General features: G+C 36.5%; 3 protein-coding genes across 3 annotated transcripts; 2 read left to right on the top strand and 1 right to left on the bottom strand.

Annotated features, from left to right (window-relative positions):
• The first annotated feature begins 57,882 nt into the window (after positions 1 to 57,882).
• Positions 57,883 to 60,546, top strand: LOC137390344 (uncharacterized). Its single transcript, XM_068076676.1, has one exon. The coding sequence runs from the start codon at positions 57,883 to 57,885 to the stop codon at positions 60,544 to 60,546; it is 2,664 nt and encodes an 887-aa protein (XP_067932777.1).
• Positions 60,547 to 61,136: 590 nt separating this feature from the next.
• LOC137390343 (uncharacterized) lies at positions 61,137 to 62,225 on the top strand. Its single transcript, XM_068076675.1, has one exon. It carries the CDS (start codon positions 61,137 to 61,139, stop codon positions 62,223 to 62,225), a length of 1,089 nt encoding a protein of 362 aa, XP_067932776.1.
• Positions 62,226 to 63,563: 1,338 nt separating this feature from the next.
• Positions 63,564 to 69,640, bottom strand: LOC137390342 (hepatitis A virus cellular receptor 1-like). The gene is made up of 2 exons (XM_068076674.1): positions 69,211 to 69,640; positions 63,564 to 63,742 (listed from the first exon to the last, which is right to left on the bottom strand). The coding sequence occupies exons 1-2, from the start codon at positions 69,638 to 69,640 to the stop codon at positions 63,564 to 63,566; spliced, it is 609 nt and encodes a 202-aa protein (XP_067932775.1).
• Positions 69,641 to 72,089: the final 2,449 nt, after the last annotated feature.

Below are 72,089 nucleotides of genomic sequence, written 5' to 3'. Positions count from 1 at the left end.
TTCCAGGAATGATAGAGCAGTGTGCTTCAAGCTGCCTCACTCCAGGACCCGTTATAAGCTGTTTGGATCATCACTGCATCTCTATAAAGAATATAGGTGGTGAAATAGGGCCCAACCTAGAGCCGGTGCCCTGATCAGCTTGATCCTTACACTGAAAAATGAAATTGTTGGAACCAGACATTCCTGAATCTGCCGGAGCACACTTTTGGTACGTCGGTTTAGCTTCTGACCCAGTCTTTCCGGATCGGTGTCCGAGTACACTCTTTGCAACTCAGCTGGGTGTGGCCTATTTAGGTTCCAACTGCGATTTTCTTTGCCAGTCTGGGAATCAACAGCTGGGTCCATATATGGACCCAGCTTTCAAAGGCCTCATAGTCATCTTGGAGAACTATGTCGGAAGTCTTTCGCGTCACCTCCTTGACCTGAATACATACGTCAGGATACCTTTACATTACTTCTTCGCTCAAGTAGATAAGACAGAAGGTGATTGCAGTTCTGCCCCGTTTTACTTGGATTTGGCAGAGAGCCTCCGCATCACTCTTTTTTCCAACTTTTATTGAGGCTTTTTCTTTTGCGTTCAATTGAGATCTGCAATTCTGGTCAATTAGCCAAAAGTCCTTTTGCCATAGCTTGAACAATTTGAGGCCAGCATTTTGTAATACAAATGTGTGAAGTAATGCTAATAGTTGGAACTACTGTTGCATCCCTTGGTTGGTTTTTTTTTTTGTTTGACTGCTTTTCACAAGGACAGTGCCTTGGAATTCGTGTCTGCCCCCCAAAGCTTCAACATTGAAGGAGTTTGACCAGCATTGTCTCTTTAGGACCGCACCATTTTTCCTTTAGCTGTAAAACTTGCTTTGTCAGCTGCTGCACAACAAGTGAAACTTGGCTGACAGTCTGATCCTAAACATTTCTGTTTGCTCGACTGGCCACTTATCCATGAATGCAGTCTGCTGATATTCTCTAGACCGTATCTGAAAAAACTTGGTGCCAGCTTTGACCGTGACAGTTAATGTGGTTTTAGCATACCCAGTACACACCGTTGCTGGTTGAGACTCTGTTCAGCGCACTGCCAAACATTTGCTTTGCCATATTGGCCTAATGGCAGACTGACAGGTCACCGTAGGCCACTTGGTTCAGTTGCTCTACCTAAACAACATGCTCGTAAAAGGAGGTTCTTGTGGCACTTTTCAGGATATTTCGTTTACTTAGCTCAGACTGAGCATGTCAAGGAGAATGACCAAACTGAGCTTACTATGCGTAAAATATGGCTACTAACTGGTTGGCATATCTACGATGGTCTTCCTCCTCTCTCAGAGCTTTTTAATGATGCGACAGACTGGCTGCCTCAATTCAGTTTTTACCCGGCTATTTCCTAGAAGCGACTTATAAGGTATTCAACATCTTCTGAGCATGAGTACTAAAATAACTTAACCTTTTCACTACCATTCATTTACAAGTTTACAAATACAAAATTACAAATACTGCCAACCACTTTCCTGAAAACTGCCAATTATCCTTTGTGATATGTATAAAATTTGTTTTCCACTTCAAACTCTATCTAGAACACTTGCGTTATATATTTTATTTTGCCAACATTTTAAAAATTAGTGCTTTATAAAAAATTAAGGTGTTTATTCTTTGTGCATTGCTAAAGCTATGGGAAGCTATGATTGATGCAAAGCTAAAACGATCCTCTACAATATTCCTTACTTATACAAAACTATTACTTCCACAACAATTTTTAGGGTTAATTTATAAAATAATTTTTGGACAACACTGTTCACACCATAAAATTCGTAAAGATCAATGGTTATGTTGTCAACAAATAATAAAATTACTTTACTACACAATTGCTGAGAAAGTCACAAAAATGCGTCTATGGCAGTCGACCATAAAAAGGCATAAATGCGTTTACGGCAGGTAAAGGGTTAAACTGGTGAGCTGGAACAAATGCCTGAGCTCAAGGCACAACCATCAATCTCTCAAGTACATTTGCCAAATGATCCGTAGTTATAATCTTCGTTTTGTGCACACCTGGTAGCCATTCCTATGCCTTCTTTTACAAGAGAGACTTTTTGGATCTGAAAAGACAGGCTGCCATATTTATGGTAGCTATTGTAAGTGCTTCTTAATCCTGGGAGTGTTTTATCTTGAGATACTAATTCTCCCTGAGGAACACGTTTTACTACCACTAGGGTGGCTTTGGTGAGTTGATGTAAGGGTTCACTGGTTTCAGTGGATTCATATACATGTATCTAAGATCCCACTTATGCTACCATTGCAAAGGAATCCACTGTCACCCTTCACTACTTTACAAAGAACCACACCACTTTGACTACACAGAACAAATACATATTTCCCAAATGTTATATATAACAAATACAGTGAAAAGTTCATATTCGATCAACTGGGTGGAAGTAAACTCCATTGTGCTGCGGCTTGCTAGAGTTATTCAGGCTCTTTTTATATGATTGTTTTGATAGGTGCTACCTCCTTGCTGGAGAGGTTGATTAGATAATAGCTCAGTCCTTCATTTGCTGTTTAGTCAGGTAGTCTAGGTATATATAGTAATCTATGTGAGCATGTATTACTTTTATAAGCTTATATCATATATTATTGTGTACTGCATGTAATACTATCACTATTACTCAAAAATTGTAACTAGAGCTCGAGCAATTCTCATTTCAATTTTAGCTGTGCTTTATGTATGCAGTGCTGCTACCTGTGACAAACGTAATCAACCAGCAAAATGTGTTCCATGCTATGCTAGTACCGCTTTTGAACACATATCAAGATCTTGTCATGCAGGAAGAAAAATCAAATTTTTTTCAGTAAGCTAACCCATGGTTACAACTGTAATAATATCGGACATGTAAGCAAAAACTGCACAGCTAAGAGGCACCAGGGAAACAGGAATGGGAAGCATCAGCGCAGCATGCTCTTCCCAACAACCAAAATTAGAGGCAACGCTGCCAATTATATCTGGGAGGCTTCATAGACCGTCTATAAAAACTCTAATTGATAGTGGATGTCAGCAGTCGGTAATTTCAGTAAGTGTTGCTTGTAAAATAGGTCTTAGCATAGGAGGGCAACAAAAGACAGTAAAGATGTTACATGGAAATAACACGCATTGCTCTAGAGAAGCGCACGTCAAGTTAGCTATAGACCATTGTGACACTATTCAGTTACGTCACTTGGTAGTACCTGAGTTATTAGGTGGGTGCAAGTTGATTCTTGATGTAAAAGGAATCTACAAACTTGAAAGTATAAAAATACGTGCAAGAGACAAGGTAACATTTGGTTGTTCATCACAACCTGTAGTTGCTATGTTATATGAAGATAACTTCGAGTTGAAAAATTCTGAGACAGACGGTTTGACTATCGAAGATACTGACTTTAAAGCTGTATTCGATGGAATTAAGTGGATGGTAGTATGGAAATGGAAAATCCATGGACAGAAGTTTTAAAATCAATGCGCTGAGTATGCTATAAACACAGACTATAAAGAACAATACAGCTGTGAGATTGAGCAGTGGGTCTCTAATATCTAATGGCTGGAGCCACATGATGTGAAGATTCATGGCAACTGAATGGCATGATTCCAATGATGGCAGTCTTTCAGTAAAACAAAGGTAGAAAGGTGAGACCAGTTATAAATTATAGCAGTGAGTTATACAAGCATGTGAACAGCAATCCTGGAAATGACGAAACGAATGACATAACCCCTAGCTACACTATTAACATAATGACATAACTACTAGTAATAGTATTCCATGCAGTACACAAGAGTAAACGATATAGGCTTATAAAATAATACATGCACGCATAGGTTACGATATATACATAGACTACCGGTCGCAAGTTGTTCTTTCATTTGTCCAATTATTCGTTGGTCGCCAGTTATCTCTGCAAGCTTAATGGTGCCTCTAGCTGTTTTACCAGCTAACGACTAACCAGCTGTAATCCGGCCGAATCAAAGGTCTGTCTAACAGCTCAGTGGAGCTAAGCCGGCCCCGTTGCCTCAGCACCACCAAACAGTCATGATGGCTCCCTTTAGCCTTGGGCCCTGTCATTACTTGTCGTTACAAGGGTTACATCTTAACCCAATTGCGTATTAATATTATTTTTATGTATTTTTTTCTCTTTTATAATTAACACCTTTTAAATCAATTTCTAACTATGTACAAGTAGCAGCGATACACTTGAATTTTATAACATTTTAATGCTTTTAATTCTAAATGCTACAGAAAGGTTATTTTATGTAGCTGGAAAAATTTGTAACCATTACAAATATATTACAAACTAAAAAATTAAGACATACTCACGTGCAACTGAAGTTATTTGTTGTGGCTGAGATGTCAGTGAACAGAACAAGAGCAAACGAAGCAAGGTTGTGCAAATAAAGATACATGATTGCTCCCACTGCTTTATGCAAAGATTTGAAAAATGAAACATATGAACACATAATGACAGCTATGTAAAAAATTCCATTTATGTAATGGTTTTGGTTTATATTTTTCTTGATGTAAAGGTTTCATTTCAAATAAATCAATAATGATAAAAGTCACAGCCAGGTTTACTAAAGTTTGCTTTTCATCTACTTGAAAACAAAAATTGAGTAAACCTAGTGTGTGAGGCAGCAGCTGCCATGTGTTTTGGAGCATATCTGCACAATTTTCTTGGTTTATTTAGGTTAGAAAGTTGAGATATCGCTGCTTTTCAATAAGACACCCTGAGTTATTATGAATATAGCCAATAATTATAATTCCTACTAAGTCAATAAGATAAACATCGTCTATCTGTCAATATATAATAATGTTTATTTTTGTATTTTTTCTTATCAAAATGTTAAATAACCTGATTGAATAAATTGTAAAGTATGATTGATTTGTACTTTGGAGCACTGTCTGTTTAGCAACCAAAATAAATTTCTAGATAACTGTTGAAGAGACTTGTGCATTTCACATCAATTAAAAAATCATGAAAACCCTCAATGAGTCATGCAATGGTCATGTACAGAGCATAATTATTTGAATAAACTAACCAGTAGTCACTGCAAACCATACATATTAACAACAAGCATCTCAAAGTGCTAACCACACACAGTAATTTTATCAGAAACAAAAACAGGGTGCATAATAATAAAACTAAATATATATCTACTAAAAATGTACAGCTACTGTAACAGATAAACCTAAAACTTGTGTCAACAAGTAACAATAGAGCACAGACTACAAACTGATTTGATTTTATGTCTCTTTATTATAACTGGTTTCACTAATTTTCTTCATTGCTCTTAGTGTCTCAAATTACCTGAACTACAAAATGAAAGTCAGTTTCAGTTACACGCCTTTTTAATAAAATACTTAAAATAATTTTTTTATCAAACTTTCACCTTTAAAGCATTCAAAAAGACTTAATATTGTGAAAAAGCTTTGCTGGCTAGTTTTTGAGAAACTAAATTGACAAATTACGGCTATTATGTTGGTATTTTTAAAACATTTTGATTACAGCTTCGTATCTCACTTAAACTGTACTAAGTTTTATGGTGGTTGTTTGTTTACATCAACTACTTACACAGATAGAGAAATGTAAGCAAATTAGTGACTTATCAGTGGAAATCTAATTGAGCCAGTCAATACCAAATTATGGGCCAAAAATAATTCATGAGCATATAGTTTTAAAGAGGTTACAATAGAATAATTGTCACTTTTATAGAGATGAATGAGTATAATTAACAAAACATATACTAAATATATAAGTTTTTTCTTGCTCAAAAACATTTCAAGAGTTAAATCATTTATCAATAATCGATGTATCACTAAGTTTATTGCTAGCTTTAGATCATGCCATAAATGTATAAAAGTCATAGGCTTATGCCAGCAATTTCACTGTCCTCTCATATATAAGACAGTGTAAAGGATCCGCTGCCAACCCTTTACTGCTCCCAACTGAACAAAAAGCCCTTTTGAGTATAAAAGAAAATATACATTTGTGTAGATATATAAAAACATAGTCAATGTGTGCACCACAAGTAACTTCATATAAGACAGCTTTCATCTGCTCTGCAAAATCTGCTTTCAGCAGATTTTGCAGATTTCCAGCAGATTTTGCCCCTGCTTCTTTGGGAAGGCTGACTCAACACTAAGTCTATTCAGTGCCGACTTGGTGACAGATTGGTCTTTCATCTGCCTGGTTGATCGTAGGTCATTTTTTATCTGCCGGCTCAGTGATCGACCCAGTTGTTTTTACTGATCAATGGCGGGCCAAGGGCCAGCTTAGTCTCATTTTGCCTCAGTCCGGAGGAGCCTGTTTGAGTTTCTAGTAGCTTGAAGAGACCGAGCTGTCTTTTTGGCCTTGATACGGTTGTCCAGTCGTTACATCGTTCCCTGCTAGGTCATCTGGCATCATAGTATCACTAAATGATCGGTTTAGATGCCACCACTAATATCACTTATTAGCAATTATTATTAGTACCACTCATGAGGTGGTTCCATTAGCATCACTCATGAAAAGATAATTATCTTGAGGATATATTATAAATTGTCTAGAAAGGAGCAACATAATTATAGCATTGTCTAAAACCGCTCAATCAGTGATATTAGTTGAGTACCACTTTCGGTGTGGTAGCAGTAAAAACCACTGAAGCAGTGGTATTAGTTTAGTACCACCACTTGTGGTGTGGTAGCAGTGAAAACCCAAACCAAAGCTGTGCTGGCTTGGCAGTCACTGCAGTTATTCTATGGCTATAGCATTTTAATAGACTTGTCATTTCATGGTAACGCATCATGTTTTACACGATATGAGCGCAAGTGTGAAAAAGTTTGCAGAACAGAAAGACATATAGTATCGTAATGATATATTAAAATAATATTATAAACTCCCCTGTCATACAGCCCACGACCAAAGCGATAATGGAAAAAGAAAGGGTCCTGCTGGTTGATAAATGCAATATTTGCAGTCAAATGGCACTGCAGTGCAATAAGAAAACTGTAATGGTAGCTGCAATGGTAGCTGAAATGTAGTGGGTGTTATGATGTGCAACAAACAGCAATAATGAAAGGAAAATATTATATGTTTATATTTCTCCCTGCTATAGGAAAAGTGCAATGCTAGAAGTAAAATGGCAAGCTGTTGTGTAATATACATACATACATACGTACATACATACAAACATACATACATACATACATACATACATACATATATATATATATATATATATATACATATATATATATATGTATATATATATACATATATATATGTATATATACATATATAAATATATATATATATACATATATATATATATATAAATATATAAAAATTGTTTCCTCACCCCGGATACCCCGTATGGGTGGTAAATTCTGCTCTAACTCGGGTCTCCTACCAGAGACCTGGGAGTTTGAGCACTCGTCTCAAGATCTTAGCTTTTCCCAATAGCGCACTTTTCTGCAACTCACCTGAGTTGATTGTTGTTGGTATTTGGGCAAGCCACATTTTATGCGCCGGTGTTATTGCGCCCAGTGCCCCAATGACTACTGGGATTACGGTTGTTCTTACATTCCAGCATTTTTCAATTTCTTCTCCAAGAGGGAGATATTTTTCTACATTTTCTTTTTCTTTGCTGGCTATATTGTAGTCATTGGGTACTGCTATATCTATTATTGTAGCCCTCTTGTTCTCCTTGTCTACCACCACTATATCTGGTTGGTTTGCTCGGACATGCTTGTCAGTTTGGATGTAGAAGTCCCAGAGGATCTTAGCGCGGTCATTTTCATTGACCTTACCAGTGTTGTGGTTTATTAAGGCCATACTCATCACAAAGACTTCTATACACAATACCTGCGACATGATTATGCCGCTTAGTGTATGCGTTCCCTGCTAGCTGTCTGCATCCACTGATGATGTGTTGGATGGTCTCAGGTGCATCTTTGCACAGTCTGCATCTAGGATCGTCTCTAGTGTGATAGATTTTCGTTTGGAGTTGCCTTGTTGGGAGCACTTGCTCCTGGGCTGCCATGATTAGCGACTCTGTATTGGCCGTTAAGTTTCCTTTGTTCAGCCACATATATGTCTGGTGAAGATCGCCAACCTTAGATATTTGTTGGTGGTAAGCACCATGAAGAGGTTTCGTATGCCAGTCAATTTCCTCATCATCAGGGCGTAGGTCCGTTGTGAGAGCAGCCGATTGAAATTCAGCTAGCAAATTATCTGAGATGGCCATGGAGGCTGCATATGCTTTGATGCTTTGCTCCTCCTCTTTCACTGTCTGCTGTACACTTTTGAGTTCCCTACCGCCATCTTTCCTATCAAGATACAATCTAATAGTATCAGATTTTGGGTGGAGTGCTCCATGCATGGTCAGCAGTTTACGAGTTGCTATATCTGTTTCTTTGATGGCTTCCTCAGTCCACTTTATTATTCCTGCTGGATATCTTATTACTGGCAGTGCGTAGGTATTTATTGCCATGATTTGGTTCTTGGCATTGAGCTGGCTCCGTAAGACCTGCCGAAGGCGTTTCTTGTATTCGGTAATGGCTTTTTGACGTACCTCGGCTTCGTGGTTAATGTTGCTTTGCATATATATATATATATATATATATATATATATATATATATATATATATATATATATATATATAGTGTGAAAATCTATCACACTAAAGACGATCCTAGATGCAGACTGTGCAAAGATGCACCTGAGACCATCCAGCACATCACCAGTGGATGCAGACAGCTAGCAGGGAACGCATACACTGAGCGGCATAATCATGTCGCAGGTATTGTGTATAGAAGTCTATGTGATGAGTATGGCCTTAATAAACCACAACACTGGTGGGAAGCTCCTGGTAAGGTCAATGAAAATGACCGCGCTAAGATCCTCTGGGACTTCTACATCCAAACTGACAAGCATGTCCTAGCAAACCAACCAGATATAGTGGTGGTAGACAAGGAGAACAAGAGGGCTACTATAATAGATATAGCAGTACCCAATGACTACAATATAGCCAGCAAAGAAAAAGAAAAGGTAGAGAAATATCTCCCTCTTGGAGAAGAAATTGAAAAATGCTGGAATGTAAGAACAAATGTAATCCCAGTAGTCATTGGGGCACTGGGCGCAATAACACCGGCGCATAAAATGTGGCTTGCCCAAATACCAACAACAATCAACTCAGGTGAGTTGCAGAAAAGTGCGCTATTGGGAACAGCTAAGATCTTGAGACGAGTGCTCAAACTCCCAGGTCTCTGGTAGGAGACCCGAGTTAGAGCAGAATTTACCACCCATACGGGGTATCCGGGGTGAGGAAACAATTTTTTTTATATATGTATATGTATATATCGGTGAAGTCTCAACCATTATCTGTAAATACGCTCCTACCTTTGTTGAGCACTATTAGAGAGTGAACTAACTATGGAAACAGTTAGATTTGAATACTCTACCAAGAATGTACCGATCGCATCTAGGAGATATTACATTACCAAACTAATATACATGACGGAAAAAAATTTTTCCGTCTTTGTACTTATACAGGTAACTCTTCATTTTGGTGCTCTTAGTGTATTCTTGGTTTTGTGTTTGTGTCATGCAATTTTTTATCTGAAGATTGGTGCAAACATAACATCATTTTGCATCATGAAACTTTAAGTAATAAACTGTTGCTAAAATCTTTTTCCGTATTTGTACTTATATATATATATATATCTATATATATATATATATATATATTAACTAAAAGCAAGTGCAAAAGCATATAAAAAGAGAACTCTACACTAAAAACCTAAAAGATTATTAGTGGAACATGAAATATTTGAAAAATTATTGCGAAAAAAGTAAACTTTTAGTATTTGCGTTACAAATTTGTTTCGTGCAAAGCACTCCTCAGACGCAATTGTACTAAAAAAAAAACTTATATATATATAGATATAGCGGTACCCAATGACTACAATATAGCCAGCAAAGAGAAAGAAATGGTAGAAAAGTATCTCCCTCCTGGAGAAGAAATTGAAAAATGCTGGGATGTAAGAACAACTGTAATCCCAGTAGTCATTGGGGCACTGGGTGCAATAACACAGGCGCATAAAATGTGGCTTGCCCAAAAACCAACAGCAATCAACTCAGGTGAGTTGCAGAAAAGTGCACTATTGGGAACAGCTAAGATCTTGAGGCGAGTGCTCAAACTCCCAGGTCTCTGGTAGGAGACCCGAGTTAGAGCGGAATTTACCACCCATACGGGTATCCGGGGTGAGGAAACAATTTTTTATATATATATTAGTGGAGAAGCAGCCCAGAGCTATCTTTCACTCTTATTTATATAAATATGGAGAATAAAGTAAGATCAGATTCTTGGCCAGAATTTTATGCTGAGTTCAATGATATAGTTTCTACACCTATAACTGGTCACATTTAGAAGTTCTAGGACGATTTTATTTTGAAGGAGGACAACTCCTAAATTTTCAGAAAATCGGTATTTTTCCGTTTGAAATTACTGCTACGAGTCAAGTTTTCACATTTAAGAGTTAAAAAACATGGAGAATAAGGAGTGTGTCTTCCATTGTTTGGAAAAATTGTGGGGAAACTTTGGTTAGAGTCACAGCACAGCAGTGAAAAACTGCTCAGGGGTACACACAGAAGTGAACTGAGTTGGATGATGAACTTAACATAGTAATTGCAGCAAACATTCTTGACAGACCTGCCAACCCAAAAGTGGGGCAATGCGTGAGATTTGGTTTTGGGGCAATTGATGTATCAATGATAGTATATATAAATTTGTGGAAATCGGGGCAAAATTCTCACGCATTTTCATTTTTTCTTTGGGGCGATTGCGTGAGTCTCACGCCCAATGCATGAGAGTTGGCAGTTATGTTGGTGACTTCCGTCCATGTTATAGTCATGCACTGTTACAATGACTGATTATTTGTGTCATGGGTTTATTCTAGACAACCACAAAAAGAACAAGGTCATTTGGCACTGTTAGAGGAACTGGTCCTCTTTTACCTCAGTTGTACATCATATGTCAGAAGATAAATGGTTGAAGAAATCGAGAAAGAAAACTGTAAGAGATACACTAGTCAAAGCACAAACCTTGACAGCAGAAGATGAATCAAGTCTTGTTACAAATAAGCTGCATAATTATGACGACCTACTCAGCCCTCTATTACTTCCAAAGTAACCAATCGACATAAATTTTTGGCATTCACTTTTTATAGGATTGCTGATTGACTCCGCCAGAAGACGGCCAGATGGACAAAAGGTATTGAATTTAATTGGTCAGGACCCTGGCTTGGTAGCTATGGAAGCAAGACACCACAGAGTATGTTTCAGAGAATTCACCCGCCAAGACACTAGGACAACACAGCCAGCCGTACAAAGGTAAGCCATTTTGTTTGTCTGCAATCAATCTAACTTAAACATATACTGTATATCTTATATTATCTTAGAATAGAGCTATCTAGCAATGGCACATTACCTTGCCAAATAGACTGATTACTCTGGGCTTTTTGTGGTCATTGGTGAAAGTTTTTCATTGCTTTTTATATTGATGCTTTCAGAGAATCATATCCATACAATGAAACATACCGGAAATACTTTATGCCATTCTTGAGTAAGGAGTGGAGCAGTGCACAGATCAAACAGGATCTTGATGTATACATAGCATTTTCTTCCAAGTGCAACAAGATCAGTTTTCAAATGGATGGAAAAACCAGTAACAAAAATATAGTGAGTCTAGCATCAGATCATGAGGAAGCTGACACAAGAATGATAGCACATATAATGTCCATCATGGAAGACAAAGGACCGAACTGTACAGTGATGATAAAGTGTCAAGATACAGATGTGTTTATGATTTGTATATCTTTGGTACATGAGCATCCATCAGATCAATTGTACTACTTCCGTGGGAAGAAAGAACAAATGCGATACATACACATTGGAAATGTATCAGGTATTCTAACACCGCCCTACTGCCAGGCACTTCTGGATCTACATGCACTCAGCGGTTGGGATAGTATCAGCGCATTTCATTCAAAGGGAAAGAAATCCTTTCCGAATTTGCTCAATCAGAACCCTGAGTTCATCAACGTATTAAGCTCTTTGGGCTTAGAGTTTGAGGTAGAGGATGATACTCAGCACTCTATAGAGAAACTCATATGCAGACTTTATAATACTGACACAGCTGAAAAGGTCAATGAAGCAAGATATTTGGTTTATTGCGCTCCCTCAAGGATTTCCCAAGCTAACCTTCCTTCAACCCAAGATGAATTGAGGCTGCATGTAATGAGAGCTGGTTACCAAGCAGCCATATGGCGTAGAGCTGTGCAGCCAAAAATTGATCCTCCCCTACCCACTAATCATGGCTGGACTTTGTATAATGGAAATCTCAAAATCGCATAGATGACACAGACCCAGCGCCTTCTGGTGTGATGAAAGAATGTTTTGTCGATGTAAGACAGGATGTTCATCCAAATAAATGGTTATATAATCTTGTGTATATGTTAAACTCTATGCAACTTGGAAAGATATAAATATTAAATCTGAAATATGCTACAAATTCTGATCTTGATATATGTATTGCAACCTCTTTGCTTTCCCCAAATGATAAACTGGCGAAATTTGAAATTATATCATTAAATTCATGTATTACATAATACATTATGAAAATGTTGTGGCCAGTTGAGAGAATTGTCAATTACATCCTCGGAACAAGCTCCAAATTTTGGTCCAAAAACACATGGAATTGAGTGGTATTCACAATTATATTTAATACATACTTCAAGTTATGCATATAACTTACATAATAATATTATGTAATATAAATTCAAATCCATGCAATTTTGAAATCTCATTATATGATATTTGAAATCAGCTACAAATTTGAATCTAGTTTGATGTATCACAGTCCTGCTCTGTACTGGTCGAACTTGTAAGTTATAAAAATTATATTATTAATTTATTGTATCACGTAATACATTATCATTAATCTGGTGGCTAGTTTAGAAGTGTAGAAACTAGATATTCAGAATCAGCGTAAAATTCTGGTCTAGAACATTATCTCAGCATATTGTCCATCCTAATATAAAATAAATCACTTTTTTTTAGCACTTTATGGTAGGCTGCTGCTCCACTATATACATTGCTACATATATATTGCTATATATATATTGCTATATATATATATTGCTATTTATATATATATTGCTATATATATATAAATTCTTTCCTCACCCCGGATACTCCGTATGGGTGGTAAATTCTGCTCTAACTCGGGTCTCCTACCAGAGACTTGGGAGTTTGAGCACTCGCCTCAAGATCTTAGCTGTTCCCAATAGCGCACTTTTCTGCAACTCACCTGAGTTGATTGTTGTTGGTATTTGGGCAAGCCACATTTTATGCGCCGGTGTTATTGCGCCCAGTGCCCCGATGACTATTGGGATTACAGTTGTTCTTACATTCCAGCATTTTTCAATCTCTTCTAAAAGAGGGAGATATTTCTCTACCTTTTCTTTTTCTTTGCTGGCTATATTGTAGTCATTGGGTACTGCTATATCTATTATAGTAGCTCTCTTGTTCTCCTTGTCTACCACCACTATATCTGGTTGGTTTGCTAGGACATGCTATATGTATATATATTGCTATATATATATATATCTATAAATATATAAAAATTGTTTCCTCACCCCGGATACCCCGTAAGGGTGGTAAATTCTGCTCTAACTCGGGTCTCCTACCAGAGACTTGGGAGTTTGAGCACTCGCCTCAAGATCTTAGCTGTTCCCAATAGCGCACTTTTCTGCAACTCACCTGAGTTGATTGTTGTTGGTATTTGGGCAAGCCACATTTTATGCGCCGGTGTTATTGCGCCCAGTGCCCCGATGACTATTGGGATTACAGTTGTTCTTACATTCCAGCATTTTTCAATCTCTTCTAAAAGAGGGAGATATTTCTCTACCTTTTCTTTTTCTTTGCTGGCTATATTGTAGTCATTGGGTACTGCTATATCTATTATGGTAGCTCTCTTGTTCTCCTTGTCTACCACCACTATATCTGGTTGGTTTGCTAGGACATGCTATATGTATATATATTGCTATATATATATATATATATATATATATCTATAAATATATAAAAATTGTTTCCTCACCCCGGATACCCCGTATGTGTGGTAAATTCTGCTCTAACTCGGGTCTCCTACCAGAGACCTAGGAGTTTGAGCACTCGTCTCAAGATCTTAGCTGTTCCCAATAGCGCACTTTTCTGCAACTCACCTGAGTTGATTGTTGTTGGTATTTGGGCAAGCCACATTTTATGCGCCGGTGTTATTGCGCCCAGTGCCCCAATGACTACTGGGATTACGGTTGTTCTTACATTCCAGCATTTTTCAATTTCTTCTCCAAGAGGGAGATATTTTTCTACCTTTTCTTTTTCTTTGCTGGCTATATTGTAGTCATTGGGTACTGCTATATCTATTATAGTAGCCCTCTTGTTCTCCTTGTCTACCACCACTATATCTGGTTGGTTTGCTAGGACATGCTTGTCAGTTTGGATGTAGAAGTCCCAGAGGATCTTAGCGCGGTCATTTTCATTGACCTTACCAGGAGCTTCCCACCAGTGTTGTGGTTTATTAAGGCCATACTCATCACATAGACTTCTATACACAATACCTGCGACATGATTATGCCGCTCAGTGTATGCGTTCCCTGCTAGCTGTCTGCATCCACTGATGATGTGTTGGATGGTCTCAGGTGCATCTTTGCACAGTCTGCATCTATGATCGTCTCTAGTGTGATAGATTTTCGTTTGGAGTTGCCTTGTTGGGAGCACTTGCTCCTGGGCTGCCATGATTAGCGACTCTGTATTGGCCGTTAGGTTTCCTTTGTTCAGCCACATATATGTCTGGTGAAGATCGCCAACCTTAGATATTTGTTGGTGGTAAGCACCATGAAGAGGTTTCGTATGCCAGTCAATTTCCTCATCATCAGGGCATAGGTCCATTGTGAGAGCAGCCGATTGAAATTCAGCTAGCAAATTATCTGAGATGGCCATGGAGGCTGCATATGCTTTGATGCTTCGCTCCTCCTCTTTCACTGTCTGCTGTACACTTTTGAGTCCCCTACCGCCATCTTTCCTATCAAGATACAATCTAATAGTATCAGATTTTGGGTGGAGTGCTCCATGCATGGTCAGCAGTTTACGAGTTGCAATATCTGTTTCTTTGATGGCTTCCTCAGTCCACTTTATTATGCCTGCTGGATATCTTATTACTGGCAGTGCGTAGGTATTTATTGCCATGATTTGGTTCTTGGCATTGAGCTGGCTCCGTAAGACCTGCCGAAGGCGTTTCTTGTATTCGGAAATGGCTTTGTGACGTACCTCGGCTTCGTGGTTGATGTTGCTTTGCATAATCCCCAAGTACTTGGGGATTATGCAAAGCAACATCAACCACGAACCATACATCAACATCAACCATATATATATATATATATATATATATATATGTATATATATATATATATATATTAACTAAAAGCAAGTGCAAAAGCATATAAAAAGAGAACTTTACACTAAAAACCTAAAAGATTAATAGTGGAGTATGAAATATTTGAAAAATTATTGCGAAAAAAGTAAACTTTTAGTATTTGCGTTACAAATTTGTTTCGTGCGAAGCACTCCTCAGACGCAATTGTACTAAAATGAAAAGCTTTACCGACATTCGGTAAAGCTTTTCATTTTAGTACAGTAGATATATATATATATATATATAAACTGCGCTATCTGACAGGACAGATAGCGCAGTTGGTAAGGTATCGGGACCGTGATCATTAGGTCCTCGGTTCAAACCCCAACAACTGCACTTTTCTGGTGGTCCTTGGACAAGACCCTTGCTTGTATAATGTCTTCAACCTCTATGTCTACAACCTCTATGATGAGTGCAATAACCAAAGCCATGCTGGCTCGGACGTCGCCCGGTCAAACAAGGTCCGCGCTTCCTGTAGTTGAACCAGGACAAGGCAGTGAAAAATGGGCTACTGGTTCAAAACGGATGAAATGGACTCGGACTGATAACACGGACCTCATGCAGTGCTACTTTATGAGTGAACCTCAAAAGTGGGGCTATATGGGAAGGATGCGGCACCAGTGGATAAACATGCACCCTGAATTGCCACTAACCGCTCAGCAACTTGTAGCTCAGAGGAGTAACATAATCAAGCGGCACCTCATATCGGAACTTGAGGTAGATGAAATTAGAGAACAGTTCACCCAAGTAACCTCAACCAATGAGGAGTGCATATCAACTGTCACGCATACACAATCATGTGTTGACTCACGGGTTGAAGAAGACATGCACTTGGACCTTGACCCAAGGGTGAGAGAGCTTGCGGAAAATATCATCAACAAGATGGTCAGCTGCTAATGATTATGGAAGCAGGGTACCACTACGAAGAGTTAGCAAGGCCATACCTAAGAAGCTGTTAGAAGACATTAACATGGCACTGGAGTCGATCTCAACTTGATCGATCAAAGTGAGACTAATGCCTTAATCTACAGTACAGCAACCGTCATCTTGGAGGAGATGGATATTAAGCCAATGCCAACAAGGCTTCAAGCCATTCCATTTTGGCAGCTGAGGCTACAAAATAAGATCAAGGACTTGCACAAGAAAGTTAGTAGGCTCAGTGAGAGATCTGACCACAGTTTGGAGCGTCCAAAAAGGGAAGCCAAAATAGAAGCTCTAGAATCTGCCAAACAGCAGCTAGTAGCACTCTCGGCACGACTGAAGCGGTACACCAAAGAGCGGGATAACAGGAGAATAAACAAACTGTTCATCAATAACCCATCTAGAGTATATTCCCAGTTCAAAGGTGAACTGCAGAGGCCAATGTCTGAGCCTCCCCCGATCTAGCACTTCAAACTTCTGGAAGGACATCGGGGAGAAAGAGACTACTCATAACACCACTGCAAATTGGTTGAAGAGGCTTAAAGAGAACCATCAACACACTGTGGCTCGGCAAGGACTCACCATCAGCAAAGAGGACATCAAGTGCAGAGTGCAGCGTATGAAGCGTACTGGGCAGCACCTGGTCATGAGTAGCAGCACCTGGCCATGACATGATTCAAGCCTTCTGGTTAAAGAAATTGACATCACTTCACACTAGAATGGCTAAGCAGATGGAATGCCTAATAGAACAAGGTGACCATCCAGAATGGCTGACCAAAGGACGAACTGTACTTCTGATAAAAGATCCAAAGCAGGGGCCGATTCCCAAAAACTATCGACCAATAACGTGCTTGCCCACCACTTGGAAACTGCTCTCAGGAATAGTTGCAGACAAACTGGAAGAGCACATGAGTCACTATATGACCAGTGCTCAGAAAGGAATTGGTCGCAACACTCGAGGAGCTAAACATCAGTTACTGGTGGATCGGACGATCTGTCAAGACAGCAGAAGAAGGCAAACCAATCTTGCCATGGCTTTGATTAACTACAAAAAGGCCTATGACTCAATTCCCCATAGTTGGATACTTGAGTGCCTCAGTATGTACAATGTTCACCCTGCTCTTGTGGCATCCATTAAGATGTCAATGACCAAATGGAAAACGGAACTGGAGGCTAATGGCAAAAAGCTGGCAAGTGTACAAATTAAGCGAGGCATCTATCAAGGTGACTCCTTATCACCGCTGCTCTTCTGCATATGCCTAAACCCTCTAAGCAATATGCTGGAAGAGACTCAATATGGGTACCAGTTTAAGAGTGGCACCAAGATAAACCACCTCTTCTACATGGATGACATCAAGCTGTATGCTAACAAAGAAAGGGACATTGATTCGCTAATACACCTCACTCAGGTATACAGCAAGGACATCGGAATGACCTTCGGTATTGAGAAATGTGGAAGGCTAATTCTTAAGAAAGGCCACTCTATGCTCACAGATGGCCTAAGAATGCCAAATGGTACCATCAAAGATATAGAAGAAGGGTACAAGTACTTGGGGATTATGCAAAGCAACATCAACCACGAAGCCGAGGTACGTCACAAAGCCATTACCGAATACAAGAAACGCCTTCGGCAGGTCTTACAGAGCCAGCTCAATGCCAAGAACCAAATCACAGCAATAAATACCTACGCACTGCCAGTAATAAGATATCCAGCAGGCATAATAAAGTGGACTGAGGAAGCCATCAAAGAAACAGATATAGCAACTCGTAAACTGCTGACCATGCATGGAGCACTCCACCCAAAATGTGATACTACTAGATTGTATCTTGATAGGAAAGATGGCGGTAGGGGACTCAAAAATGTACAGCAGACAGTGAAAGAGGAGGAGCAAAGCATCAAAGCATATGCAGCCTCCATGGCCATTTCAGATAAGTTGCTAGCTGAATTTCAATCGGCTGCTCTTACAACGGACCTACACCCTGATGATGAGGAAATTGACTGACACACGAAACCTCTTCATGGTGCTTACCACCAACAAATATCTAAGGTTGGCGATCTTCACCAGACATATATGTGGCTGAACAAAGGAAACCTAACGGCCAATACAGAGTCGCTAATCATGGCAGCCCAGGAGCAAGTGCTCTCAACAAGGCAACTCCAAACGAAAATCTATCACACTAGAGACTATCCTAGATGCAGACTGTGCAAAGATGCACCTGAGACCATCCAACACATCATCAGTGGATGCAGGCAGCTTGCAGGGAACGCATACACTGAGCAGCATAATCATGTCGCAGGTATTGTGTATAGAAGTCTATGTGATGAGTATGGCCTTAATAAACCACAACACTGGTGGGAAGCTCCTGGTAAGGTGAATGAAAATGACCGTGCTAAGATCCTCTGGGACTTGTACATCCAAACTGACAAGCATGTCTTAGCAAACCAACCAGATATAGTGGTGGTAGACAAGGAGAACAAGAGGGCTACTATAATAGATATAGCAGTACCCAATGACTACAATATAGCCAGCAAAGAAAAAGAAAAGGTAGAGAAATATCTCCCTCTTGGAGAAGAAATTGAAAAATGTTGGAATGTAAGAACAACTGTAATCCCAGTAGTCATTGGGGCACTGGGCGCAATAACACCGGCGCTTAAAATGTGGCTTGCCCAAATGCCAACAACAATCAACTCAGGTGAGTTGCAGAAAAGTGCACTATTGGGAACAGCTAAGATCTTGAGGCGAGTGCTCAAACTCCCAGGTCTCTGGTAAGAGACCCGAGTTAGAGCAGAATTTACCACCCATACGGGGTATCCGGGGTGAGGAAACAAATTCTTTTTTTAATATATATATATATATAGCAGTACCCAATAACTACAATATAGCCAGCAAAGAGAAAGAAAAGGTAGAAAAATATCTCCCTCTTTGAGAAGAAATTGAAAAATGCTGGAATGTAAGAACAACTGTAATCCCAGTAGTCATTGGGGCACTGGGTGCAATAACACCGGCGCATAAAATGTGGCTTACCCAAATACCAACAGCAATCAACTCAGGTGAGTTGCAGAAAAGTGCACTATTGGGAACAGCTAAGATCTTGAGGCGAGTGCTCAAACTCCCAGGTCTCTGGTAGGAGACCCGAGTTAGAGCAGAATTTACCACCCATACGGGTATCCGGGGTGAGGAAATAATTTTATATATATATATATATATACAAGTATGTATAAATAAAATATGTGAAAGTACAGGTAATTTTATAGTTCATAAATATTATAGCTTTTTATAGCTACAATATACATGTATATAAAAGTATTTATATCTAATAAATCTAAAAGATTATGCTGAAATTAAAAATCTAAACAGATGTTAGCTGGTTGTCATAGAAATAGATGTATATCTAGAAGAAAATGTAGGCCTATTACTTAATTTTGCAGATATTTTAAAAACGGCTTGGCAGTACCTCAATATTGAGCATAGCCGTAGTACCATCAACAAAATCTTTAGAAAATAATAACAGCAACATATTGCACATCATCAGTCACTATATACTTCAATCTTGTAGATTTTAATGATTCTTCTTATAACTAAATCTTATAAAATCAAATTATTATTCTTACAATTAAATACTTTAAAAATCTTAAAAGAATTTCTTTTTAAATATCATCTTCATTTCCTTTACTTTCACTGCTTTGGACATCATTTGGACTACTAAAGTACACATTATAAGTGTCCAAAATTTCAGAGTCTGGTAGAATTGGCAAAAAAGAAACGATTACTTTTCAGCACTTTTACGCTTATTACAGAAACCTTTGGTAATTGGAGGATTTTATAGACTGGTGAAATGTGCACGTTTCTCTCGTGAAAGGCGCCCGACTTAATGGTTTTACTCTTTGTCACACGGCATTATTGACATTTCCTTTGCCAGTCTTATTTTGATTAGGAAAAGTTTGCCAAGTTTTTATCGCAGTTTTAAGCCAAATTAATCTGTCTATTTATGTATAATCCGATCAGATGGGTTAGTTTTATGGTATTACCAAAAGTTTTCAAAGACTTGGTAACACATTGTTGTGGAATGTGATCCACCGAGAGCTGAGGGCGGAGCTAAGCCGAGCTCGGCTGTGCTCAATTTGGTAGAATGACGAGGTCGGAGTTTAGCCAAGCCAGAGCCATGGCAAGTCAAGACCGAGCTGAGCCGAGCCATGCCGGGTCCGGCCAAGTAGAACGGAGGCAGAGCTTACTAGCTATATAAGCTCAAACATTTGTGTAGAAGATCAGAGCTGTTTTGGGCCTGTTCAATGCCTGTTACTTAATCACTTTTGTACAACTTATAAACTAAGCAGAAATATATGTATAAACTCATGCACCGAGTCTTGTCCTAGTGGAGGAAAAGTGAAGGTCGCACAAAACCTTTACAATAAAAAATATTTTTATATGTGTTTTGTATCATTATTATACTTAACGACTCTACACAAAAATGATTAATTTTGTTGATGAGGTTTCGTTACAAGGGTTTGGTCACGGCCGTTAACAGATAACCTTTTGAGTGTTGTGTGCACAAATGCATTTATCCTAAATCTCCCAAACAATTGCTCCGCTCATGTTTGGTCGAGGAATCATGTATTATTAAATTATATAGTTTTTGCCCAAAAGGCAAATAATTATTTCCTACTACTCATATTGTAGTATTAGCTATTATCACACCACGAGTGGTGCTAATTAATATCACTTCATGAGTGGTTTTAAACTGACCACTCTCATACCACTAGACAAGCCATATTATTCATACCGCTTTATATGTGGTATGAATCTGGGGATACAAATGTATCCAATTTACAAATGTGGGGATACAGGAATGTAAACAACTTCACTCAGTTTTCTTGTCAGATATGCATAAAATCATTTTTAAAGGCTGGCTAAAAATAAGAATGTATAAGCAAGGCAAAAGGTGCTGAGCCAAAAAAAATAATTTAAAAATGAAATCGAAGAAAAAAATTGAGTTAACTTTAGCGTAAGATAAGAACTTTTCTTTAAGCAATTCTTTGGCTAAACTCATTTAAATTAAATTTAAATTAAATTTAAAATTAATGTTCTGTTATGCGAAGTCACAAAAATATAGCTTACCAAGCATGTTGCATCAAATCTCTCCCACCGCTATTAGATGCTATGTCTGTCTCAAAGGAAAAAACCCCATACCGTATGCTCCTGTATGGACTGCTATGTACTTGTACTGCCCAAAATTATGCAATACATAATTCCGCTATATTCTGTTGCACACCAAGACCCTTACCTAGATATTTGTTACTTTGGAAGCATAAGTAGGAAATTTGAATAGATAAAACCATGTTCTTTCATTGTAATGTTTTATTTTGGTAGGCTTTTAGAGGATGACAACGCATTAATGTATATTTAGCCTATCTATGTGTATATAGGAAATATTTTTTTGAGATCGGACTACATAAGAGATGACTTGCAAGCTCTGTTCCAGAATGCATATAGCTTACATGTCAGGCATGACTGTACAGTAGGCGCTCCCATATTGTGAATAATCGATTCCAAGAATGTTTATGTTATAGAGATTTTTCGTTATAAAGCCGTTGAAATACATTTAAATTGTCTAAACTATTCCAGGATCTTTTTAAACTCATCTATCTGAAAACTGACTTGACCCTTTTTTAATTTGTTAGCTGTAATGTTTTATTGGCTTGTATTGAAAACTTTATATAACCATGATTGTAGTAATTTGATAATAATTTGATGAAGAGCCCACATTTTCGACATTCATTTACAAGGACAACTACTTATTCTCTGTTCTGTTGTCACTTCTGACGAACTATCACAATTAATTAAAATTTCTTAGAAGTTGTATATATAATAGGAATAACTTTATAGATATCTCACTTTTTTTTCTCGCAGGTGTGGCGAACTAGACTAATATTTAAATCAAACTTGAGAACTCTCCGATTTTACACCTAAGTTGATATAGATATGGTTTCGATGCAGTTCGAAGCAAAACTTTACATAAACTGTTTACTTTATCTGAAATTTATGTTATAGAAAATATATGCTATATGAGCATCTATTGGCTGTACTTTAAAAGAACATGTAAGCTTATTGGGTACAAACACCAAGTTGAAAGTGTGCAATAACCCCCATGTAGTGTACTAAGTCCCTCTCATCAATAATTGAACTTAGTTCTGATGTTCGGTCGAGTTACCACATTTTGTCTCAAGGTCTCAGCAACTATGCTATTTGTTTGTTTTAGACCAATATAATTTATTGTGCATTATTTAATTCTCATCACATTTTGGCCTTGCTCGTCATCTAGCTGAAAGCTATTTTTTTAGATGTTACTTTAGCGCCTTTAAGATAAGAGTGCAGACTAAGCGATTGGTATATAATTTGACAACTGCTTACCAAGTGAGTTCGAGGGTGCTTTAGGCCTACTTTTGTTTACTTGTGTCCGATTCTCTTTCCACTTTACTTGTATGTTTGAGTTGTATGATATTTTGAGCAGTTTTTTTGCAGCTTGTTTTTGAGACAATGTTTTTATTATGACAGCTGTTGTGTTGGTGATGAAAACATTTGAAAAGGTTGTAATAGTGTTTTAAAAGACTTGATTATATACAATGTGTGTAGAATATTTTTTTGCCTTTTAGCAGTTCTGGCTCTATATAATCAGTGTTACCGCTGGGACATTCTCTAAAAGTTCCTCACTATATTCTTAGCAAAAGGCGAATATTCCTAAATGCCTTTACATTTTGTGTTGATTTTGACTGTATGAAACTTGTTAGGTCTTATTATACTGAGAATGTTGCAATTGCTATATGTTACTTTGTTTCTTGTTGCCATTTGTATGTTGCTTTAAATTTCTTTGCGCTGGTTAAAGTTTGTTGCAGTGCAATTTTCATTTACTTTGGTCTCAATACCCAAAAGCTTCTTTTCAAGCATGATAAATGCAAGCATAATATTTTATGATGCTCTATTTTTCAACCCTGCCCATATAATAGTAGCGGTCAAGTAGAGGTTACCTTCAAATAGAAGCTGGCGTTGTATTATTCAAATTGCTCATCAAAAATCTGAAGAAAAAAAATTAAAATAAACTATTTCACTAGCGGAGTGATGTTTTTATATTTTCCACTCTCCTTCTGTGAGGCGGAGCGACAAGGAATTTTTTAGCCAAATAAAGAAAACCGCTAACTCACACCCAGTTTTATTATTAACTAGATCAAGTTACAGTCAATAGCTCAAATAGAAGTAGCGTTTAATAAAAGGGTAGAGCTCAATTTTTAAAATAATCACTTAAAGTGGTACTAAATAGTGGTACAGTTTAAATAGAGGTGGCATTCAAATATAGGTTTTACGATAGTTCACTTTCAAGATATTTTCAAATCCCAAACAAATGGTGGTCAGAGGTTTTGTGCATAAAGTGGTCATCAATTTATTTCCTTCAGAGTGTGCTACAAAATCTTTACGTTTGTAGAAGTTGGTTAGTCTGGAGAAAAAAAGATGAACTCTCCATACAGAACTATTGGCCTTTAATCGTGTTATCATAGAACTAATGATTTTAGTCTACTAGTGTTTCAAGAAACTAAGGGTAAGTTGATGAGCCCCCTACCTTTTTCAGTGTTGATCTTCTACAAATGATCTAAGTGGGTAGACTGTAGTCATTAAGTTGGGCAGTTGGCTGCACCAAAATACTATAGCGCTGTCAATCCACAAAATTAGTAAAACGATAGTTAAAATGCAAAATACTAATGTATGGAGTTGTCTATGCAATTAGTATTTAACCTATGTACAAATATAATATCGATATTGTTAAAATTTTAATCGCTTTTGTAAAGTTTGACTGAACTTATTAATGTGTTGGGCTTGGCTTCTCAGAATGGAAATATTTTAAAACGCAAGCAGATTTTGTCTTAGACCCTTGACTCAGCGTGTAGAACAGGCTGAGCAGAGCAACACGACACAATTTACACATATCAACAAAAGAAATGTGGTATGGCTCTTACAAAAATATTGGTTCAAAACGCTTCTTATTAGTGAGTATGCAGTTAACCTACCTGTAATAAGTGTACCTAATTGAAAGGAAACAATTGTTTGTCGGCATCGAACCAATAGAAAACATCTTAACGGCCCACACTGACCTTACTTTTTTCGCTTTACGGAAGGGTTATTTTTGTTTTCACAATTTTTTCTTTGCAATAACTAGCCATGTCAGACACTTACAGCTACAAAGGTTTTTAAAATGGCTATATGACCGAGTTCACACTGTAACACATTTTTAGTTTTTTGTGGCATCATCAGATGTTAATTTTTCTGCCGATTGTTTTGTATATAAAAAACCATCACAGGCGGCGTGGTTAAAAAATCAGTACAGTAGTCGCTCCTATAATACATGCATTGCTTTTAGAAGGTATGCTAAACTGTTTATGAATTGCTATTTACATGTATGGCAAACATTTGAAAATAATAATTTTTTCATACTCTGCCATTAAATATAAGTAGGATATTTTATTTGTAGTGTTTGAATTAGCTCTAACTTCGGTCAATAAAATTAAAAATAAATGTTTATAAAATCTGTTAGGCGTCAAGATTAAAGCTTTAAAAGCTAATTAACGAAAATATAATTTTAGTATTTAGTATTTAGTATTATAGTGTTGTACACTGCACCCTCATCATATGATTTTAACTTGTTTCAGTGTTGGCAATGTAAGGTGAAAAATTGGTGTAGAAGGGTATAGAAGCACATAATAAAATTACCTAATGCATAACTAATACCTAATCTATACTTCAATGAAAAAAACAACTATTTGCATTTACTGAGCCAATAAAAATATGCTAACAGTCTAAGCCTAGTTTCGCTTTGCTTTTTCGCTTTTTCGCAAAAAAAATTATTTTTTTGGCAATTTCATCTTAGCGGTGCCTAGTCACGTCAAAAGCATTGCAGTCACAAACTTTTACTGATTTTAGATCAATAGACTTTGGGCAAGTTTTATTGAACAGCAGTACTAATGAGAGTCAGTATGTTTATCAGTAAAAGTAATTTGTAAACTAATAACATTAAAAAATCATCCTACTCGAGCTTGCTGATGTTAATTTCAAAATGAACGAAAAGTTTTCCTTTTCGTTCTGCAACACATTTGGGATATTTGAGTGGCATCAAATAACATAAATATTTATACTGAATAATTTGCTCTAAAACTTTTTGTTAATAATCATGTGGTTTAAAAGTTAACCATTTATACACACCCGTTTCAAACAAACAGTTTTTTTCTGAATACTTATGTTGCGGTAAAAAAGTTTGCTTAGTAGTAAAAGAGTTGAAACTATCAGCAAGTAGATTATGTAGATACCGCACTGTTTAGAACAAATAGTGTTATAGGAAAACTACAATTAAAAAAGCCATCACTAACATATCTTAGCTAGAATTTTTTATTTTATATAGGGTTCTCCATTTTCATTACAGGATCTTAAATGTTTCCAGGAACAAATGAAGCAACTGCAAAAGGCTTTTCATTGGGATGATTATGTTAGGGTGATAGATATTTTTGTAACAAATACTCATTAACTTCAGCTAAATGTGCCAAACCCTTTTATAGGCTTTCGATTAAAATAATTCCAACAAATCTAGTCGGTTTCACTTCTACCACTTGCAACTAAGTCGATGCAAATAGTCATCAGAAATTTGCTTTCTCTGCGTTGCTACAAATTGTACATACAATTTTTTTAACTTGATAGAAACTCAAATATTGCTGAATTATTTGCCTTGCCAAAACACCGTAAAAGACTCATCTGGATTAGGAGTATTGCTTACCTGTCTATGCTATCAATGCATGCTTTCAGGACTTGTTATTTTTTGCTTGTTAGGGATTAGTATTGCTTAAAAAAAAGGACCAACTTTTTTTTAAACATACCATTCAATCGGCAAGGATGTATCCCTGCTACTCGACAATAACCTTTCTTAATATTTTCACCTTTAATAATTGTTCGTAGTACTGACTGAGTATTGCTGCTTTTTAGCTTGTCTCTTATTCTTAGTGTAATTATATGTATAGATGTTTAGCTGAAGCTTGCTCAGAGTTGTCATTAACAATAATTTGGATGAACATCATTTGCTAGTTATTCTGATTTACAAATCAGACTATGCTTGGTGAATAACTGCTTGATTTTATTTGTGTATATAGCTTCTATGCACCCTTGCACATTTTTAGTCGTCATGCTCTTGCATTCCTGTTACCTGTGTCCATCAGCGATAGCACTTGTACAAACTACAGGTCAAGGAAGTGCCTAGGACAGCAACAGAAACTTGTAGGTAGCACCCATAGTGGCTAGCTCTAAACTTTAGCTTGCAATAATACGTATATAGAAGCCAAGTCCAAATCATAGTCAGACAATTGACAATCAATTTGAAGTATTAGTGATCACTTGTGAAATACCCCTTTAATATTTAAAATTCATTTTTATCTGAATAGAATATGAATATGTTTTACAGATTAACTAACTCTCTGCTTTTGCCTACAGTTTCCACCATTGACAAATATAAAAGCTTAGGACAATATTTTTGTAATGCAAAATGAAAACTGAATAGCTGTAGTTTATGAATGCTGATACTGCATTTGCTCACTTGGTGGAGAGTCAGGGACTAGAATATTAAATTCACTTCAGCTTGCTCAGTTTTTCATTTTTTCCGCAGCAATCAATGAGCTCGGAAAAGATTAGCTGTAAACGTAGTCTAATGTAAATCGGAAAAGGAACTATTCAAAAATATTTTTAATTTTATTACTCATTGCAGGGTTTTGCCATAACATGTCTCGCAACCACCTTGGTGCTAACAAAATTATCTAAAAAATTGGAAATTCAAAGTTCCAAGAGCTTACATATAGATTTGGAAGCTTCCATTCCATTGGCATGAACTTGGTTGAGGTAAATCATGGTATTAATACACCAAAATATTGAGTGAAGTAGAATGAGCCTTTGTACAAAACAAATTTTTAGAAGTATTTTACAAATATTGAGATAGAAAAATCAGTGCTAGTCCAAAGAATAAAACCATAATATGTGATTTGGCAATTTTATTTGGTAGTCTGCCCAAAGCAATAGGTTTTTTAATTTTGAATGGCAATCACGTTTAGAAATAGATTGACTCAGATTTTCTTATTGATTACAATCTATTTGTGATAAAATTACGTTATGGCCAAAATCCAGTTCTGCCTGTCATACCTATGTTCTGCAGTAACTCTTCATTTTTTTAATTTGGACCAGTGTCCTTTGCCAACAGTAAAAATCTGCGAAACAAAAAGTAATCTTTCCGATTAATTATATTTAATCTAAAGTTAATGCCAAAACACTTGAATTGTTCTCTTAGCATTATGTAGTTGTTTCCTAAATAATAAGTAAATTTAAGTTCTCTTTTTTGACTGTTATGTCGTATTTTAACTTCAACTTTAGTATTTTAATCCAAAAAATGAACTTCTGCAGTGTGAGCATAGTTTGGGCTTTATCTGGCAAAAGTATCTGTAGAGTAAATGCTGATACAGTGTACATTCTATAATGCAAATTCCACCTAACATATGGAATTTATGTAAAGATTTTGTTTCATGCAACGTAAGTTCATATCAGGTGGAGTGTCAAGTCAGTGCAAATTCTCAAATTCGAATTCAATAATGGGAATTTCGCAGTTAACCTTACAAAATATCGCTTACACTTCTGCCGATCTTGAATGGTAGTGAGATGTGTAGAATTGCCTATTATAGATACTAACAGATTGTTAAACTAGATTTAGAGATTGTTAATTGTGTCAAAAAACATGAAAAATATTCAGCCTCACAATGATTCAGAAATATTTGAAGAGAATCTATTGATGCAAGAATTGGAGTGTTGATATACCAAGCTGAAAGTCATTAGTTCTAGTCTCGTCAAAAGCTATACTGCTTCTAACCTGACCATGAATATGGATAGACATAAGGTCAGGCAGACACCGTTTATATAATGATTATTATAATGTATACCAATAATTCCTTGATAATGTTTACTATACAATGTACATGACTTTTATAGATGCAGTTGGTTTCACCACATATTTTTTCAAAGACGCAGCTTGCTTATTTTACTTAGTAACTAGTTTCCAGTGTGGTAGCGACGGAACTGTGCTGATGCAAAGACCTTATTTCACTTAGTTTGATTGACATAATTACAGTAGGCCCGGAGAATTAGCAGTCAGTACTAAGATGTTTACACAGCATTTAGAGGAAACTAATATGACAAGTCTTTAGTTTCCCTTATTTGAGGCGTTTGAGACATTGATAATAATGTATCTGTAGCTGAATTTAAAATTTCATTCTAGCCAACATGGGCAAATACAAGATAAAATATGTGCTAATAGAGCCACATAGGACTAGACTTTTATCACAATAGCCGATGTGAATACGACAGATAGCGGAAGGTTATATCACGCATTACATTGTTTTGGGCAAGTTCGGGCATGTTTTTTTTGGCCTGAGCGTTTTTACAGCAATCAATATTTCTGATTTTAGTCTTTAAATATTTTAACAATGAAATTGCCTAACACTACAAACAACACATCAACTGAAAGACAAAAAAATTCTTTCTCTTAAAATCAACTCAAATTTGACGCAACCGCATCGTTAACTAGTAAGTTGAAAAGAAATATCTGGCCTAAAACAAAAGACTCACGATAATTTTAATTATAGTTGTTTTCACTTTCATTCAACCGAGCGACTTTAGCTGATGTTCACATCAAAACAAAAATGTTCAAAGAAAGGCTTACTAGATTAATTTTTCGTTGTTAGGCGGAACATCAACATATTGATAACTGCAATATCTTTAAGGGAAACATAATTATGCAGAGTTTCAGATGGAAGGCATCTTCTGTGCAACTTACAGGTAGTAGAGCTACTAAATCTTCCTTGTTAAAATTTTGGTTAATTTTCTAAATATCTCGAAAGAACATGATAGAGCACACTTTTAAGTCAATATTGTTCAAAACCCTCTTTAATATTTTGGGAAATTCTTTTAACTGGGTAGTGTTCAACATTCTTCAAATTTTTAACTACATGTATATAAACAGTTTAAGAATTGTTTTTTGCAAGTAGAGCAGCATCTCCATCAGTGGATGTGTAGTGGACTAGAATGTCTCATCTGAAAACAGAAATTGACGTTCAATTTCCAAAATGGCCAACGGTGACAGGAATGAGATGCAACCTTGAAGTTCTTTCTGCAACTGGGCGTTTCTGCAATCAGCAAAGTTCTCTTGCCAAAGACCTTAGCGATGTTTAGCTAAAATCATATTACTAAAATGTGCATAGCCATTGGTTACAGTAACCATAACTAATTGCATTATACTCGACCCACGAGGGACTGCTCACATGAATCACAGGTAAATTATGGTAGTAGCTGTGTTTTTAAATTCACCAACTTCATTTGACAGAAATAAATCAGCTGATCCAATTTTTGTGGATGAAAATTTTACGCTATGCTTTGGAATGCTTTGATTTTTAGTGTTTTGGTAATTCAACAACTGTTTGGACTGATTTTGATAGTTCGCTGCATTGGCACCAGAGACCCTTTCATCATGCAGGCAAAAAAGGGTGGCTTACCAATTTTATGCTAGAAGTGATTCACCTAGTAATTTTATGATGCTTCAGGTAATTCATAGTACCTACCACATGTCAAATGCTACAGCTGGTAGAATTGAACAAAAAACTTTGAAACAGAATATGATTTATTTGGGTTTTCGCTAAGGTTTATAAAAACCCATTGTGTTTGAATAATATTTATTTGTCACGGTTGCGCCTTCCGCTCTTACTTCTTCTCTCTTCCTCCCCCTTCTTCCTCCTCGTCTCTTTCTCTCTTTCTGTCCTCCTTCTCTCCTTCTTCCCCATTCGCCCTTTTCCTCTTCACTCCTTCTACTCTCTCCCCCTTCTCCTCTCCCCCCTCTCCTTTTTCCCCGTTCCCTCCTACATGGGCAAATACAATTTGTTTCTGCCTTCATACAAGCTTACAATCATGTTCAATTTTATTGCACAGTTTGAACTCTCTCAATCTTCCTCTCTCTCACTCTCTCTCTCTCTCGCCCTCTTTGTCTCTTTCTCTTTTTTTGGACGCATACAGCTTACATATAAAAGATCAAAAGCAACTGTAAAAAGTTTTCTATTAAAGTAAAAGAAATATAGTATGCAAGATGCACATATGCAATCATGTGTAAGCACTAGTAAAGTACTAGATATTCAAAAAGTGTCTGAAAAACAATTTTGTAAGATGACTAATAATATTTGTGTATATCTTGTTCTCCTGATTTTTTGCTTTTCTTACTAAAGGTATACAGTTTGGCTTTTTTTATTTATGATTAAATAATCGTCTCTGCTCCACTCATAACCTCTGTTGTAGAAAACCTTATGCCGGGTTGGATGTGGTGAAGTGTTAGAGGTGTCTAACAACAAAGTATAGTTATAAATTATTGTGGCATATAAAAGAGCTTGGCTAGAGCTATTGGTAGTATGGCAAATTATCGAACATAATTGCAAAGTAAATAGGTAAACCAACATCTGCAGATTTACCGCAATTGATTAAAAATTTATACTTTGTTGACAAATTTGAACAAATAGATGATTTGAATTCAATTTTACTACTTATTGTAAATGGGCTAGCATTTGTGGCATACAAACCATTTTCAGCAGGAAATAGAAACCATTATATCAAATTGAAAGCTTCTTTGTTCAAAGCTTCAAGTATTTACAGTTATTTGTCATTTAATCAGCTTTAATAGAGAATGTTATAAAAAGGAGAACCTGTAGATGTGTATTTGTCTGACTTAGAAAGGTTAGTGACAATGATGGGTAAAAATCACCTGAGCAATTAATTAAGCATTCTTTCACGGCTAAATTACCATCAACAGTCTCACTGCATGTGAAGTAGATAAACTCAGGAGAATTGCCAAATCTGAGCTCTTCAGTAAGTAAAGCTAAGAGTATAAGTTTTTTTCAATAACAGATTTTGTGTGTGACGGGATGGAAATGTAAGAACATTGGTTATTTCTGTTGAGGTCATAGACATTTTGCTAATGTCTGGGAATCTCAGAAGCGTACGTGCATTGATTATTCCAAAAAATGCTGAATATGTTATTCTTGCGTTGATGAAAGCCATCTAGCTTGGTGGTGTCAGAAAAATCCCGGAACCGAACAGAGAAGATATTTAGCACAGGGAATTGCCTCTGTACATTAATAGGTTTGGTGCTTCCAACTGTAACGGTAAAGACAACTAACAATAGTTTTAAAGTGTTTATGGATACTGGATATGAGCAGACAGGGGCTAAAAGGAATTTATGGAAAAATGACTTTTTGTCTGCTGCCATAAATGCTACAAAAAATTGAAATGTTGAATGGAAAACACAAACTGTTATGTATTATTTTTACAATGATTGAGATTAATGACAAAACTCATGTATAGACGTGTTTTATTGGTCTAACAAATTTAAAGTTTTTTAAAATTAACTTAATAAGATGTTTGAGTAAAGTTTGTGTGAGCCCAGTTCTAAAAGTTAAATTTAGGGCAACCATAAAAATTCTGTGTGACAGAGGTTGTCAAAAATGCAAAATAATGGAAAAAGGGAATGAGTATATCAAAGCTCATTTTCATGGTAGAAAGAAAATAGGTTGTGAAACAGGATGAAAAAGTATTGATACAGAGTTAGGCAACAAGTATGTGAAATACACTGTACTTGCAGCTTGCTAAAAAGACTTGAAAACAAACTTAAGTAGTACATTAATAGTGCCTAAAAAGTGAATTATAATCATAAGGAATTATTTATTATTGGGATTATTTGGGTTTACTATACTTGGCGTTGAGCATGGTTATCTACATTTGTTACAATATTCATGCTAGGCTTAAGTAAAGTGTATTTACAATTACACGTCAGTGAAGGTTTGTGAAGATTTCAAGCAGTAAAGTGTAATGGGAGATTACATATTGGTGTCATAATAGGTATGGGACTTGGGTTAAATGTTGCACTTTAGACAATGACCAAAATTTTAGCTAAAGTTTGGTTTCTGGCATATAATTATCCACTGGTGCAGATAATTATTATAATGATATCCCAGTACATGAACCAATAGAGAATACAGAAAGAGCGTTTGACCTTTTGAAGTTTGGCTTAGCTACCAAACGTTGAACAATAGATGTTTTGGCATTTAGACTAGTAGACAGTGATAAAAGTGAGCACATACTTAACACTGCGATTCAATATTGCCGTTGGTATTTGAAAAAAGTGACAAAAAGAGTGTTGAATTTGTTGTGTGGTAAGCTGGTAGGCATTATATAGTGAGAGATAAGCTATGCATTGCTTACAATTATATGAAATGAAGTGCTAGCGGCTCTGGAATGGGATGATGTGTCAATTAATTATGAGCTTGAATTGTTTGTCAAAGCAATGCAAGTGCATGAGAATCGTGATCTCATCACCAAAGACTGGGTAGTCAATTATTAACGCAAATTTTAAGTATAGTGCAATGAGATTAGCATCGCGATAGAATACAACCTGAAATAGATATAAATACTGTGAAGGATACTGCATAAATGAAAAAATTTAAAAGATCGAACATATAAATGTATCAGAATTAGGCCTCACTCTGTAAAGGAACCTCCAAAATTATCTTTATTGTTCCACAAAGAAACAAACCATTGAGTGTGAGGAAATATAAATATATATATATTTGATAACATATACGACACTACAAACAATGCAAATTTTGTGCCTACAATGAATCACATAAAAGAGACTGTTAGGATCTCTGCTCACCACTGCTTCAATTTCTCATTCTATATGAAGTTGCTTATTAATTGACTCAGCCCTTGGTAGCTTGTTTGACTTGGCAGCCAACCTTTTGCCAACTGAAAATCTTACCAACGATTGCATCTCTTGCTGCGCAAAAGCTTGGCCAGGATCGGCAAGAGCTCGGCTCATCTCTTGGGGTAGGCAGGTGGGTTGCTGGTCAGCTTTTTGGTCTGTCTGTTTGTTTTTGGTAGGCATGTGGTCGGCTCGTAGCTCAGTCAATCTAGGTTGACTCAGATGTGAAGAGGCAACCTGTGATTGCCGAGTAAGATTCAGTTCAAGCTACTTGACATATCATTTGAGTTGGTTTCTCTTAGTCATGTGCCTGTCTAGGCATACTGACTTCACCCCGTCTTCTTAAGTGGTTGATGAGCTATGGTCAGTGTATAAGTACACAGCTTCATGAGGTGGTCAGAAGGTCGTCCTCTTTTGTGTAAAAAAGTAGGCGACCTGACTACGTCAACCAAGTAGGCAGCATTATGTCACTCGTCACCCGCATGTTCCTTCCGGTGTAACTTTGACCGGCCATGGGAGATGTGTTGCCAGAGGCAGAGACACACGTATATGGTAAAGTGCTACTATTTGTGCTGCTCATTTTTCTAAACGGTAATCGTGGCGCCACACAATTTGCAACTACCAGAGTTGAGCATCGCCTCAGTCACCTTCATCCAAGTAATGCCACTAACAACCCACTTCATCTGGATTATGCTTTTCTTGACCAGCTCAGCGAACAAATTTTTCAGTTACTCTCTTAGCCTTCAGGGTCAAGTCGGTTTTTGTGTCAGAGTTGGTCTTTCATAATGAAGTAAAATATTGATTAGTGTGTAAAAATTAGTATGTCTACTTAAAAGTAGTCGCCCTCTGTGTGTGAAAGCAAATAGTCCTGGGTCATTAAGCTCTTGAGATCGCCGCCATTCTTCTTTGGCCTCTATATTCCTCTGTATCCCTAAAGTTGCTTAAGATTGGCTGCTGCTGCTAATAACCACACTCACTGTTATGTCAGTCAGGTTGTTGAGTGGGACAAGCTGGCCAAGGATTGTGCAAAATGGCACCATATATTTGTGGGTCTTGGCTCTGGGAACCAGCTGGTTACTTCAGAGTATTGAATACCTGCTTCTTTAATTGTTTCCAAAAGTCCTTCAGCCAAGCTTTGAGTTATTTTTCTGAACACAAATTTTTTGGGAGCCTTGGCTTTCAATTTTGCTAATTCCACCTTTGCTGTCAGCTCAGCCCAGACTTTTTGCTTCATGGCCCTGGACTCTTTTATACAAGTGTCTCTGCAAGGTTTTGTCATAGCTGGTGTTAAATCGAGTTTTCCCAAGCAAGTGTGGAATGGTTTAAGTTGGCTCTCACTTTTTACTAAAAATTATCCTCAATGTTCAGTCTCTCAAATATGGTTTGGCCAAGTTTTAATGGGCAAGTAAGGCCCTACAAACTTTGCCTAAAACTTTGGGTTGTGCTTGTTTTGTACATTTTGTTCAGCAGCCAAAACCATTTTCCCAAAGTGTAGAGTGGTGGTTTCTCTCTGTCCTTCCCTTAAAGTTGTGTGTACCTCTTCTAGCGTCTTGACTAACTCTACCTAAACTTGTGCATTGGGTAAGGTTTTTGTAGATGGTAGATAAAATTCAAGCTGATCTTCTTGACGCAACTATTCATCAAAAATCAGTAGATTGGCACTATCTTTTGTTGTCAAGTAGGGTGTACATTGGTATGTTCTCATCAGCTAAAGGAGCAGTGTGTTTTGCTGTTTCTGGTTTTGATTCAGCTGCATTGCTCAGAGGAAGCCATTTAGCTGTCAGTTGTTGTGCTCTACTATGTTGTTGGATTGCGGGTGGTAGAGAGTGGTATGTGTCCTCCTGACCTGCCAGTGCCAACACAGCTCGGTCATTAGCTGTCTCTTAAACTGTGTTCATTGGTCACTAATGATTTGGCTTAGCAGGCCCATGTAACAAAAATCTATTCGTTTAGCGCATTGGCTACTATTAGAGCCATGGCTTCCATGAAGGCTAAATCATCCTGCCTTCTGAAACACATACTTGTCAATATCGAAATTTTTTGCTTCCTTAAAGTGTTTTTCTAAAATCAGCCTTATCAGGTCTATGACCGCTTTTTGCTAAAGCCATGCTGAACATTGATTTTTTTTGCAGCCAGCCTTGTTTGTGTGTGGGTGTTTTTTTGCCTGCCAAACCTCACAACACTTACCAGTCTTATTACCATAACTGTCAACCTTGGCAGTGACCAGGTTAATCAGAGTCAGATGATTGTTTTACCCACCCGAAGTAGACAAAGGTCTAGATTTGCCAAACAGTTGTTTCTCTGATGGCTGGCTGGCAGACTGCATACCAATGAGGTTGGCCATTAAGGATGCCCAAGCATCTAAGACTTCATTTGGTGAAAGCTAAAGAAATGGCCAGATCTTCGGTTGCGGTTTGAAGTTCTTGATCTTCTAGCTTTAGATAATCCTTGCTCCGTTCCTTTGCGCAAGTGAGAGTGCAGTACAGGGTGGTCACTAATCCGTGGTCAGTTTCCTGCTATGGGGCCAACTTTTGGTCAACATCACATGGAGTCAGGGCTGTATTGTCCAAAGAAAAAGTGGTCAGGAGACTGTCAATTAGTAGTTGCCAGAGGGCCGAAGGCCCAACTCGCCCGTGTGGGGAGGGTCTGGGAGTGGAACTGAAACGCCCTCCCAGAGAAGGAGGGTTCGGGGGCCCTCAACCGAGAAAATTTTGAGAATTAAGAGCAAAATTAGAGCATTTGAAAGTGTATTTTGTATTATTTAAGGTGGATATTTAGGTCCTGCCAAGGTGAGTCATTTCGAGTCTTGCAAAGAGAGCTAGTTACAGAATTACCGGTAGCTTGACACTCGTCTTTTAAAAAGCTCTTCTTCTGCCAATGTGTCCATGGCAGAAATCTTTCACAACTGATTTTGTATCTATTTCAACATCTTTATATATGTGTAATATTAGAAGATTATTTAGGCAGCCTGCCCCATAGTGTTCCTCATCGATGTTTGGATTGTTTGAAAAGTATCTCTCGCCCACTGCATTGGTGGCAGGCAAAACCAATAAATGTACTAGATAATTAGTGAGCCTCTCCACTTCATAGCTCGTAGCGCTAGAGCGCAACGTTGCGCTAGAGCGCTAGGTAATTAGTTGTTGGAAATTCCAAGTGAATGAGCTTAGACTGAAATTCTTACTACCGTAATTAGCCGCCGAAGATCACTAAAAAGTTGGGGCGACTCAGCTGCCCAGCCGCCTCAGGGAATACGGGCCTGTGAATTTTAGTGCCACGTAATGAATTCCACTATGTACACTGCCGATTTCGCAATTTCCGAGATTTTGACAGAAGAAAAGTGCTCCGGACGGTTCCGGAGTCTCCTAATAGGACAATACAGTACTGCATGGAGTCATTGATCGAGACGTGTTACAAAGTTCCAGAGTGGCCTCGTTAACCTTGTACCTTGACTGCCATGATGGCAACGAGCTTGCTGATGTGACTATCCGCCTTGTGCTCAGTCTTGGCCATCCTTGAAAATGCTGATTCGCTTCTCCCGAGTCCACCCAATAAGGCATGGCCTTGTTGGATGAACTCGAGAGACTTAAGTTGGGATACCTTTTTTCAGTTTTATAAGCTCGCTTGAGCTGATCTGTCTACTGAGCCAATTGGCATGCTTGTGAAATAGTCTAGCTTGGTGCTCCATAGTTTTCTGGAACTCAGCTCGAATCTTTAGCCAATTTGCTACCTAATTTGAGAACTTTTGCCTCTAGGACAGCTATTAGAGAGAGGCAAAGTCGGTGCGGAGAAGTAACTGTCGTCTGTAAAAGTAGGGATATAAGTGCTTTACTGCCTTGAACATGGCCAGCAGCTCTCTTCAAGTGACATAGTATTTTTTCTCCGCCCATGTCAGAGTTTTGCTGAAGAAAGCAATGACCCTTTCATTCCCATCCTTTACTTGTAACAGCATGGCCCCAATTCAGGGGTCACTGGCATCTATTTCCAAAATGTATAGCTGATTCAGGTTGGAGTAGCTCAATACAGGTGCCATGGACAGGTACCAAGGACAGGCGCTCGTTTGGCTCTTTAATGGCTGTTTATTATACAAAACGGCATGTGTAACTATACAGATAATTACAACATTAGTTTTAAAAATGAACATACACAAAATCTTATATATTTTATATTTTGATCACAAATAATGGTATTTTTACATTGTTTGTAATTTTTTTGTGTTTGAGGTGAACTGACTGCCAGGATGTTTCAAGAATCGACAAAACTTGAGTATGATTAAAGTGCTCAGAAGAGAAATCCGTGCAAAATGATGTCACTAGTTGTTGCTGTTGTGATAGTTGATAGCAGCTATTGGGTTCAAGTTGCAGCGTTACGCATCTCTTTTCTTTCAGTTTTCTTGTTATTATAGACGTCATAATCACACTTTCAATTGAACTAAGCGTTTTAGTAATAATCAAATTCATTGATTTTTATCTTAAAACATCATGGCGATCAAATCACCTAAAACGCCAAAAACAATGGTAAATGTTAAACTTTACACCAAAAGGTTTCAAAGAAAGTTTTTGTGTATGTTCATATTTGATGGCTATAATGGAACTATTAGGTAGATTATCTTACATTCAGTTGGTACCTTTGCCTTCTTCTAAGTTTTGCTGATGATTTCCAAAGTATCGTTAACAGTCTTTTCAGACAGTTCATCTTTGCTAGTTGTCAACTTTTTTTTATTTTCCTTCATAAAATAGAATTATATTACTATATTAATTTAGGTTTTTTTATTTGATGACTGTGAATTATGGAAATAGAATTGTAAAAGCCATAAAAAATTGAGGCAGTAAGTTAGCATAGCTTTGCCATTAGTATGATCAAAAAATACTAAAACATGTTGCATCCAAACACTTTCAACATATAAGAAATAAATGAGCAAATTATTCCAACTTGGCTGATGAGTTTGGTCCATAAGGCATAATAACAATAATGCATTAAATTGTTTTAAAAGTAATTTACAAACGTTGTTGCGGAGTCATTACCTTGGTCATTGCATCAATCTCTGCACGAAGTTGTCGGCGTGCACCTAAAATATAAGCAAAGGGTCATTATAGGAATTGGTATATATTAATATATACACATATATATATATATATATATATATATATTATCAATAATATAACTATTATATTGGTTTATTGAATATCATTTATCATTATATAATATTCGTTTCAATAAATTAAAAGGTAAATAATCAATTATTAAGAATATTAACATATATTTGAAACAGTTAGTTTACTAACAAGTAATATCATAATTATATCAGCCTGGCTCTCATTAAGCTAAGTTTGTTGTTCTCTTGTCTAAAGTCATAATAATATTTGTGTCTACTTTTTTTATTTAGTGTAAATCAATTCAATTTCAACTCGGTCCACAGTAATAATTAATTAATTCAATGCGAATAGATGGCAACTAACAGCCACTCTTTTTTATATGCTACCACAACGCTATTAGGTGCTGGCAGATGCTAAAAAACGCTAGGACTTTATGCTAGCAAGTGCTAAACAACAAATCACAAAAACTTGGTCTGAGCAGAGACGACTTTAGTCAGGGATGAAGTAAGTACCTGTATATTTTCTATTTTACTTATAGCTAACAGATACCTTCGGGTGTTTGCCTCGTCATTACACATGAGTCAGTGTCTGATCTTGTTAAACCAAGTCATTGGTACAACTAAGTTTAGTTTGTACTTCACTTAATTGATGAGATATCATGATCCCATTAAAGATTATCATCCAGTTTATTAGAAAAAATTATTAGGTGAATTATTGAATATTTACAATTTATGTAGTGGGTATTTTTGCGCTATATCTTGTACATGACAGTAATTGCTGTGAAAGCTACTAATCAGAGTTTTTAGTTGTGCTACTTGAGTTCATACAACAATAAAGTTTAACCAAACCAACATGATAACAATTTATTGGATGATTTGCTAAAGACAGGCGGCTCAGATTGCTTTTTTGATTAATTTGGTTGATTGAAAAAGTACATTTACCGTTAATCCTCTAATTGAACGACATGGCGCTCTTTTATTCAATGCTTCTATTGTAGTAGCGGTCAACTGGAGGAGCGTCTAAATAGAGGCTGGCAAAGTATTTTTTAAATGGTTCGTCAGAATTATTGAAAGAAAACTTTGCCCGAGCACTCTCGAGCTTTAGTTGATCCGCAGATTAGAGATCTGCCATGCATAAACATAGAGCCCACGTAGAGATATGGCTGCTAAAATTATCCGCAACAACATGTTAGAGAAAACCTTGTAGTTTTCCATCAGGGTTGATTCATCCAATTCCCCTACCAGAGCTGAACTTTTTATATTTGTAGACATGTTTGGCTCTGTTTTTTTGTATCTTGGTAGGTGGAAATTGAAGCAAGAAAAAAGTTCCACATAATCACAGTTATCATACTGATCTACAAAAACTCTCAGGTAGTAAGAGAGAGGTCTGAGATATTTTGTGTTAACTTGGCTCATATAAGATTGCTTGAATCCAAACTTTTGTATCTCAGTATCTGTCATAATAATTAGATCAGCGATGTACACAGATTTATGAACATGCAAATGGTGAAGAGACTATCTATACAGCTGTAACCATACCAGGAGTTCCACTTCTGCAGCAGATGTCACTGATGTTGAGTATGAAACCATCTCAATTTGATGTCACATATTCATTACTTAACGTGGGACTGTCTGTTGAGTTTTCACTTCGCATAACAATCAAAGGCTGCCATAATAGGTGTCTTCTTACTAAACCTCCATGTTCACATGCTGATGCATTCACTGTTAACTGTAGCATGTTTGACTGCGTGTACCTGCTCCTTCCTTTTAGTCTATGGGGCAGACTAATAAACACAGTATAGTGATATTAGCATCAAGTAAGGATTGTGTTGGTTTATACTGATTAGCGGATCAGTACAAATACCCAATGTTGGACATAGCTGAAAATGGCCATCAAAGTGCAATCAGCGTTTGAGCTGGACGACTCATAACTTTAGTCTCTCTGCTGGCTTGATTTAGCTATGTGAAAAACTCATTTAGCTAAAAAAAGATTATCTGAAGACTCCCATCAACCTTGTAATCGGATCCTTTCATCCTTCAATACAAAAGCAGCATACCAGTTTTGTTGAGCAGATTCTAGTAGTATAGGCACTTTGCCAAAGCACTTTGTGAGGTAAAGCTATAATCAAAAGGTTGCGGAGATTATATGACTGCAAACTATAGTCTGTGATAAAATAACTTCTAGAGGTGGTTCAAGCAGACATTGGGACATGAATATTTTGTCTATATATAAAAAAGTGTGTGTATCGGATGACCTGCTTTTCCCAAAAATATTGCTCTCTACCTGAAATGCACAACTTTCGTTACACTTTTTAGCATTTTATGCTTCTTGATAGATAAAAACGAGTGTAGTTCTGTTAGCACTTGTTTTACACCAGACAGTATCAAGCTCAATGCTTTTAAATAATCAGACATAGTAATACCTGATGCAAAGATGGCATAAAAAAATATCTAGTCCGATCAAGTTTAATTGACTGGGTTACCATTTAAGTGGTGCTGAACTTCCTGTTTAGTTCGTGTTTGTTAGGTTACATATTGAAAACAATATATAAATGTTACAATGATTAAAAAAGACCCCAGTTTAGATGCTGTCTTTTTTACATCTAATAAACCTTTCAAAAATTATGTTCAAGACAAATTAGCTAGCTAAATAAAATCGCTGACTGTCTTTGAAATTTCCTACTCATAGAACCACATAGGCGGCATTCACCAGTTCAGATGTAAGAAAAGATTTCAATACAACATTAGTTCTGGCAAAAACCAGATGGTCAATCAGTAATATACTTATGCATGTACATGTAGGTACATGTATAAGAAGGTGTCACTAAAACCGCATGAGTTATCAAGGCTAGAAGGGATTGTCAGAAATACAATTAAGATGTGAAGTCTAAATGGTGGGGGAACAAAGCAGAAAGTTTGTCAGTTTGCAGCTGACAAAAATGATATGCAATGATTCTACACTGACCTGAAAAAGGCAAATGAACCACAGAAAAAGGAACCGCTTCACTTACTTCACAGGATTGGAATACAATATTAAAAATTATGGATGAGATCTTGGAGAGATTTACAGAATATTTCGAACAGCTCCTAAATGTACCTGGAACTATGGATCGAGGGAAACCAGACAACTTGCCAAACATACTGACCGATATAAGCTTACATAACACACCTAATCTTGAGGAAGTTTTAGTGGCAATACCCACAGCTAAAGAAAACAAGCCTTCCGGTGGGTGTGGAATCACAGCTGAAGTCTGAAAATATGGTGGTTTAAACGTTCAAGAATGACGGTACAAACTGATTGTTGACATCTGAAAGTCATAGCAAATGCATCAAGACTTGAAGAATGCTAACATTGTGCCTATTTTCCAAAAAATGTAGTAGAAAGAATGTGGAAACTGTAAAGGCATCTCTATCTTATTAGTTGCAGAAAAAATAATAACTTGTATAATATATAAAAAACTAATTGCAAAGATCTCATGAAACATGTAGTTTTGAAAGCAACCCAATTAATGGGTTTAGATCATCATGGGTTTTAGCCACAGACAGACTCAAGTAAAATGTATAGAACAAAACATGGAATTCTATGTTGTATTCATAGGTTTCACTAAGGTTTTCGGTTGTTCAGACAACGAACTTCATCTATCTACGCAGCACTGTTTTAAGCTACCCTAGAATTGACCAGTAAATTTGTAACAGAATGGAAAGAGTAAGCGGTGCTTTTGACAAATTTGGAGAAAGGTTTGGAATATCACCAATGTTTCTATAAAATCAAAGTTTAAAATCTATGGAGCGGTGATACTATCAACTTTACTCTATGTATCAGAAAGCAGGATAGTATACAGAACTCAGATAAAGAAACTACATGCGTACACTATTAGACAACTGAGAGAAATTATGAGGATAAAGTGATCCTCCAAGGATACAAACAAAGAAGTTCTTAAATGTGGAAGTCTATCTTCAATGGCCAACATCCTTGTCAAGAGGAACTGTCGTTGGCTTAGCCATGTAAACAACATAAAGAAAGACATACTCACTAAACAGCTGCCATACTCACAGCTCTGTGAGGGGAGAAAAAATCAGGAAAAGCCTACACTCAAGTACATAGCAAAATGGAATATGTCACGGAGAAACATTCAGATAACATATTGGCAAACAACGGGAGACAACGAACTGTCCCAGAGAGCCGCAATCAACACGAAGCCTAAACCATAATACGGTCTTACCTGCTTTGACTGTCTAGGAGAAAGAGAGAGAAATTAGAAAGTTTACGAAATACACTAAAATGAGAACATGTTTTATATGAGAAATATAAAAACATGATAAAACATTGAAAACATGAGAATATATCTTGTTTTCAATAATGGGAGTGCTTGTTTGCTTCTATCTAAAAGAGTGTCATAAATGGTTGCTAAAACCTCGCCTAGACCCTTGTTTAACCGTAACCTATAGCAATAACAACCGAGTGCTACCAACACAGCTGGCCGGCAACACACAAACCAGCCAGCAGGATGGCTCGGCCAAACCATGCTGAGAGGAAGTCAACCATGTAAAGTCATACTCGATCTAGCCAAAACAAGACCAAGCCAGCCAAATGTACAACCAGTTGGTTTCTAGATGATGAGGGTATGGCCGGCTGGCTGCCAGCCAAAGAAAGAGCCATTGGCTATGTACCGAGCTGGTGCCCAGGAAAACTGCCTTCTCCGGGGCTAACATTGAAAAGACCAGTTGACTCCTGAAAGAGAATTGGAGAGTCTAGCACATAAAAAGAGGTGTCCAAGCAGAAGATAGATTGGAAGCAAGGAAAAGCCTTACCTGTGCAATTAGATGTATGCGCCAGTTATTAACTGCATTTTGTATGTATGTTCGATACAAATATATACTTTACACCCAAACAAAGTAATTTATTTTAGGTGAATAAGAAAAGGATTCATGGTAGATATTTTGCAATAAGTCAATTTACACTTAAAAGCCTACTGAAAAGAGAATGATTTTTTCTGCTAGCTCTCAAGCTTTCTCATTTAATTACTTGCTTATTCTCTTCTGCTATCACCCTTTCATAAAGTTATTATAAAACTTTGTCTTTCAGGTAATGCTTGGTTGATTCTTAATTCTCCTGCCAATTGAAAAGTCTTAGTTTAATTGCCGACTGCTACACTTTGCAATTTTTTTCAATATTTGATAAAACTGTATTGAGTAATTGCTTGAACACCAGTTCTTAAAATTGAGAGAAGGCATGGTCAAGTGGTCTAGAGTGTGTGACATGTTGGGGTTCAACTCCATGAACAACTACTTATGTTGACAGAAGGGGCTCCATGCTTAATGAAGGATAGCTTCAGAAGGAGATGCAAGTGAAAAGAGAAAGAGAGATATAGCTAAACCATACTCTTTTAAAGCTAGTTATGCACCTTGTCAGTTTTATCATAGTTCTATTAAAATCATAGATATAGTAAACCCTAGATTGGCTAATTGCTATCATTACAATGGAGCAAAAGTGAGGCCTATAATTGGCTGTTGTTTTCACGACGTTACATCGTAGTGATGTGCATCACAGCATCAAAGCCTTCAATTGAGCAATAAGTTTAGGAGTGGAAGCATGCTTGGCATGCTAGTTTTTAAGTCATAAACGTAACAATAAGACCAAATTCTTAGTGAAATGTCATCAGAAGAGACCACAACTCTCCCAAGTATTTTCTCAATTGCCCATAAAAAGACAGAACTTCAACTCAAAACAAGAAGTTCTCAACAATATCATAAGTTATCTATGCCAATTAAAGAGACCAAGCTGAAAGATGCTAGTGGAAAATAATAGGAAAACCATCATCATTTCGTCATTGGTTTTGAGTCAGCAGCCAAATCTGTATATGGCATTGCTAAATTTATTTTCAGCAACTATCCTTACATCAACTACTTCCTTACCTTTAAGATCAACCAGGATCAGATTGAGAATTTGTTTTCTACAATACGATCTAAGGGTGGCTATAACAACAACCCGGATGTGCAGTGCTTTAGATCTGCACTTCGAGCACTGTTCATAAAAGCAGATATCACACCAAGTCTCAATGCTAATTGTATTGATCTGGATGTGAGCAGGGCTGAAAAAACTGGCCAAAAGAAAAAGAAAGAAGAGACAAAAGCTGAGGAAGGTGAAGATGAGGAGTTCGGTGATGAGCATTTTTTTCTAACTCAAATGTGATGAGTGTATCAAGTTCTTGACCGATGTAGAAGTAGTGGGAAGTAGAAACAGTGATGACATAACCCTAATCTCAGTCAAAAACAGAGGAGGATTGGTGACCGGATTGATAGGCCGAATATGTATTGCTGCAGAAAAGTGCCTACGTTCACACATGGAGAGCTATGGTATCACACATAGAGCTTTTAAACAAGTAACATCACAGACAATAACATATATGTCTTATTACATAACCTCAATCAAGGTTTTACACGTACAGTGCATGCCAACAGTCTACTCAAAGCTATAGTAAATCGCTATACTAAAGTCAGAATACACTATGCCGCTTCAAAGCAGGAATCTAGTTCAACCAACCTTAGACAAAAGCTATCTCGTCAGTTTTTTTCAGTCATGTCTAATGGGTGTTTAATATAGTGGTCTGGCGTAACTGCTTCTAAATCTCAATTGATCATTAGTTTGTTATTAGTTTAATTTCTATTTAGTCACTCTTTGTATTATCATTGGTATTATTCATTACCATGTGTCTAAGATTCTTGCCTTTCTTATCCAAAATCATTACAGTCATACTTCGACTTACAAGCTTAATGTGTTCAGAGACTAAGCTCGTATGTCAATTTACTCGCATGTTGGTGCAATTTATTTATATATAGAACAATTAAATATATATTGATTGGTTTCCACACTCTAAAATGCAAATAAAACACTCAAAACAATATATTGTAACAGAAAGAACATGTTGCTTATTGTCCTAACTTACCACATGCTTTCAAAAAGCAACAAATAAAAGATAATGCAAGGAAATGTGATTAATTAAAATGTAAAATTAAATACATACAATAGCAGCTAACGCTAGCATTTGCCAGAGAGGGAGAGATAAGTTATCCTTTATTACAACAGTTGACTTTGATAAATTTGGATTTTACCCAAGTCTTAAAAGACAAACTTGGAAGCAAACATAAAAGCAAACTTTAATCTTTAACTTAACGTAATTAAAAAAAATTCGGCGTTCATAGTTTTAAGTTTCTCGCTGGCTAGCTAATTTTTCTTTTGTTTCGCTCGCACGACCAGCCGGCCATTTTAAGAGAAACCTATCTTAAGGACGTTTGCCTTTGTCGCCCTTTCAACATGTTGCGATCAGGACAAACATGGGTGTCGCCACCAAGGGTTAATGCACCACCACTAGCCAACTTGTCCGAATGTCTATTTTTGTAGTTTTGATAGACAGCACCAACCTATTTGTGTAGCATCATTGTTTCAGTTACGCAGTCACCAGCCGATTTTTTGTCTTTTATCCAAAGCCTGAGCAGTCTCTCCATCAGTGGTCGTGAAGATCTCTGCGTCGTTTGGAAACTATGGTTAGTTCTTTTGCAAACTAAATGTCTTGAATATAATCCTTGTTTTTGATAATTGTGAATGTATTTCTGTCATATTGCCGAGCTAGCTCTATCACGCATACATATTTTTCAATAATTTTCCGTTTAATATCAATTGTTATTATTCGCTTTTTCTTTGCATTATCTATCCTTTTACTGGCAAACTTTCGGTCTACGCACGGTACTTTTAATTCACATAATTCTGCAGTGAAAATCGTGCTCACAAAACATGGTACAAAAATATAATCTGAGCAGTTGAAAAATACAGAGTGATGCTGTTCTCATAAAACACCTCCAACATACTGGGCAACTGACTCATGTGTTCGTATCTCAAACATGGCTCGTATGTTAGTGCTAAAACTTGCTTAAAAGCTGGCTCGTACCTCAAGTTTCTCGTATGTTAGGGCACTCGTAAGTTGAAGTATTACTGTATGTAAGTTTTACATATTTTCAATAAAATATGCAGTCTCAGATGCATAAACTATGGAAAAATTGAGCAGTTTTTAGTGCTAAGTCAATAGGAGTTAATAGATCAGCTGAATCGCTTTGCACATCACCATGACGTTGCGTCATGCTAATTATAGGCCTCACTTGCTTTGATTATTCGCATCTCTAGGGTTTACTATATCTATGATTAAAATACAGAATTGTGAATATAAACCAGCCACTGTAGTTGTAGCAGTTATGATGATATTTAATAGTAGCTAATGACATAGGTTTAGTTAGGAGTATTAATACTGTTTGAAGTCATATCAGCCGTGTCTACAAAACTAGTTAGCCATAACTACAAACAAGCAGAAGCATTCATCATTAAGATATTAAGGCCAGTTATACTACTTTATAACTACAAAACAAATGATAAAATCAAGCTCTGTATCATAAGCTTAGTTAACTCTATGCTAAGTTTAAAGAAGTGTTGACTAGTTGCTTTATCTCCTATATAAACTAGAAATTTCCCTGTCATACAGCCCACGACCTGATAATTGAATAAGTGATAATGGAAAAAAGAAAGGGTAGTGCTGGTTGTTGAAAAAGCAGTTGTCAGCAGGAATTGATAGAGTATAGTGTAAATGAGCGTCGTTCGAGATGATATAAAATAAATTTGTAGGAGCGTGACTTCAAAAAGGAAATTCTAGTAATCTAGGAATTTGACAGGGGAAATCATTAGCTCGCATTACATAGTTGAATTTGAGCATTGTATGTAATGAAATGTTTCTCATTACATCCGGTACGTGTGAGCTGTGATATGTTGTTGTCAAGTTTGCCTAGAAAGTTGTTACACAGTTCTTGAAAATCAGGACGATCTAAAGATTGAAAATGAGGAATGGGATGAAGGGGGGCAGCATTGGGAAAAGCAATATTGTTTTGTGCAATATTTTCATGGTCAATGATGTCCATAAAATCATGATCATCATCTGGAAACAAAGGGGCTGCCAAGTCCATGTCATTTAAACCGCCTACAACATCTACTAAAAAATTCTCTGAATCAGATGAGTTGTTGTTATTAATTTGAGTAGCGTGTTGTTGAACATTAACATTTGATGTTGATGGTTGCTGTGAGGACCTTCCATTTATCCTCCTAATAAGCTGTAATAATTGAGAGACACATGGACGGCCACTGCGTCGGCCATGACGTGGTGTTCTGGAAAGTTGTGCGTCCATGGTAGTTGTCAATATGTTTTGAACTTAAAATCAAGAAGTCAATTATGCAAAACAGAAGGTTGTAAAAAATGTACAGCTAATCTACTACTATCTCAAACCTATGTTTTACAACAATAAAAGCAATATTAATTAAAGCTGTAGGACTAACCTACTGTAATGTATGTAATCTAACAACAGCAATAAGGAAATATGTTTATTATATCTTGGAAATGCAATATTAGAGGTAAAATGGGAAGCTGCTGTGTAATACACACAGTTTGAAAGTTGGTTGTGTTGAATGTAGAATGGTTTTGACAGGGATCTAGCAGAAAACAAGTATGAGCGTTCACATGTCTAGAAGTTTTCTGCAAACTAAAGTGAAATAAAAAAAAATTTCGTCATAAAGGGCCTTGTAGTTCTGCCCTAGCTTGTACATAAGATGTAAAGAGTTTTGGCTAAAGTTTTAAATAATTTAATGAAACATTTGGTAATTGAGAAAAAACATAGGCTGATAGACTGCGTACCACAATTTCGTACCTGTAAATCGGTCTACGCCTCAAACGGTCTGCGTTTATTACAGAAACTTTCGGACAAATAAATTCGAATAATTATTCTTATGATAATTTTATAAAATCAAATAATTATTCTTATAGTTAAATATTGTTGCAAGATATTAAAAACGAAGCAATATTAGAAACCTTTGGCAATTTGACAATGCTATAGACTGGTGAAATGCGCACAGATTTTTTTGTGAAACGCACACGACTTAATCGTTCTATTCTCTGTCGCTCGGCGTTTTGTGTGCCTATCGTAATTTTGATAAAAATAAGGCTTGTCAAGTTTTAATAACAACTTCAGGCCGAATTAATCTCTCTATTTGTGTATAATCCGATCAGATGGGTAAGTTTTAGAATAATGTCGACAATTTTCAAAGACTTGGTAACATATTTAAGTAGGTTTATATTTGTTTTGTATCCTTATTATACTTAAACGACTCCACTGAAAAATTGTCAAATTTGTTGATAAGATTTCGGTACAAGGGTTTGCGACGGTGTTGATGAATAATTTTCATGAGTTGTGTGCTCATGCATGTATCATTAACCTCTCAAACAATCGCACCGCTCATGTTTCGTTGTGGGATAATCAGTTTCTCAGAGTGATTTACTATATAGCTTAGATGCAAAGGCACTAGTAGCAGGTGCTTGATTATTTGACTCAGTCGTTTAGATGCTTGGGCACTACTTACAGGTACTCGATTATTAGACTCCTCTGTTCAGATGCTTAGGCATTACTCACAGGTGCTTGATTAGTTGACTCAGTAGCTTAGACATTACTAACAGGTGCTTGATTATTTGACTCTACATCTTAGATGCAAACAATATTTATAGGCACTGCTGAAAAGTGATTGATTGTTATTGTAACAAACTAACAACTAGCAGCTAAAGTGCAGTATTATCAAATTATTTTAAAGGTCACTCAAAACTAACATGCATCCTACTGCATGCCTTGCTCTTGAATTTTTAGTGTGCGTAAAAGACTTATGAGAATACAACCTAATAGCATGTGACTTACTTTTCCATCTTAGAAACCAAAAAGCTGCAATAAGTACATTGAACAGCGTCAAGGCTCCACATACTAACGCCAGTCTTAATAGAGTGCTACTCGGTTGCTGATCCGAATTTGTGACAAGAAATTCATCATCTGCAATTAATGCCAGCCAATTTATAGAGTTCTCTGCAGAAAACTCTGTTTTATATCTCCAGTAAAGGTTATGCTTTCTAAATAATTTCATCAAAAATTTCAGTTGTACCCATGATTGCCCAATAAATTAAAATAGCTGGAGTTATTTCACAGCCTTTATCAGACTGTTTAGCGTAGAAGTTTAACAGGCTTCAACTAAATCAACAAAAGCACAGAGACCACAATTTTAAGCAAAAAAACAATTCAAAATACATAAGTTTGCTCTAGCAATTATTAAGAGCTTCCACATACTAGCAATTTCATTTTTTCCATTCATAATATCCTAACAAAATATATTTAGTGTATCTAAAAGTCGTCGCATAGAAAACCAAAAAAGAATTAAACTGCCGTTGTTATTATTGTACACTATATGTTTATGTCATAAAACTAAAAAAGCTAGTAACAAAGCAAACTTATATGAGCAATAGAAACAGGATTGAACACTATTATTGATACCCTGATGAATTATTTTACAGACCAGTTTGTAATCAATTTATTTTCAAAGGAAGCCATAGATACAGTAGCAAACTATAACGTCATTGCTACAGCTGCAATGTGTTAGACCTACTAAATGATTTACAAGTTTACTACAACCATGATTACTAAACTTTAATAATAAGAAAGCTCTGTGTTTAATTAGTTGTTTTTAAGTCAATGAAAAAATATTGGTTAATATCATCAAAATTTCAAATAGGATTTTGTTTTTCCAAAGTCTGATATATTTGTTAGTGTGAATATTTCTTTGAAAGTTGACTTGCAACAAAGTTCAAATTACATTTAGTTGGTATCAAAATATTTACCATGTCTTACTCTGCTGTGTTTTAGGTGCAAAATATGTGGAAATGTAATTAAAAGCTCTTAAAGCTCAAAAACGAACATTAAATCGCCACCATGACGAAATTGTTGTATATTAGAATCCCTTTCTAAAACGGCTCGAATGGGATGTAACTGAACAATATGGCTTCTCTTTACACTTTCATGCAACCTCATTCGTTGAAACATTCCCACAAATATACTTCACGCATTTAATAAAACCATGTCTATGGTCCTTAACCGTCTGTTTCATCATAGTTGTAATCCTGTCATTCGAGTACTGATATCTCAAACCTACCGTAAAAATCTGTTTAGTTTTTCAATCTTAGCTTGAAGGGTTGCATATTATCCTCTGATAAACATGACGAGTCTGTTGGTTACCTGGGATAGTTAAAAAAGGCTGCAAAAATATTGCAGTGAATTTTTGGGCTTGCCTCTCGCTAACATAGCGACTTATGGCATTTGCAATCACTACTAAGTGGGTTCTTGTTACAGGTTGTCTTATACTGAATGAGTATCAGCTCTCATGCACAACTATATTTGTTGCAAGCAAGATGACTGGTGAATGATGAGTATGGCTCTTTATTATGCAAGCTAAAGCTGCACAGAGATGATGTTCAAATAATCCACAAATGTCCATATATAGTAATCCACAAATGTCCATATATAGTAATCCATAAATGTCCATATATAGTAATCCACAAATGTTCATATATAATAATCCACAAATGTCTATATATAGTAATCCACAAATGTTCATATATAATAATCCACAAATGTCTATATATAGTAATCCGCAAATGTTCATATATAATAATCCACAAGTGTCTATATATAGTAATCCACAAATGTTCATATATAATAATCCACAAATGTCTATATATGGTTTCGTTGCTTGTAGACAGTATCTGGTGCTTCGTACTCTTTGTTCTTCTGCTTCATTAGCGTATCTTCTTTCGTTACTTATTCTTACCCATTTCGGTCTACAATGCTTTACATATCCTTATATGCAGTGTTCTGTGATAGTCCATTGGCTTTCCATGAAAGCTGGCTTGCATATTACTATGCTAATCCCAAAACAGCTTAATGCATAAGGCTATTAGAAATAGTTGAGTTTAGCAAATCCATCACATACTCCACCCCTAGATGCGGTGCCAGAATTCAAATAATGGTTTACCAGCATCGATAAGGCAATTATGGATTTAAGTAGCGTAACTTCGAATGTTCTTTTGGCCTGAGTCGAAGTGATACTTTAGGTCATCATATTGGATAAGCAGCTTCAGGCAGCGGTGTTGAATTTCATTTTTTTCTTGAATGACTTCATCAAGGCGAGATTCCAGTGCACTTTTGTAGTCATGAAGGCGCTTTGCATGTCTTTAGCATGCAGCTGATAGGCTGTTACAGGGGCATGAGTAGCTTTGCTACTCGAATACACTTTGCTGCTCACAGCTGTGCTAGCAGTCCAACGCTTGTGAGAGTTACTGGTTGCTGCACAATGCTGTACCTTTCCTGTGAAAGGACTACTGTTGCTGTAGGAGTTATGCCCAGCATGAATTTGTGGGTGTCTTTTGCAATGTGGGAGCCTTGACTGGTATTGTTCTTGTTTACCGCCAACCTCCTTTGCTGATGCAAATTGAAGTCGTTTATCTGAACCGACATTCAGCTGCTCCTCCATTCCTGGAACATCAAGCGTCGAGGTAGTGGCAGTTCTGTTCACATGGCTCACCCTTGTTTTTGGTCTTTTGCATGGTTTATCCAATTTGTTGTAACTGGTATAGGGCACAGGTTCAACCAATTTACTCATAATCTTAGGAGCGAACCTTTGTGGTTTCTTTTGATTAGAGCTTATGGATGGCTGTGACCTTTTCTTTGGTCCTGTACAACTTCTTACTAGATGTGAGTTGTCCCCACATCAGAAACAACATTTTACTCCTTGAGAATTTCCATTGGTTTTGTTACCGCTTTGTCTCTTTTGCTCCAGAGCAGCAATTCTGGCAGACTGATCTTTTATCAGCTTGGTCTGTTAAGCCATTTCTATTGAAATTATACGTAGCGCGTCAGCTAGGTTTGTCTCATTGCAGTCAGAGTAGTTTTCTGCAGTCTCGCAACTAACACTGCTCAAACTGTCTATTTGAGTAACTTTAGAAAGATCTCTTGATGGTCACACTGGTTGACACTCAGCTAATTCATCTTCTGCTGGATACAATATGCGATTGCTATCAGCCTGTCTGTCCTGCACACATACTTCTGGTACATATCGTCAATGAAGGTTGCTGTAAGAGAACCCTACTAACATTTCCTGTCTCTACTAACTCACCAATTTTATTGTCTTGTGTTAAGTAAAACATCGCTGTATCCGGGTCTAAGGCGCCACAAGGGTTATTTCGACGTGTTTTGTTTTGACGTGTCTTGACACGCCTTCACTTCCTGCAATTATCTTCCATCCACGCTCGGCATTATGACTTTTGAATTTCAACTAGTAACACGCAACTGATGATTTAATTGACGATTTTTCTGTTCAGAACATTTTGGCATTTATCGCTAGTTTGTTTCGTTTGACTTCTTGATTTAGCTGTGTGAGTGTTTTTCAAAGACGGCAAAAGGTTTGTGTCGATAATTTTCTATTTCTATAATATCGTTATTTTTTATATTGCTGTGGAAGAACTTTTAAATATGTTAATCATTTGTAGATTTCACGGTTTCAGTGTTGACTGAATAAAACATCAACGAGTCATCTCCAAATCAGTGAATCAATTCCAGCTTAATACACTTGCCAGCTATGAACCTAGCGTAAACCGCTATAGTGAAATCTTTCCCTAGAAGAGAAAATAACCAACGAACATCAAAGAACTGCTGGGCGGACTTAAAGGTGTCTCGTATTTACCGAACGTGTGTACACAAGCGTCACAACTATTGAGCCGACGTACTGGCTATATTCAACTATTGAGTCGACGTACTGGCTATATTGAACTATTTAAAGGACATTGATTGACGCGGGATCCCTGAGCTGCCGTGCAGACCTACACTATTGATATACCACACAACATCGTAACGCCATTTAAGTCGACGAATATACGTTCAGTAATTACCGAAACAACGAACCGGCTAAATAGAACAATATATCTGCCGGCTAAGAACCCTATTCAGACTATTGAGATAAGGAAATATTAGGATACTCGAAAGCGTTAAACATTTCGATAGCTTTATTAGATAACTACTGAACAATTTTAGATCGTTTAAGATTTAAAAAAATATTAAAAATTGTCACTCTGTTTTGAAACTGTCATATTATTTTTTCTTTGAGCAATTTGCAATCTTTTGGATTACTATTCTTGTAAACTGCCCTGCTTGGATGGTGGCTAATTTCGATTGGTAATCGATTGGCACACGGTTTGGCTGCCGCGGTTAGTGTCTTTTCCGAAGTGTCTGACATTTTTGGCCGGCCCTCGCTCGTACTTTATAATCTATTGTGGCGCTTTCGGCCCAGTTTGCAACTGGTATTATTTTGTTGACTTCACATACCTAAACTAGACGTATTGAAATTTCTTGTAGATCACATATTTTGCAGCTTCAATGGTATTGAAGCTCTTTTGTGTAAAAGTATAAGATTTAATTTTTGTATTGATATTGACTTGACTGTGGTATTTACTTGTAAAGCAATCTATTTCAGCTTTTTCACCCTTGATTTTCTGTAATTATAAACGAATTCAGGGTATTATCATTATTGCTCTATTAAACATCATAATGAATTCAGAACAAGATGTCAATTCAGCAGAGCACACGTCACAAGCAGGTAGTGGCCACAGAATGAATAGCCCACCTATATTTAGAACATCTGATCGTATCAAAAAGTCTACATTACTCAAGGATATTCCAAAGTTGATAAATGATGAATTGGAGAAAATAGAAGATTTTCTGACAAATATGCACACTGAAAAAGAAATGCAAGATTTTTCTTCTGCTATCGAGAAGATGTTAAAGGAAATACAGGAGAAGTGGGTCAAATTGTGTGAATTGACTGATGATAAGAAAAGGTTAACCACACTACAGAACATGTTTGAATATTATGGGTCAACTGTTGATGATTGCAAGAGAACGTTAGCAGAGAGAATAGAAGAGGCAAGCAGGGTCAACTCCGCAGAATATGACAGTGATATAAAAAGAAAGCTGGAAGAGGCAGCTGCAAAGTTTCAGCAGCTGATGGCTAGAAAGAAGGTAAGGGACTCTCAGAGCTCTTCCACAAACAACAAGAACAATCGTCTTCCAAAATCCGAGACAGGGTCTGCAGCTTCAAACGCTGAGACAAAAATGAACAATTCCGGTTCAGGTGAAATACAAGCCCTCACCAAAGCATTGATCGCAACGATGAAGTCCACAAAGCGCTCAACCCTCGAACCCAGTGTTTTTAAGGGTGATCCTACTATGTTTAAGGAATGGGAAATAGACTTCGACGCCTACATTGAATCGGAAGGCTTAACAGGACTGCAACCACTAAGACACCTCAAGAGGTTTATTTCTGGTAAAGCATTTGATGCAGTCAGTGGGTATTTTCTTACCAACACAATGGATGCTTATGAAGACGCAAGGAAAGATTTGAGAGAAGGATTTGGTAAACAGTATAATGCTGCTCTCGGATTAAGAAAAAAGCTTGAGGAGTTTCCAAAGATTGGCACAAGGGATGCTGACTCAATGAGAAAATACGCAAATCTTCCAAGTCACATCAAATCCGCAATGCGAGGTTGTGATGAGTTGCGCCCATAGATATAGTAAACCCTAGATATGCGAATAATCAAAACAAGTGAGGCCTATAATTAGCATGACGCAACGTCATGGTGATGTGCACCGCGAATCAGCTGATCTATTAACTCTTATTGACTTAGCACTAAAAACTGCTCAATTTTTCCATAGTTTGTGCATCTGAGACTGCATATTTTATTGAAAATATGTATAACTTATATACAGTAAAACTTCAACTTACGAGTGCCCTAACGTACGAGAAACTTGAGGTACGAGCCAGCTTTTAAGCAAGTTTTAGCACTAACATACGAGCAATGTTTGAGATACGAGCACGTGAGTCAGTTGCAAAGTATGTCGGAGGTGTTTTATGAGAACAGCATGACTCTGTATTTTTCAACTGCTCAGATTATACTTTGTACCATGTTTTTTGTGCGCGATTTTCAGTGCAGAATTATGTGAATTAAAAGTACCATGCGTAGACCGAAAGTTTGCCAGTAAAAGGATAGATAATGCAAAGAAAAAGCGAATGATAACAATTGATATTAAACGGAAAATTATTGAAAAATATGCAAAATATGTATGCGTGATTGAGCCAGCTCAGCAATATTACAGAAATACATCCACAATTATTAAACACAAGGATTATATTCAAAGGCATTTAGTTTGCAAAAGAACTAACCATAGTTTCTAAACGACGCGGCGATCTTCACCACCGCTGATGGAGAGACCGCTCAGGCATTGGATATAAGATAAACAATTTGCCGGTGACAGCGTAACTGAAACGACGCTATTTGAAAAGGCCGTTGCTATCTATCAAAACTATAAAAATAGACATTCGGACAAGTTGGCTAGTGGTCGTGCATTAAACCTTTGTGACGACAGCTGGGTTCGTCCTAATCGCGACATGTTGAAAGGGCGACAAAGGCAGACGACCTTAGATAGGTTCATCTTAAGACGGCCGGCTAGTCGTGAAAGCGAAACAAAGGAAAAATTAGCTAACTGGCGAGAAACTTCAAACTATGAACGCCGAAGAAATTTTAATTACGTTAAGTTAAAAATGAAAGTTTGCTTTTGGGTTTGCTTCTAAGTTTGTCTTTTAAGACTTTGATAAAATCCAAATTTATCAAAGTCAACTGTTGTAATGAAGGATAACTTATATACCTCTCTCTGGCAAATGCTAGCGTTAGCTGCTATTGTACGTATTTAATTTTACATTATAATTAATCACATTTCCTTGCATTATTTTTTATATGTTGCTTTTTGAAAGCATGTGGTAAGTTAGGACAATAACCAACAAGTTCTTTCTGTTACAATATATTGTTTTGAGTGTTTTATTTGCATTTTTAGAGTATGGAAACCAATCAATATATATTTAATTGTTCTATATATAAATAAATTGTACCAATATGCGAGTAAATTGACATACGAGCTCAGTCTCTGAATGCATTAAGCTCGTAAGTCGAAGTATGACTGTAATGACTTTGGATGAGAAAGGCAAGAATCTTACACACATGGTAATGAATAATACCAATGATTTAGAAGCTTCTATATCATTGATAATCCAAAGAGTGACCAAATAGAAGTTAAACTAATAACAAACTGATGAATCAAACGAGATTTAGAAGCAGTTACGCTGGACCACTGTATTAGACACCCATTAGACATGACTGAAAATAACTAGACGAGATAGTTTTTGTCTAAGGTTGGTTGAACTAGATTCCTGCTTTGAAGCAGCATAGTGTATTCTGATTTTAGTATAGCGATTTACTATAGTTTTGAGTAGACTGTTGGCATGCACTGTACATGTAAAACCTTGATTGAGGTTATGTAATAAGTCATATGTTATTGTCTGTGATGTTGCTTGTTTGAAAGCTCTCTGTGTGATACCATAGCTCTCCATGTGTGAACGTAGGCACTTTTCTGCAACAATACATATTAGGCCTATCAATCTGGTCACCAATCCTCCTCTGTTTTTAACTGAGATTAGGGTTATGTCATCACTATTTCTACTTCCCACTACTTCTACATCGGTCAAGAACTTGATACACTCATCACATTTGAATTAGAAAAAATCTTCATCACCGAACTCCTCATCTTCACCTTCCTCAGCTTTTGTCTCTTCTTTCTTTTTCTTTCTAGCCAGAGAATGTAGCAGGAGTTGGTCAGTTTTTTCAGCCCTGCTCACATCCAGATCAATACATTTAGCATTGGGACGGTGTGATATCTGCTTTTATGAGCAGTGCTCGAAGTGCAGATCTAAAGCGCTGCACATCCGGGTTATTGTTATAGCCACCCTTAGATCGTATTGTGGAAAACAGAATCTCAATGTGATCCTGGTTGATCTTAAAGGTTAGGAAGTAGTTGATGTAAGGGTAGTTGCTGAAAAGATATTGAGCAATGTCATGTACAGATTTGGCTGCTGACTCAAAACCAATGACGAAATGATGATGATTTTCCTATTATTTTCCACTAGCATCTTTCAGCTTGGTGTCTTTAATCGGCATAGATAGCTTATGATATTGTTGAGAACTTCTTGTTTTGAGTTGAAGTTCTGTCCTGTTATGGGCAATTGAGGAAATACCTGGGGTGTTGTGGTCTCTTCTGATGACATTTCACTAAGAATTTGGTCTTATTGTTACGTTTATGACTTAAAAACTAGCATGCCAAGCGTGCTTCCACTTCTAAACTTATTGCTCAATTGAAGGCTTTGATGCTGTGATGCACATCACTACGACGTAACGTCGTGAAAACAACAGCCAATTATATGCCTCACTTTTACTCCATTGTAATGATAGCTATTCGCCAATCTAGGGTTTACTATATCTATGGTTGCGCCTATTGAATGACAGAAACCAAAATGAGATTCTTGCTAGGAAATTACCAGAATGGATGTTGAGATCCTGGGCCAAAAAGGTGAGAGTGTGTGTAAAAGAATATAGCAGTTATCCTACTTTTAATGAATTTGCAGAATTCGTCAAAGAGCAAGCTGAAGATATGGAAGAAGAACGAAAGATCAGCGGACAGGAAGCAAGTCAAAACTATCAACATAAGCCAGATTTCAATAAAAAGGAAAGGAGCTATGCTCCAGCCAATCCAATGAAATTACGAAGCCATTCAACAGGAACCTCTCAAATAAGTGAATGTCTTTACTGTAAGAAAACCCATCTAACGAACGAATTTTGGGCACTTGCTAAGCTGCCAAGAGAACCAAATAACTTATTTTTTCAGGAGAATGGTTTTTGCTTTGGCTGTACTAAAAGAGGACACGTATCAAGACAGTGCCCAAACAGAGCCTTTTGTTCCAAGACAGGATGTGGGAAAAGACATCCAACAGTCCTACACATCGACTTTTCGACAACATCTAAACATTGGAGAAACCAAGAACAAGCTGCGGTTCCAAAGCCACCAAGTGAAAGAAGCTCAATCACATTGATGCCCAGCACAAATATTCAGCCGAGAAAAGAACCAAGTGCAGAACTTAAACGGATATCTTCAAAGAAAACTGGTACAACAGGTAACTCCCTCAGCATGATCTTGCCAGTGCATATAACTACTGACAAATCTCTTGCAAAAACGCTACTTGTATACGCGCTCCTTGATTCAGGTTCAGACCACTCTTACATCAATACAGACTTGGCGAAATATCTCCAACCCGACTACACAAGAGAATTGGTCACAGTAGAAACTCTCACAGGAGAATCAACAAAATGGGTCATTTTATATCAAGATATTAGAATACAAGGATACGAACAAGCAGACTTCACTTACTTAGATGCCTATGGTTGGAAAGATATTGCATGCAATCGCGACCACATTCCTTGCAGAAATAATGTGGCAAAACTATCTCATCTTAAAGAGTTTGCAAGCAAATTGCCACCTTTGATGGACATTCCCATTGGATTGCTATTAGGAGCTAATTGTCCCGAGGCTTTTGCCCCTTTAGAAGCATTAGTTCAAGTCAAAGGCTTGCCGTATGCCAAGAAATCAATGTTGGGGTGGACCGTCTTTGAAGCAGACAACAGACGGCAAGGAGATAGAAGACTTATTACACACCGTACATGCATCAAGCTCGACGATCATGTCCTCATATCTCAAGAAGACATAAAATTTCTAAACATCATGGAACAAACAACGGAAGTGCTACCATCAGGGTCTTATCAGATGGCTTTACCATTTAGGCAGCGACCACAATTACCAGACAACAAACGCCAAGCCGAACAATGCCTCACTTCACTATTTAAGAGATTTGAGAGCGACTCGGAGTTTAAACTACAGTATGTACAATTCATGCAAGAGATGTTTTCGGGGGGCCATGCTGAAGAGGCTACCAATATTGTTCCTCAGAAAGGTTGCGTGTGGTATATACCACACTTTGCAGTAAAGCACCAAAAGAAAGGCAAACTCCGTGTGGTATTCGATTGTGCAGCTACATATTTGGGAACATCTGTAAATCAGCATCTGCTTCAAGGCCCTGATTTGACCAACAGTATGCTTGGGATTTTGTGTAGGTTTAGAAAAGGAAAAATCGCAATCGCTTGCGACATAGAAAAAATGTTCTTCAATTTTCATGTTACTCCATCTGACAGAGATTATTTGCGCTTTTTATGGAAAACAACAGAGGGAGAAGTCAAAGAGTGTCGGATGACAAAGCACTTGTTTGGAGCCACATCTTCACTTGCTGTTGCCACTTATGGTCTGAGAACTTTAGCAGACGACCATGCCGGGGAATACCCAAAAGCTGCAGAATTTATACGGAGAGATTTCTATGTTGATGATGGTATCACAAGCGTGAACACAACGGAAGAAGCCCAGCAACTTATTGAGGACGCTAGGGCTCTTTGCGCAACAGGAAATTTAAGACTTCATAAGTTCATTAGCAATGATTCTTCAGTTTTATCATCGATTCCCGAGTCGGAGAGAGCAATCGATTTGTTTGCAGATTATCTGTCCCCTCAACGTACCCTAGGATTGGAGTGGGACCTTAATAAAGATTTTTTCAGATTTAGTGGAAATGAGGTTAAAGCGGGGCCTGTCACAAGACGTGGCATACTGTCTGTAGTCGGTCAGCTTTTTGATCCCATTGGTCTTTTAGCACCATTCACACACCAGGGAAGAAATATACTGCAGAAGGTCAATAAGACTAGTGTTGATTGGGATGAACCTCTCAATGAGGAAATGAATCAATTGTGGAACAGATGGGCTACTCAACTGTCACAACTCCAACTAGAAATACCTAGGTGCCTGAATGGGTTGCAGACGCAATGCGTGTATGAGCTGCACACATTTTCAGATGCCTTGCTGGAAGGCATTGGTGCCTGCTTGTATTTGCAATCTATTGACAACCTAGGAAATATTTGCACCAATCTTGTGTTGGCAAAAGCAAAAGTCGTACCCAGTAAAGGGGTAACCACCATTCCGAGACTAGAGCTACAAGGTGCTTTTTTAGCCACCCAACTCAACAATACGCTTCAAAGGGAACTGCACATGGATATAAGCAAGTCATTTTTTGGTGTGATTCAACCATCGTGCTTGGCTATATCTGCAATGATAGGAGGAAATTTCACACGTTTGTTGCTAACAGAGTTTATGGGATTAGACAAGCATCTAACCCTGAGCAATGGCATCACGTACCCGGGGCAGAAAACCCTGCCGACATAGCTTCTCGAGGGATGGAGGCCGAAAAATTAAAACGCACCATGTGGTTTACGGGTCCCAAGTTTTTACGATCGCAGCCAGAACTACGACATAGATTACAGTTGGATATGTCAACACGAAGAGAAGTGTCAGAAGATGATCCAGAAGTTAAGAAAGTCCAAGTTGTCAGAGCGACTGAGATTTCAACACTCATGGACATGTACAACAAGTTGAAGAAGTATAGCACGCTCAAGGGACTGCTAAGAGCCTTTGCTTACTTACTCCAGATGGCCAAGAACAAGTCCTTAAAGATTCCTCTGACGCGACCATCAATTGAAAATATCAAAGCGGCCAAAATATTAGTATTGAAAATTACACAGACAAAATATTTTCAAGAGGAAATCTGAGTTTTGAAAAAAGGTAACCAAGTGATGAAAACAAGTTCGTTGCTTCGATTAAGCCCCTACCTGGATCAACATGGCTTAATAAGGATTGGTGGGAGAGCAAGAAATTCTTTATCTCTTACCGAGCTAGAGAAACATCCAATAATATTACCAAAGAACTCTCACTCGAGTAAGCTATTTATTAACTACTACCATGAAATTTCACACCACATGGGACCTTCCTACACGCTAACATCCATGCGTCAAAATGGCCTCTGGCTCATATCGGGTATAAAAACAGTTAAAAAACAATTAGGTCAATGCATGCCATGCAAGAAGATGAAAAGAAAGCCTATGAGACAGCAAATGGGAGAGTTACTTCAAGACCGAACTAGCTGTGCCCCACCGTTCACACACACAGGAATGGACTGCTTCGGCCCATACGCGATTAAAGAGGGAAGGAAGGAAATGAAAAAGTACGGATTAGTTTTCACATGTTTGTATAGTAGGGCTCTCCACATTGAAGTTTTAGACGATTTAACTGCCGACGCCTTTCTCAATGGACTACGTTGTTTCATCGCCATACGGGGTTCTGTGATAAAGCTCTATTCTGACAATGGAACAAACTTTGTCGGCGCCAATAATTTGTTGGATGCGGAAGCAAAAAGATGCCTATGCGATAGAGGCATAGAGTTTGTATTTAATTCCCCGACAGCAAGCCACCGGGGAGGCGTTTGGGAGAGGCAGATCCGTACCATCAGAGCAGTGCTCAATGACATACTAAGGCAAAGTTCTAGACTCGACAGTACTTCCCTAAGAACGGCATTCTATGAGGTTGCTGCTATTGTCAACAACAGGCCCTTAGGAGCAATCAACATCTCTAATCATGAAGAAACACCAGTCACACCAAACATGATTCTAACAGGAAGAAAGGAACCCACTGCGCCACCACCTGGAGATTTTGATGAAGCAATATACTGCCATGCTAGATGGAAAAGGGTACAGTGGGTAGCTCAAGAGTTTTGGAGAAAATGGAAGCTGGAATATCTAGACAACATCACTCGTCGTCAAACCTGGACAAAAGCTGAAGACAATTTGAAGGTCGGAGTTGTTGTACTTATAGTCGAATCCAATGAGCCGAGGAACATGTGGCAAATAGGGCGAGTTGAAGATGTGTTTCCAGGTAAAGACGGTTTAGTGCGTAAGGTGACTGTGAGGCTGGGAAATTGTAACTTAGACAAGAAGGGGCGAAAGATGGCAGAACCAACTTATCTTCAACGTCCCATACAAAAACTAGTAAAACTCTTAGAGGATATATAATTCCCACTTACGTTGCCCATATTATATTGTTTAATAGCAACCTCCGTTTGTGGTGCTAATTCAACTTTAGATGTTAGTTTTTTGTTTTTTTGTTTTATGTTGTTGCTTGTGTTGGTTTTGTTGTTGTTAGGATAGAACTTTATATATTTTGTATTACTAACGTAACCTTCAAACCTATTGTTTTCTATTAGAATATGACCTTGGTATTACTACTATGGTTTTGCAAAAAAAGGATGCTGACATGAAAAAAAAGGACATTTTTTGAGTCCAATTACGTACATGGTGCAGCGGAAATATAAAATCTATTAGAATTTATATTTGGTGGGAGTGTAAGAGAACCCTACTAACATTTCCTGTCTCTACTAACTCACCAATTTTATTGTCTTGTGTTAAGTAAAACATCGCTGTATCCGGGTCTAAGGCGCCACAAGGGTTATTTCGACGTGTTTTGTTTTGACGTGTCTCGACACGCCTTCACTTCCTGCAATTATCTTCCATCTACGCTCGGCATTATGACTTTTGAATTTCAACTAGTAACACGCAACTGATGATTTAATTGACGATTTTTCTGTTCAGAACATTTTGGCATTTATCGCTAGTTTGTTTCGTTTGACTTCTTGATTTAGCTGTGTGAGTGTTTTTCAAAGACGGCAAAAGGTTTGTGTCGATAATTTTCTATTTCTATAATATCGTTATTTTTTATATTGCTGTGGAAGAACTTTTAAATATGTTAATCATTTGTAGATTTCACGGTTTCAGTGTTGACTGAATAAAACATCAACGAGTCATCTCCAAATCAGTGAATCAATTCCAGCTTAATACACTTGCCAGCTACGAACCTAGCGTAAACCGCTATAGTTGCCGCATCAATGTGTACTGACGTATTGGAATGCATGACCTCCTTTGGCTGTTTTTTTATCAGGTTACAATTACATGATCAGACCAGGCTGAAACAAAACTGTAAACTAGCGAGCATGTTTATTTGGTAAGGGCTCTTCGGTAAAACCCAAAGTGTATGTCATAAACTAGCGCTACGAAAAACTTTATAGTGGGCCTTTTATTGACTTTCCCATTCACATGACAACATCCTGTGTCAAAACAATAACCAAATCGTTTGACTGCGTCAGAAAAACAAGTTGATTCCAATCTACGGCGGCGATGGCTGCGATTAACTGTTCATTTTTGAGCTGTTAAGATCTTTTAATCACATTGGCACATATTTTGCACCTACAACACAGCTGAGTAAAATATGGTAAAACTTTTGATACCAAATAGCTGTAATGTGAATTTTCTTGCAAGTCAACCTTTAAAGCTAACACTAAAATAATCATGTTTATGTTAATCAACAGCCTCTGTCAGAAGATCGCAGAGGCCAGGGCCAGTTGATGAGCCAATACTGAAAAGGTGACTTATGCCACGATTAGGCCCAGCCCTAATTCTGCAGTCGAGATGACTGCCAGTAAGACTTTCGGTCTGCCGAAGGTTGGCTGACGAGTCAACTGCTACTGAGGGCAGAGCTAATTGAGAAGCAAGAGTATCAAGAGAGAAAGTGAAACATAAAAGATCAGAGCATGTGGAAATCAACTTATGCAATATATTTACATGTATATACACACTCTTGATCCTGTTATATATTTTTGAAACGTATGCATATGTTTCTTTGCACTCGAGTGGTTTTCTTTTTTGTGGAAAAAATAGGGGAACTCGGTCAAGTCTTTTACAAAGCCCAACAAACCTAGGATTCTTCTTATATAAATACTGTGAGTAATAATTACATAACTTTAAGGTAAATGCAGTCTACTAAACTAGGTAAAAACTACCTGTAACAAAGTTAATAATTAACAATAGTCAAACAAGAAATTGAAGGTGTTTACATTGTAAATAAAAAAAGTAAATTAAAAAAACCAAATATTTTGAAAAAAGCAATGACCATATAAAGCTTTTAAAAAACTTTTAAAAGAAAAACAAACGCAAAAGGCAATATTAGTTAACAATAAAAATAATATACTGTTTTGGCTTGTATCCTGCAATGCTGACTAAAATAACTTTCAATAAAGGAAACCATTTTTGTCTTACAAAGCATGGTAATACAACTCTGATATGCCAAAAAACAATGATGAAATATTTTAATAAAACATTTTAATAATCATTATTATTTCTGCTGCAGACAGATTTTAACCAATTCCTATTAACTAGACACACGCAAAAATGCAAACACTTCATGTTATATACATGTATATAGATGTTAAGATTAACTTAAGGTTGCAGAAGTAAATTAGTAAATTGTTAATCAATAAAAGACCATTTTAATTGTTTCACTATTTGAAAAACAAACTAATTAATGCAAGAGTAGACCCATCAATGTATTGGTTTAGAAGTAGATATAGTGATGGAGATCTGTGGCTCAACTTATGCGATTATACTTTGTATAATTTTAACTAAATTACGTTAGTTGTTTTAGAATTATATTTATTTTCACGGGTTGTTTTGAATTTTTGACATAGTTTTGTTTTCTACATGTTTGCAAAACTGAATTAGTTTGAGCTGTATAACTTTGTGTGCTTTTTAGCAGTCAAATTTATATATTACTTATGGTGTAAAGTTAAATATTTACCAGAATATTCTGCTATATTATAGGAAATTCCTGTTTTAAGGACATAAGTAAAGTTTTGAGTAGATTTGTGTCTAAGGAACAGATTTGCAGTGAATATGCAAACTTCTACAGCAGGAAAACAAATTTCAGCTCATTGTAAGCTCTGACACTTTTAGTATTACTACATACATGTATGTTTTTAGTAATATATAGTTTTCGGGAATTTTGTGTGTTTCATTCTACTTATGTACCAGTAAAATATTTGTAAGAGAATTGTTATCAGCTAAACACATGAGAGTTATGATGCCTAAGTCAGTATGTCAATAGCTAGTAAAACGATTGCTACATAATTTACTTAATCTGTGGAAACTAAAAAAGTAGCTTAAATATTATAGCAAAAATTAAAAATAACAAAAATTCCCATCAGAGTTTTTTGAAGAATAGAAATATTATTTTAAAAGTTTGTTTTACTGAATTTTCTGTTAATTTTAACTCAAAATAAGGTTTTTCTTGATATTTTCCTTGAATAACATGTTTCGTCGTAAAGAAGCCTAAATTTTTTCATAGTTGAATGTAGTAAATAATGAATATAATAACTACAATAATATTAACTGGTGACACCCGTGCAAACATTTAATATTTTAAACAGCCTGATGATCTTCTGCAGCACACTGATTTACCAAGTACTGGTCTAATGATAATAAGTGGTGGAACAATTTAGTTCCTCATGTAAGATTTTTGCAGCATAATTTACCACGAGTAGAATAATCCCAGATTCCTCCTGTCTTCATTGAAGAATCTACAATGTTTTATGAGTGTCAATAAAAAAACACAGGATTTTATGTATTATGCATTTTATTTTATAAATCAAGTGAATCATTTGCATGAATTTTATCTTTTATACCTAATTATTACATTTTGTGTGATTGGTATACACTGTAGACACATATTAGAGTAACCTAAGTAGTATTTCAGCATTATGTAGACTTGTCCACTTAAGAAAGACATTATTCAAAGCGCTGTAACTACAAATTCATACAAATTGTAATATCTAAAATACCAGGAAAGTAATGAAGAATTAAAATGATTGCAGAGTTGCAATCAACTAGTAATGTGCATTATTAGCTGCAATAAATCACTCGTAATAAATTAATAAATATAAAATTATTAATCAAACAATTCAAAAAATTTTCAAATTAAACAAAATTTACAAGCATTAATTCAAAATTTTATGAATATTTTGCAGTTTTTATGCAAATAATTTATTAATTTATTTATTAAAGTGTTTCAAATGCTTGTTTGATAATTTAAAGAGTAACTTAGCGTTTAAAATTAATCTATTAATTTGATTATAAATAGGCTTAGTTGACAAACTATTTTTGCAATTTAATGCATAATTCAGTTTAATCAATGTTTGATTTAATGATATAATTATTGATGTTCTTATTTCTGAGACCAATTTATTAATTTTCATACCTAATTTAATTCATATCAAAGTTAGTTTGTTATTTCAGCTATTAATGCAACTTTAAAAACTTGAAAATAATTAGTTTAATTTTTGATCAAATTTTAAAATACCATTTAAATAGTAACTCAATGTATATGCAACTTCTTTCAATTATCCGAGCTTGTAAATATACAGCGTAACAATTTTTTCACTAAGCAGTTTAACTTGTCAAAATTATTTTATTAGAGCCCATCTCGCGTGACTCTAATTAACATGCTACATTATTTCGTTAGTGTTTAGTTATAATTATTGTAGTGACTGTTATATCTAAAAGTATTCATTTTATAATGAATTAAAACTAAAGCATTTTTAAAAGCAGGTAAAAAATTAATAAATTTGAAGAAGTTAATGTCTACATTTTTCTTATTACAATAGCAGTTTTGCTCTGTAAGGCCGGCAATACTTTTAAGGTGTGATTACATTGTCTTTTGAATTATATGAGCAAAATTTAAAAATACTGTGAGCTTGCTGAGCTACTCTTTAAATATAAAAACAAATTCCAGAGCTTAAAAATTAAACTTTTTAATTATAAATTGTGATGTACAATTATATAATTGAATTGTACATGTAAGTACTTTCCTTTGAATAGTCACCCTACTTATATTCTGGATAAATGCCATAAATATAAATAATCATAAGACAAACAAGTGTAATGAGAACTTTGTCACTTTTTACCGAGCAGATCTTAAGGTATCGTAGAGTAGGATCAAAATAGTTTCTGAAGAGTCATCACAGCTTTCACTGCTGATGCTATGGTAAGTTTAACACCGAAGACACTTCACTAAACCTATTAACCTACTTTTGTCTTATCTCTTAGTTTTAATATATTCTCTATTTTTAAGAGATTAACAACTCTAAACTTTGTAGTTTTGGTTTAGTTTTACTATCATGCACTTTAGACTGAATATTTTAAAGCTAGCTTACAATGTAATATTGCTTCATACTTACTTTAAATTGCTGGATTATATAAAAAAAACTTTGAAAAATAAGCTAAAAACAGTTAAAACACACTCCAGAGACAACATTGTAGCATTTAACCATCTCATGCTTCTGGTCAGAATAGTTTTGTATAAAGAAATTTTATGACTCTCAAATGATATCGAATGAAAACTAGTAATTTTACATCGACTTGATTCTAGTCAATACATTATTAAAATATTAGTCAGAAACGAGACATTATCTATTCATAAAAACTAATCACACAGATACTGTCAACTATTACTAATCATAATACGTACTTGACGTCAATGTTACTATGGTAGTGGTTGGTGTATTGGTAAATGTTGCGGTGGTTGTTGCGGTGGGTGTTGCGGAGGGTGTTGCGGAGGGTGTTGTGGTAGGCATTATGGCTTGTGTTGTGTTAGACTTACCTTAAACAGTAAAACTAATTAAATTTGAAATCATCAACTTTAAAATGCTGCTTTATATAGTTCACCAATTGTGAAAATCAAGTTAACAAACATCTAAAACAAATAACAAACTCCGAAGACAATGCTGCAGCACTTAACCATCTCGCGCTTCTGGTCAGGATGGTTCTGTACAAAAAGAGTTTATGACTCCTGAGTGAAATTGGGTGAAAACTGGTAAACATTCGAGTATTTAATTATACTTAATAAACTAGCTGTGCCTCCTGGCATTGCCTGGGTAGTAAAATCAGCTTATAAACAATGAGAAGCCATGGGAGTTGCTTACCACTTGCTATTAGTCTGGTACATTGCCAACATAAATTGGTATTAAAAGTCAACTTAAAAACAATGAGGAGTAATGGAAGTTGTCTGTTATTTGGTGGCAGGCAACATTCCAGCAAGTGGCATGCTATTGCCAAGTGGCCTGGCACATTGCCAATGAAAAATTCCACTAAGCTAGTTAATACCAGTGTCGTATAGTTTCACAGAGTCTCGCGATCAACAGACGCGTATACGGGAGCTCGCTCGATTCCAAACAAACAGGCCACGCCTACTATTTTTATATAAGTTATAATGGAGAGGCCGCAACATTACTCAACAAAAACTACTCCCATTAGCAGTCGCTTTAAAATTGATTGTTGTATCACTAACCATTCAGAAGGAAACAAAATTTCCTACAAAAACCTACTAATAATGTTATTATAAAAACGTAATGTAAATGCAAAAAAGAGCGGTATTGAGAGCGAAGTATGAATATTCCATTAGAGATCAGTATGTCGATCGGGTTTGTTTGGAATCAGACGTTTTTGTTTCCGGTTTTGGTCACAAGACTTTGTAAAGCTATATGACTCTGACCGTACAGAGCTGTATAACTTCACAGATTTTCGCTGTTAACAGATGCATATATCGGAGCTCGCACGGCTCCAAACAAACAAGCCGCGCCCACTATTGTTTTATATAAGTTATAATGGAGAGGCCACAACACTAACCAACAAAAATTACTCCCATTGGCAGTCGCTCTGAAGTTGATTGTTGTATTATACACCATTTGAAAAAGGACGAAATTTTCTACAAGAAACTACAAATTATTTTTTGTAATAAGGTAAAGTAAATGCAAAAGAGTGAGATGTTGAGAGCGAGGTAAGAATATTCCATTAGAGATCAGTATGGAGATCGGGTTTGTTTGGAATCAAGCGTTTTTGTTTCCGGCTTTTGGTCACGGGACTCTGTGAAACTATACGGCTCTGTCTAATACGGTAAATTCTAATGCCAGTAGGCTATAAAATTGCGTCAGCACTGTTGTTCAGCTACGCTATTCTAATAATAGCTATAGATGGACAATCAAAACGACAGTTACACACACCAACTTTGAGAAATATATATTTGGATTAATAGAATATTGGTCAGGAACGAGACAGTGTATACTTATCAAAACTGCGCTCACAGATAATGTCCATTCTTACCATTCATAATACATACCTGATGTAAACTTCATTATGAAAGTGGTTGGTGTAAAAATAGATTTGGCGGTGAGTGTTGAGGTGAGTTTTGTGGCAGGCATTGTGGTTGGTGTTGTGGTAGATGCTACGGTAGGCATTATAATAGACGTTGTGGTAGGCGTTGTGGAAGGCGTAGTGGTAGGTCTTGTGATAGGCGTAGCAGTGGGCATTGCAGCGGGCGTTGTAGTGGGCGTCGTGGTGGGTGTTTTAGTGGGCATTCTGGAGAGCATTGTGTTGGGTGTTGTGGTAGGCATTAGGGCGAGCGCTGTAGTAGGCATTGTAGTAGGCATTGTGGTAGGCATTGTAGTAGGCATTTTGACAGGCGTTGCGGTAGATATTGTGGTAGTTGTAGCAGTGGGTGTTGTAGTAGGCGCTGTTGCGGGCATTTTGGTAGGTGTTGTGGTAGGCATTGTGGTTGGCGTTGCGGTTGGTGTTATGGTAGGTGGTGTAGTAAGCTTTCCTTAAAAAGTAAGACTATTAACAATAAAATCGGAAACTAGTTATCAGGGCAACCCAGTTTTTTTGATAGAATTCAAAGCACAATAGCTACAAAAGAAAAGATTGCTCAGAAATATATTGAAAATGTATTTTAGTTTAATCCAGCTAAATTCTATCTTACTTTAAATACTGCGTCTAACTTTTAACAATTGTGCATAGGTTTAATTTCAAAGAAATAAAACATAACTTGGTTAAAAACTTGAATATGAATTTTAGAATAAGTTTTATCATTATAAATTTCAACATTACCTTACATCTAGAGGCTTCACATGTTCACACATTGGTTAGTTTCACTACTTTACACATTCAATTCAACTCTTGACAGGATCATTTTGCATGTTTTAATCTTTACAGTTTTCAATCATTAGAATTTCAAATTGTTTAATTAATATCATTAAAATTAATATCATTATTCTTCATTATTTCTTCTTTATTATTCTTTATTATTTCTTTCATTCTTCATTATTTTTCATTATTCAAACTTCAGCATTATATTATAGTTAAAAGTTTTATATTTTGTACAACATTGAAGTCAATTCTTGATGAGCACATTTTTAAATATAAACTTACAGCTTCAGAAATAAAAAGCTTTTTTGGTATTTGTTAGAAAATCTCAAACTAAACTTTAAATACAGCTCTCTTGTCTGTAGTTTTACTAGAGGATAGCTTAGACCTCTTACAACTGTTTAGACATACATATATTGACAGACTAGTCACTAGAAAACTATAGTAGAAACAGGGCCATAGAGTATCACTGTATATGGTGAAATGGAAATCTATATAAATGTGCACGAACAAGTGTGTTTGTCAAAGAAATATGTTGGTAGAGTGATTTTTTGTACAAAACAAGAAGGATTAAATATTTTTAAGAATGTGGATTTGTTATAAAAATAATACAATCAATAAACCGCATATAGCGAAGTAGTGAGAATTATGTGAAACGAAATGATGCTTGCATTGCAAAAATAGACCAATGAAGAGACTGAATAGCGAGACCGATGCCCTATTTTTAATTTTTCTAATCTTTTATCGTGTGTCTATTTTAAATAGGAATTTACACAAGGTTTTAGTAGATGTTTTCAAAAAGTATCAAAATCCTTCTATCATTTTCGATTGTTTTTGATGTATGAGGTGATTTGACTGTTAAAGTGTTTCGAGCTTTGTCAATTAAAATTGACAAAACTTAGTTGCAGTTGAACTGCTCAAATCAAGCAAAAGTGTGATTATGATGTCTATAATTTTAAAGAGACCAACAGAAAAGATAATGATGCAACTGGAATGCAATTGCCGATATTAATTATACCAACGATAACAACTAGTTACATCACTTTGCATGTAATTTTTTTTAACATTCTAACCACATTCAACTTTTTTCAATTTTAAGCTTTAAACTTTCTAGCGGTCAAATTGAACCTATCAGGCCAGTCACTTCAAGCATCAAAAACCATTTCAAATCATAGAGAGATACTGATACTTTCTAATAAAATCTACTAAAATTTTGTGTAAGTTGATCTTTAAACTAAAAACCTGTGAAAAATAGGAGATTCAAATGTAGAAATGCTAAGTTTATAACACTGCAGCATACATGTAAGCCTATGTAGACAAGTTGAGTGCCATATTTTATGAGTTGTCTGCTCTTTGCGTTGCTAGCTTATGTCACACCCTTTTGATGCGAAAAACCTTTCGATAGCCCATCTTCAATGTAGCTACAATAAACTAATATTTCTTGTGATTCTACTGAGAGAGTGGTTTAAGATCAAATGTCTTGTTGCTATAGTAGTTAACTTGTTGTTGCTTAGTTAGGCCCTTAGGAACACAAGACTATGAGTGTTGTCAACATTTTTCAAACACAATTTTTCTATTAAAAATATTTTTAATACAATATGGTATACAACAACATCAATATAACATTATTGATGTTGTTGTTATCCTTTTCATTATTGTTTCTAAGATTATTATTTGGAGTCTCTGGCTCAGCTATGGCAAGCTAGGCTATGCAGTGCCCGTGTAGAAAAAGAAGTCCCATTAATTTTATAACTTTTTAATCAAATTATTTGCATTGGAGCTTTATTGAAACTTTTGATTAGTGATTATCAACACTGAAAAACTCATTTAAAGTTTTTGGAAACTTTTCATGACCGTTCTAAAGAGATTACTTGAGCTGAAGCAGAGACATGCACATGAGCTGATGTAAAGTGTAGGTGTGGTGAAAGTGCTAGGTGAGGCAAACTATTCAGATTTGCGTATTATTTGTACATAATTAAAAAAAGAAATAGAAAAAGAAGAAAAACGGGAGGAAGTTTATATTAGTTTGGATTGTTACGAGAAATTGCAAGTGCATTTAAGTGTGACAGAGTTTGG

Source organism: Watersipora subatra, chromosome 3 (assembly GCF_963576615.1).
Source record: "Watersipora subatra chromosome 3, tzWatSuba1.1, whole genome shotgun sequence".
Lineage (NCBI taxonomy): Eukaryota > Metazoa > Bryozoa > Gymnolaemata > Cheilostomatida > Watersiporidae > Watersipora > Watersipora subatra.
This window is presented reverse-complemented; position numbering and strand designations above follow the sequence as displayed.

Coding starts and splice junctions, on each gene's coding strand:
- LOC137390344 (XM_068076676.1), top strand. CDS start 57,883: ATGGAAGAAGAACGAAAGATCAGCGGACAGGAAGCAAGTCAAAACTAT.
- LOC137390342 (XM_068076674.1), bottom strand. CDS start 69,640: ATGCCTACCACAACACCTACCAAAATGCCCGCAACAGCGCCTACTACA. Junction 63,743..69,210: donor CATAATGAAGTTTACATCAG/GTATGTATTATG, acceptor CTTCTCAATTAG/CTCTGCCCTCAGTAGCAGTT.
- LOC137390343 (XM_068076675.1), top strand. CDS start 61,137: ATGGGACCTTCCTACACGCTAACATCCATGCGTCAAAATGGCCTCTGG.